The sequence below is a fragment of the Cynocephalus volans genome, chromosome 2, assembly GCF_027409185.1.
Source record: "Cynocephalus volans isolate mCynVol1 chromosome 2, mCynVol1.pri, whole genome shotgun sequence".
NCBI classification, from domain to species: Eukaryota; Metazoa; Chordata; class Mammalia; order Dermoptera; family Cynocephalidae; genus Cynocephalus; species Cynocephalus volans.
Genome location: NC_084461.1, coordinates 46830783 through 46902871, shown reverse-complemented (window position 1 = coordinate 46902871; position 72089 = coordinate 46830783). Strand labels below are relative to the sequence as shown.

The 72089-nt window shown below is 42.5% G+C and overlaps 1 protein-coding gene and 1 non-coding gene across 2 annotated transcripts; one reads left to right on the top strand and one right to left on the bottom strand.

The window, feature by feature from the left end:
- Positions 1 to 14134: 14134 nt before the first annotated feature.
- On the bottom strand, positions 14135 to 64047 carry IL31RA (interleukin 31 receptor A). Its single transcript, XM_063087859.1, has 14 exons — positions 63960 to 64047; positions 53993 to 54107; positions 52093 to 52274; positions 37957 to 38108; positions 32620 to 32785; positions 28870 to 28949; positions 26312 to 26528; positions 23744 to 23926; positions 22738 to 22839; positions 21286 to 21432; positions 19362 to 19502; positions 17271 to 17364; positions 15988 to 16069; positions 14135 to 14623 (listed from the first exon to the last, which is right to left on the bottom strand). The coding sequence occupies exons 1-14, from the start codon at positions 64015 to 64017 to the stop codon at positions 14135 to 14137; spliced, it is 2208 nt and encodes a 735-aa protein (XP_062943929.1). The 5' UTR covers positions 64018 to 64047.
- LOC134371408 (U6atac minor spliceosomal RNA) lies at positions 46342 to 46467 on the top strand. The gene has a single exon (XR_010022833.1). It is a non-coding gene; the product is annotated as a U6atac minor spliceosomal RNA (small nuclear RNA).
- Positions 64048 to 72089: the final 8042 nt, after the last annotated feature.

The following is a 72089-nucleotide window of genomic DNA, read 5'->3' as shown; positions in this document are numbered from 1 at the left end:
CCTAGTTCCACACGGCCAGTCACTCTGCCCACAGCCAGGCTCATCCCAGCACCAGAGTCACGAGCCGGGAGGCACAGGCCATAGCAGGTGGGGGGAAGCAGGTGGCCAGGGTAACCCTAGAAAAGAAGGCTTTGTTGCTGGGGTTCTGTAGAGTCTTGCAGGTGAGCAAGAAGCCACAGAATCCCTGGTTTACCCATCAGGCCTGTGTCCTAATGTGACGAGAGAGTGGCATGGGGAAGCGAGGGTCCCAGAGACTCCACCTGCCCTCGCATCCCCCCGGGCTGCTGGTGGAGAGTGGGGAGGAATCTGGGGTGACGGTCTGTATTCACACACCCTGAGGATGGCTCTGCCTGCTGAGGATTGGCCCCAACTTGCACCCAGTGGTTCTGAGTGCCAGACACACCGAGCGTGACCCCGGATGCTTGAGGAACCTGCCCCTTTTCCCACCTGTGAGATTAGCTGACTTGTGACGCAGCCTAAGGAATCAAGACACTCTTACGGGGATGGCGCCCACCTGTGGGCCCTGCACATCCACTCTGCCTTGGGCAGCACAGCCATGTGCCACAGACCTCGGAGAGACTGTCCTGAGCTCATTTACTCGGGGATCTCCCAGCCGAGGAAGTCAGGGAGGACTTGACAATATTCAGGCAGTAGGAGCCCTGGGGTTTTCATTTTGTTGTTTTGGGTTGCTCTTTTTAGAAGTTTTTGTTTTGTTTGTTCACCTCTGGTTTCTGTTTTTTTTTAAAATTTTTTGTGGGGAACGGAAAGCGAGGGGACTGGGATCTACAGGAAAGAGAGAAGTCTGATGATGAGGGAAAATATTGCTTTGGGTCTAAGAGAAGATGCTTTTGGATGGAGCATTCTCCCTTTGGTTAAAGCATAAACTGTCCTCTGGAACCAGCCCATGAGGTGTCACAGAACTGTCAGTTTAGGAGACTGTTATCTTACCATCAGGAAGGAAATCAACACCCAGCAAGCCTGTCATTTCCCCTGGAACTCATATTTTCCTGGAGGGCCACAAAGGCTGGCAGACAAGACATGTCTTGGGAGGGGCTGGACTTGCAGATTCCTTAGCACAAGCTGACTCAGAGAAAACATTCAACTTAGCTTCTAAGTATGTATTATGTATTTCAAAAGGCCCCCTGGAAGTTTTTTGCACCCTTTGGGTTGTTTCCTCTGGAGGATGATTTGAAGAAACACAAGTCTGAGATGAGCACATATCGTGCCGTGGTTTTGACTTCCCCAGTGCTCCAGGCTCTTCACTAACTGAGGTGTGTTTCCATGGAATGCCAAGCCCTGCACAGTCCTGGATGCTTGTTAATCCTCTGGAATGGTGAACTGAGAAGGAGGTTTGTTTGGACCTGGCCCCACATCCCCTTGTTCCCGTTTGCAAGGGCCAGGGCAGCCCCCAAGCCTGCCCCCAGGAGCCTGCACTCCCAGCTCTCAGCCCCTTTGCTCTGGGAGCCTGTCTGGAGGATGATATACCCTGGTCAGCCCTGTGCCCCACAGGAAATTGGGGGCTTGTTTCTGCAGAGTAAGGCCTACAGGGATCCAGCAGGGCCCATGCCTGGTATCTAATTCTGGGGGGACTGTTTGCAGGGCCCACTGGGTCACAGACTTACGCCGAGTTTTCTAGCCAGCTTTATCAATAATTCGATGATATTTTGATCGATTTCTGGGCTCAATTCCCGTCCATCTCCTGCTGGGCTCTGATCAGACCCAAGGCTGGTCCATGGGCCAGGAACGCTGAGAAGGAGACAGACAGAGCATGTCAGGAGAAAGTTTACACACAGAGACTGAGGCTTTAGCCAAGGCCTTAATGAGGTGCTTCAGGCCTCAGGCTGAGCCCAGCCCCAGCAAGCAGAGAGAAATGCAACACTGCCGGCTTTGCAGATGGAGGGAGGACTCACATGCCCAGGAAGAAACGCATTCTCTAGAAGCTGGAAAAGGCAAAGAAGGTTCTCCCCTAAGGCCTCCAGAAAGTACCTCAGCCCTTCCAACACCTTCAGTTTTAGTGCAGTGAGACCCGTGTTGGACTTCCAACCTACAGAACTTCAAATAATACACATTTGTGTTGTTTAAGACATTAAGTTTATAGTAATGTGTTACGGCAGCAACAGGATACTAATACCTACGACCTCTTTGAACTCTTTGAAAGTGCAGCATGTGAGCCAATAATGTAGAAGAAACCTCACCCATTCTCATGCTAAGGAGTTTGGACTTTGCCTGTGGGCCACAGGGAGTTAGGAGGCAGGCAAGAGATGGAACCAGGTGTGTGCATAACAACATCCCTATGGAAGGAACATGGAGGGCAGATTTGAGGGTAGGAAATGGAACTGTGGGCAGGAAGAGCAGGGAGGAGGCTACTCAGGGATCCAGGTCAGGGTGATGAAGGCCGGCCCTGACATGGGATCAGCAGATGGAGAGAAAAGGACTGATGGGGACTGGGGTTTTGCAGAGAGAAGCGCAGGGAGCAGGAGACAGGTTGGATGCTGGTGGTGAGAGAGGAAGGAGTTTCAGTGACTCCAAGTGTCCCTCTTAGGTAACTAGCAGAATGGAGACAGAAAGCACCAAAGACGAGAAGCAGGTTGAGGGGCTGGAGGGTGAACGTTGTTTGTCACGGATGTGTTCATTCCCAGTGGAAATTTCCAGTGAGCAGTTGGAAATGCTGATGCTAGGCTCAGTGGGGATGGAGATTTGAGAAAGATACAGATGCAGCTGAAGTCTGGAAGTAAAAGATGGAGAGCATGTGGAATGAGCTGCCCACCAGGGACTGAGCCAGGGGAATGCCCAGGTTCAAGGGCAGGTCAGCCAAGAGGAATCTGAGAAACAAACAGCAGAAGAGTGACTCTGGAGGAGTGGGAAGAGGGGTGGAGAGGAGTGGAAAGAGGGGTGGGGAAGAGCGGGAAGAGGTGATTAGGGAATTAGTGGAAAGAGGAAAGTCACACGTGATGATGTTCTACATGTGCCTCATTTCCACAATCCTGGCAGGACCATTCTTCTACCCGGACTCCCTTTGCCCTGCCCAAACCCCCAGTGTGCTCACAGATTCTGTACTCTGTCATGATGGGATGTCTTCTTGCTTCTGCAGCCATCCTAAACCCATTCTGAATCTCAGGGCCCCCTGAGTCTTCTTGTCATTCCTTGTGCTGAGAACATGGACATAGTGCCAGTTCCTGTTGGCAGGACTTCTCTCAGGTCCACTCGTTCTAAAATCAATCTCAGGGGTCTTGCAGGCACCCAGTGGAGAGGGGAACCATCTACACACCCCACTAAGAAGAGATCTCCAAGGGCCATGCAGACCTTGGAGTCTCCACTCCGTTCCTGTCTCTCTGAGCCCAGTGGCCACCTGCATTACTGAAGAGGTAGAACAGTACAGGAGTCAGAGGCCTGGGCTCCACCCCACCACTTCCCAGTTGCAGAAACTTGACCAAGTCACTTAACCTCTCTGAGCTCAGTTTCCTCATCTGTAACTGGATAATGCTACCTGCCTCCTGGCATTTTTGTGAGGATTCCTTGATAATACATATAAAACCCTTAGCGTAGTACCTAGCACAAAAAAAGTGCTGGTGAACATTAACTCTTTGTAACCTTGGTAAGAACAGAACATAGCCAGAGGTGACTGCATGTGACATACCTCCTTACTCCAGGGCTTCTCCTAGAACATGTGGACCTTCACCTTATATGTGGACACTTACCAGTCTGTTCTGGTGTCCTTGTCCCCTGTCCCAAGCTTGTCTGCTCTCAAGTGCTTGCGTTCTATACCTCTAGAACGTTCCATCAGTGCAATTCTCTCACTACCAAGAGTGGAAAACAGTTCGGCTGCCTGGAGAAGCTGCTGCACAGGATGTGGACCTCTCTACCCTTGAACCACAGCTGGCCTATGAAGAGAGTCAGCAGGCAGCTGGAAAGAGAGGTAAATCTGGGGGCTGTTTCTTCTCTATCTTTTAAGATGGAAGCTGAGGGGAAGAAATTGCCAGAGAGGGAGGCGTTGAAACTGTAGGACAGGCCGAGCGAGACACGGGATCTGGAGCTCAGGAATAAGAGCAGGACCACCTGCCACCCCAACACCTGAGCAAGCCAGGACAGATTGCTGGGGCCACGTCCTCAGTGAGGAGGGGATGATGTCCTCGGCTGAGGGCAGTGAGGTGAGAACAGGAGGCAACTCAAAGGTGTTTGGAGATGCTGCTGTGAGGAAAGAGACAGGAAGAAGCAAGAGCTCGGTGACAGGCCCTGCTGGATCCTTGCACACAGGAGGTGCGGGCAGGAGTGGTTCCATATAGCCAAGGCGCAGATGGGCCACAGATTCCTGCTCACCTGAAGCTCCTTTCCAAAGCCACAGACACCTCAATCACTGACGTCTTTACACTCTGGAGTCTCCTTTTAAATATCTGAGTAAGTAAAACTTTAAACAGAAGAACAGTATGACATAAAAATGGTATTATGACTTCATTGTCTGAAAGGTCAAAATATAAATACATTTATAATAAAGAATTTTAAAGGCTATCCCCATTACAATAACCATGATTTCATACTTTGCTTAATACTCCAGAACTTTCACATACATATATCATGGATTGCATCAGCAGATGATCAATATGTGGAAGGGACAACATGCCCAGTCTACAAAGAGATGGTCCTCTTGGGTACACAGGTTCAGTCTTCCTTGTTGCTATAATCATTCAGACTACTCTAAGCATCCTTTCTGGTTTGCACATTTTGATTTCTATTTCAAAGTCCAGGCCTCAGAGAACCTTTCCGGCATTTTACCCCACACATACATTGAAGGACAATAGAATTCCATTCCTAAAAATGAAATTGGCAATACATGCATCTAGCTCCTCCCGAAAAACCCTGCGAACCTTTGCCAACTGCAGGTTTTGCCCTCTCGTGGAGGTTTGCCCTTTGCCCACTCCCACCCTCTCACCAGTCCAGGCAGTCATCTGGGACAGGACAGCCCTGCACAGTGCTCAGAGTAGAGGGCAAATGTGGCTTCTAGCTCTTCCAACATGGACTGGGGCTGTTTGTGCTTCCAAGCAAACTCCCTCCCTGCTGAACCCAGTGTCCAGTGAAAGCTGCAGAGGGAATAAGGACTACCAACATCCTTTGTCACACTCCACTCTTCTGGACCCCCCACAATAAGAGTACAAGACACTGACGATGCCACACACTGATTACAGATGGAACATGTTGATAATTCATATTTTCACAAAACAATTAACAAAGCACATCAATGTGAAATTTCTTTTTTTAAATGCCCTACAAAAACCAAGTATTTTAAATAGTCAACCAAATGACAAAGTCCACCAGTTGTGCTAAAGTTCTACTGGTGCTTCTAATTTTTAGCAGCTCAGCCAGTCTCCCAATGCTCCCAGGAGCTTGGAGGCAGAAGATTCTGTAATGTCAACATGGGGATATGCAGAGAGTATAGATGAGAAAAGTTTAGCTTCACATGGATTAAAGCAGCACAAATAACTATGAAGTTTCATTAACTATTCTCAATAAAGTGGCAAAATCAAGTTTACACCAGTAAACAGCTGATGATCAGCAGAAAAGGACAAAGGACCCCTCAGACATCTCTAGCAATACTGAGATAGGAGGTGATCAGTTTCCGCAGGTTTGGGTTTCAGGACACACCTCTGGATTTCAAGCCACTGCCCAAGGTCTCAGTCCCCTCCTCTAGGCCCTCCCCTAGAGGAGAGTTACTGCTGCTTGTCCCACCTATTTTTGGCACCAACACAGGGAAATTGAGACCACAAGGGGTTGGCTTATGCAAATCCAGTGGCTGGGCATGCTCAGTAGAGGAGATTATATACTCCTAAGAGCCGAGCATGCTCAGTAAAGTGGAGTTTATCCTTTGAATGACCTTCCACTAGCGGTGCTAAAGAGTACAGAATATTCTTGAATATTTTCACTGCATGTGATAGAATTTGACCAATGAGCATGCCCCTAAAAAGAGACTGAGCATGTATAAGACTATGTTACATAACAGGGAACCATCCCTTTTCCCCTTAATTGAATATTCATTAGATAGCCTGAATATGTATTAGATGACAAAACTATAAAAGGTAGGCGGCAGGGTTGTTGCTTACTTTCCGGGGGCCAACCGTCACTTCATTGGATGAGGTGTGTATGCTCTACTTTTGGTTTAAGCTTACTTTTAGCAGGTGCCTGCTCTTGAGCCAGCTTGCACTCTGTACTAAATCTTAAGTGTGTATTTCTTACTTTTGTGTTTAACTTGGTGTGGGCCCTGCTCAGTCTCTGGAGCTAGGCCACACTATCTGTGAAATCTGTATCTCTTATTTATTACGTTAAACCTGTTCTCACTTTTTGCTGTGACTCTGCTCTTGAATTCTTTCCTGCAGCAGAGTCAAGAACCTGGTAAGAGGACACGGGGTGAGTTGAGGCCAGCCATTGGGCCTTCCCAGACCCTCTCCTCCAGCATCAATATTGTAAATCGGTATAGCCTTTTGGGGGGCACAGTCATGTAATATATAATAATAACCACAAACACATTGACCCAGAAATTCCACTTTTGGAAAAAGCACCAAGGAGATGAGACAAAGGTGAGAAAAGAAAATTTTGAACAAAGATGTTTATTATAGTTACTCTCTTTACCAGGAGGACATTTAAAACAATTGCATCAACTAAGGGATGCCTTAGCAAACCACAATATGCAGGGCACACTGGAGTTCTGGGTTGTTGGGAAAATACAGGAAAATGGTCAGGGCCCCTCAGATGTTCAGAATCTTGCCAAGCATTTGATTTAAATATGCACGTGCACCCAGGTGTTTCTTCGTTGTCTAATGTAATTGAGCATGTGCACCCAGGTGTCCTGAGTTATGGACTTAAGTATAAAGGATGACTGGCTCTGATCCACAGCGCCCCTCCACCCCTGGGGGGGCTGTGGGGAGGCCCCTACTGCTGCTGGAGGCTGTTGCTGCAAGCTGTTACTGCCAGTGTCCCCAGGACCCTCCCAGAGGCTGCTGTTGTTGCTGCTGCTGCTGCTGTTGCAGACTGAGCTCATGTTGTCTGCCAACGGTTCCCGGTATCTTTCCCAATTACCTAGTGTGGACCTGTGTATGAGGGGTCTGGTGACCCAGTCTGTACAATGGGTTTGAAGGGTCTGAGCCCTAGCTCTGATAATATAAATGGAAACTTAGTATAACTAAAATAATGAAACATTTTGGCTTTAGTTTTGATTTGCCTTACTCAACAACTGGCGTAGCTGTGTAGCTTTACATGGGTGGCCGTTCAAAATGCTACCACTATATATATTCATGCATGAATTTTAAATATAAAATAATAAGTGGACTTTATATATAAAATAAGTGAGAGAACACAAAAGACAATTTATGACTTGCAATTAGGTGAAAATGTATCTAGGTATATACACAGCTCATATCAGGAGTGAATTAAGGATGGAATTAATTGACATTTATTGCTCTTGCAACTTTTGTCAAGTTGTCTAAAACAAATTTTAAATTAAAAAACTGGACACCTGGCGCTATTTGTGGATGCTGAGTCTCACCCGTGCTAATGCTTTGGGTCTAGAGGGCAGCAGTTAGTTCAGGCTAGGACTTCTTAACCTCAGCACTGCTAATATTTGGGGCCAGATATTTCTGTGTTGTGAGGCTGTTCTGTGCATTATCGGATGATTACCAGCATTGCTGGCCTCTCCCACTAGATGCCAGTAGCAACCCTTCCATTTGTAACAATCAAAAATACTGACAAACATCTTAGGGTTGGGGATTTGAAGACAGAATTCTCAGTTGAGAACCCCAGGTGTAGGTGATAAACAGCCACCAGCTAACCACCTTAGCTATGGGCATGGGACAGGAAATTATGAGGGCTGAGGGGAACCAGAGTGTGTGCCCTTCTAAAGAGGGCAGTCCCTATTCAGTGGGAAATCCAGAATGACATATCCCTTTTTTTTTTTTTGGCAGTTGGCCAGTAAGGGGATCCAAACCCTTGACCTTGGTGATACCAACACCATGCTCTATGATTTTGTTTTCAACCATTTTTAAATGTTGATACAAGCTTTCTCTCAAGATGGTGGAATAGACAGTCCCCAGCATCACTCTCTCCCACAAATCAACCAATTTACAACTATAAAAAAGCAGCAACAACTAAGCTGGGGCTGCTAGAATTCAGGGGGAGAGGAAGAGAGACCTACGGAGTTCATGAAGGGGGAGAAACCACGATGAGAGAAATAAAAACTGTTCTGACCGTTTTGAGTCCCGGCTGCATCCAAGCTGGAGCTGCTGAGCGCTCAGAGCAGGAGCCAGCAAAAGCCACAGCTGCACCTTTTGGATGGAGTTGCTTGCAGGCGGCAGGGGAAAAGAGGGCCTTGGTGGCCAGTAAGACCACTAATAGGGTTCCTGTGGACCCACATAGCGAGGAGCCACAACAGCTGAAAAAAAGGAGCCACTCAGAGGCTGGTGAGTCATCACAAGGGACTGGTGCACAGCTGGTCCCAAGGGAAGTGTTTCCAGCACTGGCGGTGGGGGAGATGGGCCCACCAGGAGAACACTGGGGCACAGCAAGGACAGCTGATCTGTCCCCCAATCAGCAATGGACCACTCAGAGGAGACTGCTCGGGAATATAGAATTGCATGGGATACAGTCTGATGAAAAGACTGAGGCCCAGACCAGAGTTTCTATGCAACCCAGGTGCACCAGATCTCTTGAGAGCTGCAAGTACCTATCAAGTCAACCATTAAAACCTGAGCTGCACAAAAAGCCTTCCCTAGGGAATCAGCAGCAAAGCAGCAGTTTAGCACAACCACAGAGCTCAAGAGCTGGTTCCCACAGGAAGTTCCCCCATTTTAGAAGTAAGCAAAGGACAACAAACTAGTTCCAGTGCAGAGTTTAAATGGTGGGAACAGTAAATAATCCAACACAGAACTGGAAGTAAAAACAAAGTACCTGCAACCAGAGACAAAGTTTCATACTAACTAGTAAAGGCCTCATTTCACCAAAGAACACCTATAACACCTAGAAGGACCAGAAGTCCCCTGAGCTACCAAGCCAGAAAGGGGTGAGGGCTGGGGGCCTCAACTGTGACCCCCAACACCCACAACAAATCCCAAGGGTGGGGGGCTTTGGGCCTCAGCCATGCCCCCCCAACACATGCAACCAGCCCAGTGACAACCACCAAGCCACAGCAAGAAGGGCCCCAGGTTCCCCAGCTGGGACAGTAGGGGGCAAGGGCTTTTGCCACACACCCCGTGACATCTGCACCCAGCCCAGCAATGATCAAGCCACTACTGGAAGCCCCCTGGTCTCCCCTGTGGGAATGAGGGGGTTGCCACAGGCCTCAATCCCACCCCTCCTCCTATGGCCTTTTCCTTCCCCTTTCCCCTCTCCCCCTCTCTCCCAACTGTTCCACAATGACATCCTAGAATGTAAAAAATTATAAAAGAAAAAAAATCAAAAACAACAAAACCATTAAAGACTGAGCCACTGATTCATGTATGATTTACTCTGGACCTCAGCTTATTTTCCTCTCTCTTACCTTTTGGCCATTTTTCCACCACAGAATCCTAGAACATTTCTTTTTTTTAATAAACACAAGTAAAAATTAGAACTAATCTTTTAAGTGCTCCTACTTTTAAGTGCTCAATAGAAGATCTGATAAAGAAAAAATCTGGAACCATTGTGTAAATAATTACAAGGCATTAAAAAAAATGTCAAGGGCCGGCCCCAGTGGCTCACTCGGGAGAGTGCGGTGTGGGTAGCGCTGAGGCCGTGGGTTCAGATCTTATATAGGGATGGCCGGTGTATTCACTAGCTGAGTGTGGTGCAGACCATACCGTGCCAAGGGTTGCGATCCCCTTACCGGTCAATAAAAATAAAATGTCAATACGGTTTTCAGCTCATGGCCCTACAAAAACAGGGTCAAAATTTGGCCTGAGGGCCACAGTTTGCCACGTGCCTGCAGCAGCAGCAGTAAGGAGCCTGTTGGACGAATTAGACTGGGATGGGCTGGACAGACCAGTGGACAGGAACAAGGGGCAGTGGGGTCCAGGGATCCATGCTGGAGCCTCTCCTTTCCCATCTCTCCTAATCTCCTCCCTCTTTCTAAACATCCAGCAGGTGTTTTTACACTGCTGTCACCTCAGACACCAAAAGGAAGTGATTGCCTTTGTTTTTTAAACCACAGACTGGCTCCTCTGACTTCTTTTATATTTTTCAACTATTACTGTAGAAGAAAGGCCATTCATAGGACACTAACCTTGCTGTTTGCATGGTTTCCAGAGCCCCAGAGAACTTTTGCACAGGAATTTTATCAGTTTTAATGACCTAGCTAAAGCACATCTTCCTGTTTTTGTTCTCACAACAGTCCTTGGCAGTAAACAGAGGAAACGCAGATGGCCCTCTCCAGCCACAGAGGCAGCTCAGGGTGCTGGGAGTGAGGACATGGGTGACTTGATCCAGGAAAGGGGTCACCAGTGTCTTGTGAGCTTCGAGACCCATGTCCTGTGAATCTGGTTTGGAGAGCTAAGTGTGTGGCCCACTGAATGCATTTTAGGGGCTTCTGGGAAAACCGCTCCTCTTACCGGCTGGAAATGCTGATTCCTAGGAAGCCACCTCAGGCCCATCTAGAACAAACAGAGCTGCGATTTTCCTCCCCCTCAAAGTTCACAAAAGGAAATATGGAAAATGATGAAAGGAAGCTGATGGGAAGGAGGGAAAGGAATGAAAAGAAAAGGAACAAGAGAGAAAAAAGAAGCGTTGAAAAGACGAGAAGCTCCGGGAGTGGTAGAAAAAAGCAGCGGAGGCCAGGGGCAAGAAGGAAAGTGAGAAAGGCCAGAGGAAATGGAAGCAGGAGGGGCGAGGAGGCGGCATTTGCAAACCATCCCAGGCGAGGCCTTCCCGCTTCAGAGGTCGGGGGGACAGAGTGCAACATTTCATCTCTGAACCCACTCACAGGAGCCATTTGGGACCCCTTCTCTCTCCCCAGCCATCCAATTCTTGGATTTTAGGTTCAAAAGCCTCATCCAGGTAGGAGACACACAGGACTGGGAGGACTCCTCCCAGGCCCTCCACTCTTCCTCACCCCACAGAATTTGAGAAGATCCCCCAGCTGGAGGTGGACATGAGGGGTGGGCGGAGGAGAGAAGAGTTGTTGGGGTACCTGTGCCTTCTCCCTCCTCAAGCAAGACAGGAGGCAAGGCTAGAATCTCCCCATAAATCCACAAATCCAAGGGTGGGGGTAGTCAACAGCCCCATCTGGAACTCTGGGGGACAGGGGCTTGCAGAAGGGCCCAAGCCACCAGAGAGCTGCGGGGAGCAGGGAGCAGGCGCAGCCATTGGAATCTGTGTATCCTTTTTGTTTGATCCCTTTGTTTCTTTTTATTGTAACACAGTTGGCTGTACAAATCTGTAGGGCACAGCATTGAATATCAATACCTGTGTGCAACATGTGGTGTTCACATCAGGATAATCAGCATATTCAACATGACACAATGTAATCATCTTCTGTGGACCTTTACCAGTTTCTCAATAACCCCACCTCCCTTCCCACCTCTGGTGGCCTCAGTTCTGTTTCCTCCTTTTCAAAGTTCAATGAATTATTGTAATTATAGTATCTTTTTTAAAAAAAAATGTATTAGGGTTTTTTTTTTAGCTCCCAGTTGTGAGGACATGCAGTATTTCTCTTTCTGTGCCTGGCTTATTTCACTTATAATTTTCTCTGAGTTCATCCATGTTGCTGCAAATGGCAGTATTTCTTTTTTAGGGCAGAGTACTATTCCATTGTATATTATGCCACTTATTCCTTATCTGCTTGTCCCTCAATGGACATTTAGTTTGGTTCCAATTCTTACCTACTGGAAATAGAGCTGCAATGAACATGGAGGGCAGGTATGCCTTCGACATGATGATTTCCATTCCTTTGGATATACACCCAGCAGCAAGATTGCTGGATCATATGGCAGTTCTATCTGTAGTTGTTTGAGGAACCTCCATGCTGTTTTCCATAATGGCTGCACTAATTTGCAGTCCCACCAACAGTGTAGGAGGGTTCCCCTCCCATCCTCACCAGCATTTGTTATTCTCTGTTTTTGATAACCTACCTTAGGAGCAGGACAAAGGGATGGGAGGGCTGACCTAGAGTCCAGTTCCCCGTGCCCTGCCTCGGACATCCCTCATTTCTTGTTCATCAGCAGTCACTGTTCTGTAAACTGGAAGCAAAGAGTCCTGGGGTGGGGGACTGCAGCCACTTGCGATTGAATGAGGACTCTCATTTTGACCTAATGAGATGAGTGCTTTGGGGGAGCAGCCAACCTTCCTGTGCCCATGGTACAGATGCAGCCAGTGGCTGAGGAGAGTGGCAGGTAACCTGACAGGCACATATGCCAGACCAGCAACAAAACCATGGCTGGACAGATTCATGATCCCAGAGGACTCCACTGAGTGGCCAGCTCCACCCCACAGATGCTGCTCTGGTGACCATCCCTGGCATTCAGAATCAGCTCAGGGAAGGACAGGGGAGGTCAAAATCACAAATGAAACTGAGTCACAATCCCAAAGCAACACAGAAATCACAAAATTGGGCTGAGGTTACCTCAAAATGCCAGAGTCTTGGGCTAGCAATTAATTTTAGTTACAGGAAAGTAAAGGGATGTTTTTGCACAGCTGAGTTGGTGGCTTGTAAAGTTCATGCCTGCAACACAAGTACTAACTTCTCAAACTCTTCTAGAAGAAATACCACCAGACTTTCTGGCTGACAGATGCTAGGTTCACTGCACCCTGGGTCACTCACTTATGGCTTCACTTGCCCCTGATCTCCACAGACTCCCAGAGACCTCCTCTAGTGGCCAGACCAAGTCACAGCTGACCCTGTCACTGTGGTCATGGCACAGCCCAGTGTCAGCCACACAGTTCCCAGGTCTGGGCAGATGAATCCTGAGATGAGCACTTGCACTAAAGGCTCCACTAACTGTCACAAGCTCTGTGCTTAGCCAGAGCAAAGGAGCAGAAGTACTCATACTAGAACAGCAAAGTCGCTAAACATTGCATATTCCCAGGCCCTGCTCAGCTACTTCTGGGAAGACGCCTTGTAAGGAGATGTCCAGTGAGCCTTCCTGAGCTCTGAGCCAGTGTGAGGCGCCAGAGTGTCCATATAAAAGCCACTGCAATGTTTGGTGCCTTTCTACTCCCAGGCTTGGGTGCAAGACAAAAGAGCAGTGAGAGCTGGGAAATGGCCAGGAGCCTAGGACAGACCTGCTGCCCAGGCTAGAATACATTCCCAGTGCCCTACCAGGAGGGACCCTCCCTTATTCATTCATTTATTAACTATCAATGTGCTGTCAACTAGTGGCAAGGAGTCCTGAGTGGGGTGTTGCTGCAGACACTTAAGATTTAATAAGGATTATGGGCCGAGCCCGTGGCGCACTCGGTAGCGTGCTGCGCTAGCAGCGCGGCGACGCTCCCGCCGCGGGTTCGGATCCTATATAGGAATGGCCGGTGCACTCACTGGCTGAGTGCCGGTCACGAAAAAGACAAAAAAAATAAATAAATAAAATATAAAAAAAAAAAAAAAAAAAAAGATTTAATAAGGATTATAAGGAGCCTTGGGCACACCAGTTCCCAAACCCCTGTGTTGACAGAGAGTAAGATTTCAGGGCTACCTTGGAGGGGGAGCCCAGAGCCCAGGCTCCCATCAGACCACACAAGCACCAACTAAACAACTATCCTCTTGCAACAGGGAAAGTCCCTCCCGGAACTCTGAGGAGTAGCCCCAGCAAAGGCTGTGACCATGACCCAATTCCTGGAGAAAGCCAGCTATGTCCACCTCAGGTGTCCTCTGGGCTTAGAACCTGAGCCCTTCCTTCGAAGTCAATCTGTCAGGAGGCGTCAGTGAGAGCTTGTTATCTGAACAAAGGAAAAGAAATTGCTTTTCCTCTACCAGGCACTTGGGCTCACCATCATGACTTCCTCTTCCCAGCCCAAGTTCACATCTGTGCCAGCCAAGATCAACCCGCAGCTCAGGGGCAGGGGAGGCTTTCTTTAAACCCAGGCAGGATGGGGAGGAGACCAAGGAAGTGCTTCTTGTTGAGCCTTGATATCTTCTCTCAGCAGAGATCATCCACATTGGGACTCTGAGGGTTTCACAACACCATGGCATTTAGACTTCTCTCTCAATGGGCTCTGGAGGTTTTTCAGACACAAGAAATTCCCTTGTTGTCATTGAATTCTTCAAGTATGGATTTGATGCTCCTTCCTCACAAACACGGTCTGGCCCTAAACTTTGATCCAAAGAGAGTAGTTGCTCTTTGACTTCTGAGCAGGTGACTTCTGAGCAGGTCCCTTCGGGCATTCCCAAACACAGGTCTTGGCATTCTCTGAGAGGAATCTTGGTTGAAACCAGGGGCTCCTCACAGCTCTTCCCTGAGGGACCGTGTGGCCTGTCGGGGGAGGTCACATACTCATTCTTTTCCCCTCCCAAAATGTTTTCCTGACCCTTTCTGGCTTCCTCTATGGAAACCTCTTCCAGAAAATTCACAAAGTTCACCACCAACTTGTCAGTCAGGTCACTGGGCGCAGAACAGAGTTTTAGAATCCTTTCTTCTTTTGTGTTCACAGAGTCATCAAACTCCTTCAGGTGTAGCTTACCCTGGAAAAGAAAAAGGGACCCCCCAAATGGTCATTTAGGGGCTACATATAATGTAGTCAAGATCTCATTGGGAAATCAGGTGCCCCGCCTCTTGAGCAGACACCCACATTCCTCCCAGGCACAAAAGTGTGGCCAGTTATCTTCTCCTGCCTTTCCCTGCAAGCTTGGCAAAAGTGGCCCATTTCCTGAGAAATAGCACTCTGTGTTCAAACAATTCCTTCCTCTACAGAGCTCAAGCCTATTTTGCACACAATCATATGTTCACAAAACCCCAGTTAAGATGAGAGCATCAAAATTAGAACTCTTAGGGATGGAAAAACCACAAACATAAAGACAGACTTGTTCAATAGCAACAGAAAATCAAAGATAACCTCATGGCAGGGGCGGTGTCTTTGTCTTGCCTTAGGCACAGGACCTAAACCAGTGCCTGCCTGTAGTGGGTGATTAATAAGTGCTTGCTGTAGAGGCCCAAGCTACAGATTATTCAAAAAGCATTTTAGTCATCAGACAACACTGGCTATGAATTCGTTACTCCCTACAACTTTTAATAAGCTGGAAAGCAAATAGGGTGATACAAGAGGGAGAACAGAGAGGAGGAAATAGAAATAAAGACAATCATACAGAAATGTCCATATTAAAGAAAGATAGCTGACTTGGAATGAGGACTAATACTTAAAATTCCTGCATCAAGGAAGAACTGGAAACAGTGTTTCAAAAATTAGGATTTAAAGGTTATATTTGATTGGGCTTATTTCTACTTCAACAATAAATTAAACCTTAAACACTTCATAACAGTTTTCCATTTAAAAACTTAGGAAAAATGAGTATTCCTACTTAAGCATTTACTAAAAAAACCCAATGCCAGTCAAATAAAGTTTGACTCTAACTTCCCCAACCTGAGAAAAACAATTCAAGGCAGCCTTTGGATAGCTATGCCAACATCCCCTCAGGATCTCTAGGTGGTCTCTGAATTAATTTGCTCCTGGCTTGTTTTAAATGGCCTCACATCTTACAGCCATGCCTTCTCTCTCTCTAATCAGACAGTCAGGTCGGTAAGGGTACAGCTGGTGTCTTTCTTCTGCATCATCTTTTATGTGACCACTTCTACGCTGGAAACACACTGGGTCCTCATGAGCCTGGTGAAGCCCTTTCCTCTTGTCTAAAAGCACGAGGTCAAAGTCATTCCAGGAAGGCGGATTCCATATGCCCTGCCAGCTGCTCCCTGGGACTTTTCGACCTTGAGTTCTCTTTATGTGAACCCTGAAAAAAGATCAGCCCAAGATTTCTCCCCATCTCCATCCACCTTGTCCACCCCCCACAACCAGCCTGCACAATGATTTCCTTAAAAAAACCGGAGTGTTTACCTTGAAATCATCTTTACGCCACGTGGCTATACTACTCTCAGCAGGGTTGGGGACATCAGGGCAGCACAGGTGAGTCAATTTGCTAATAAGAGATAAGATTTTAAAACAGGAAATGAGTCCAAGAAGCATTTTACACTCCACTGCATGGCTGAGCCAAAAGAGCAAGGCTTTGCTAAAGAGAATTATATGGCTCCCTATTAAATAAGGGCAAGCTCCCTGACAGAGACTAGGCAAATGAAGTCATTTGGGGAATGAAATTACAAGTTATCTATGGGATGTCATTGGAGGAGACCTTTCCCGTGCCAAGCTGTTCCTACTTCCCCTTCTCTTCCACCCCTGTATCTCCACACCTGGCCATGATGCTGGAAACTGCACCATCACAGAGTCATTTGTCTAAGACTTCTTCCCTAGGAAAAGTAACACTTTAAGCCTTATAAGCTACCCACACTTTAGTGCAATGGCTCTCAAAGTGTGGTCCCCACCCGAAGCAGCAGCATCACCCGGGAGCTTGTTAGAAATGCAAATTTCGGGGGTTCACTCCAGAATCACTGAATCAGAATCCCTTGGGGTGCAGCCCAATTCTGATGCATGCTAAAGATGAAGAATGGTTGCTTAAGAGCATGATGTACAAGAATTTGTGCTGGTGACTTGCTTACAACCTACAGTTGGTAACTGAGATTAGCTTGACTATTAACGAGGTGCAGCTGCTTGGCAGAGAAGGCCCACAACTGTCCAATTTGGAGACAGAACTCTACTGCGAAGGACCATTAGAGTCACGTGAGGCTCACTGCAAGGAGAAAGCACAAGACTCTGAAGACAAGCTTCTTTCCCCACACTGGCCAGGGCAGGAAGGACAAATGCCCCTTCAGCCAGCCCTCCAACACTGCACCCCAAGCACATGACCGGCCAGCACTCTAACTCCACAGGCATGCTGCTCCCTGTTCTGTCTGAAACAGAAGCTTGCGAATGTCCTCTTGCTACTGTCTGGGGCCCCCTCCAGACACTGAGAGAAAGTGCCTCCTATCCTACTTTAGTTTCAGATGGTAAATGCAGCAGATAAAGCCCAGTGCATGGAGCTGTGAGAGGTGATGTGCTCTTGCTTGGCTAGAATTCTGATGGGCCCCAGGGTGTGGCCTTTAATAATCACAATAAATATGTCCAAATTACTGAATGAATGAACACCGCCTAATGGTAGAGTGCCCTCTCCTACAAAGTGCCCACGATGCCTTCCATCCCTTTCTGTCCCTGATTTTTAAGGCACCCACTGTTACCTATAAACTCACCTGGGTTTTTTGAGACCACATGCCACTGTCAGGATGATGAGAATAAGAAGGCCTCCTCCAACCAGAGAACTTATAAGGAAAATCTCAGAGACACCTTGGAAAAAAGGAGAACAAAAGTTAGGAGTAAACTGAGTTCCTCACTTTCTTGATGAAAATCAAAGGTTAACTTTTTCTTCTAGTAGCTTCAGCAAACATACTCTTTATTAATTTTCTTCCATTAAATCCAATTTTTTTTCAATTAAAAAACCCTGGGATTTGTGGCTCCCCATGTAGTTGTATTCTCCCTGCATAATACTGAAAGATGTTGTGTTCCCTAGGCCACCTTCCAACTTCATTCATTTAGTGAATATTTATTGAGCACTTACTATTTGCCAAGCACTACTCTGGGTAATAAAACAAACAGCAAGAAGCAAGAAATACAAAATCCCTACTCTTCTGGAGCTTACATTCTGGTAGAACGATCCAGATAATAAATACTATTTCAGATAAAACAGGGTAATAAGATATAGAGTAACTAGAGTAAGGTGAGAGGGAGGTTAGCACATTTAGATAGGGAAGCCAAGAAAGAAGTGAAATTCAAGCTGATCTTAACAATAAGGAGGAGACAGCCATGCAAAAATATGGAGAAAAAAAGTATTCCAGGGAGAAGGAATAGCAGTTGCAAAAGCTAAGCTTTGAAGCAGGAACAAGTTAACAAACATTAAATAGAGGCAGAAAGCAGTAGGAAATGAGGTCAGTAAGGGATAGATGATGAGGGACCCTGAAAGCTTCGAGAAGGTGTCTGGACTTTATTTAAAAAACAGTGGAAGTCACTGGTGGGTTTTAAGCAGGAGACCTAGGGTTTGAAACTGTGGCTGCTGTGTGGAGAATGGATTGCAGAGGATTAAAGATGGAAGCAGGGGGATCGTTAATCCATAGACCGGGGTAGGAAACTTCTAAGCTTTAAGGCAGGATCTTGCCTTCAATTTGATCCTTGGAGAAAATTCCATGAGCTGATACAATTTGTGCCTAGTGTTATGAAAATACAACATGATTTTTTAAGATTTTAAATAGAAATATCAAGAAAAGTTCCAAGAAGGCAATGTTAGTCTATAAAAACAGAACATGTTTTCTATGTAAAAACACTTGTTACGCTCACATTTTCCAGATCTATAAAGCTATTTCATTTTTTTTAAATGTGCTGGTTGGTTAGTTCACTTGGTTAGAGAGTGGTGCTCATAACACCAAAGTCAAAGGTTTGGATCCCTATACCAGCCAGCAGCCAAAACCAAAAATAAGAAAAAAAGATTAAAAATGTACCAAACAAGAGGCTCTCAAGAGTACTTAAAACAATTTTTAGCTTGCACCAATTATTGTTCATTGCTTAAAAGTTTTAGTATTTTAGTATGTCCTTAAAATTCAAATCTCTGCTGCTCACAGACATGGCAAAATTAATATATTTCTCTTTTTCTCCCATTCTCCTTCCTTTCTTCATTTCTCTCCTCATTTCATATTCTTCGCTTCTTGAATCTCTCCCTTAACCAGTCCTCATATGAAGCTATGTTATATTTTATATTATTTGTTGTTTCTATTAAATTTTTCTCGCTTCATATTTTTTAACATAAAAGCTATTAAGTCAGACATATTATATACATTTTTGCTCAAAAAAACTCCACATATGATGCAGTTAAGTCCCTTCCTGTGGATCAGTAGTCCTTTGTCAACCAAGGTTTTTCCCTCCAAAGCCTTAATGTGCAATAACCTCTGGCACACAGAAACTGGTGACTGTGAACTTGGGGACAGCCTTGAGGTGGGAGCTGGTTTGGTGTTTAGACTGAAGTTGGCATTAACTTGATCCCTCCTCCTCAGAATGGTTTGGGGCTGCCCATGAGGAAAGAGCAAAATGACCAGCCTTTCCAAATGCAGCTCTTAACTTGCCTACCCACCTTCTCTCCTCACCCATCTGCCTTCAGGAAGGTCAGTGAGCCAGAGAGCTCTTCTCACTTTATTGCCCTTTTACCTGGCTTTCCCCTGCCTTTGGCAAGTGTCATTTGTGAATGACCTAAGGGAAATGCCAAGGAGAGGTACCCAGGGATTAAAAGAAATACTCACTGAGTGACTGTGTCTTGAAGTTTATGCTGGTTCCATTGGCAGCCCCAGCACTAGTGCTGGCCATGACCCAAACTGTGTAAGAGGTCTTCCGTGTCAGGGAGTCCAGGCCATACTGCAGAATGCTGGAGTTGACTGTCTTGGCTAAAGGAAAAATATAAAAGTCAAACACCACAGTCAAGCCAAACTGAAAATTGTGTTTTAGGAGCATCAAAATAAGAGCACTGGAACCTGTACTTCCAAGTTTGGCCATCTCATTCTCCAACTCCTATCCATGTTCTGCTTAAAGTTAGCTATCAAGATGGATCAAAGTGGAAACTATAAAAACTCTTAGGAGACAACATAAGGTAATTCTTCACAACCTTGAATTTTGCAATGGCTTCTCACATATAATACCAAAAGCACAAACCATAAAAAAAGAAATAGATTAAACTGGACTTCATTAAAATTAAAAGCTCTTGTACATCAAAAGACAATATCATGAAAGTGAAAAGACAATGCACACAATGAGAGAAAATATTTGCAAATCATGTATTTGGTAAGGAACTTACATCCAGAAAATATACAGAACTTATAGATCAACAACAAAAAGACAACCCAATTTAAAAATGTGCAAAGAGATTAAAAAGATATTTCTCCACAGAAGATATACAAATGGCCAACAACTACATGAAAAGATGTTCAACATCATTAATCATTAGGGAAATGCAAATCAAGGACGTACCACCTCACACCCACTAGGGCAGCCATAATAATTTTTTTTAAATGAAAAATAACAAGTATTGGCAAAGATGCAGAGACACTGGAACCCTCGTACATTGCTGGTGGGAATGTAAAATGGTGTAGTCACTGTGGAAAACAATTTGGTGGTTCCTTAATAAGTTAAACTAGAATTACCATATGATCCAGCAATTCTACTCCAAGGTATTTATCCAAAAGAATTAAAAGCATGGACTCAAGATATTTGTACACCAATGTTCATAGCAGCACTATTCACAGTAGCCAAAAGGTTAAAACAACCCAAATGTTCGTCAACTGATGAATGAATAAACAAAATATGAAATATCCATACAATAAAATATTATTTAGCCATAAAAAGTAATGAAGTACTAATTCATGCTATAACATGGAAGAACTTTCAAAACATCATGCTAAGTGAAAGAAGACAGACACAAAGGCCACACACTGTATGATTCTATTTATATGAAATACCCAGAATAGGAAATCCATAGAGACACAAAGCAGTTTGGTGGTTGGCAGGCACTGTGGGAAGAGGGAGATGAGAAGTGGGTAATTAATGAGTACAGGGCTTCTATCTGGGGTAGAAATGGAAATGTTCTGGATAGATAGCGGCGATAGTTATACAACATTGTGAATGTTCTTAATGCCACTAAATTGCATGCTTTCAAATGTTTAAAGTGGCAAATTTTATGTTATGTGTATTTTACCATAACAAAAAATTTTTAGTCTAAACAGGAATCCAAGCCTAGCTCAGAATTTAGAATGTCATGAGATATTATAGACTCAAAAAAAAAAAAAAAGCATGACTTGGCAGTGGGCAGTAAAAGTCATGATAAAGGGTTCTGCACTAAGGTAAGTGTTGCCAAACAGGGTCTGTTCCTCCTCCACTCTAAACCAGGCATACCCCTTCCTGGATGTCAACTCATTCAGGGCCTGACCAGGACAAATTATGTCAATTCTTCCCATTCTTACAGGACTATCAGGTACTGTCACTTCACCCTCATTTAACCCCAAAAAACTCAAGTAGTGGGTGCTCTTGGCCCCATTTTTGGAAAGGATCAAAGAAGCTAAGTGACTCATGCAAGGTTGCAGGTCACAACCACGGGAGCCTCCTCTATGACAGGTCTATCCATAGCATCTATCTGTGGTTTTGGGTTTGTTTCAACTTGGCTATGGGCACACTTACAGAATTCACTTCCACCTTCAGCTTGGTAAAATATGGTGTAGTTGCTGATAAAACCATTTCTCTGACTCTTGGGAATCTCCTTCCAGGTGACTGTGACTGTCTTCACACCAATGTTCTCTACCTTGGTTATGGGACCTTCTGATGGAACTTGGAAAGACAAGAAGATAAATGATAAACACTGAATTATACTCCCAGAACATCCAATTAGAGTGCCAATTGTAAAGCTCTTAATCCTGTTCATGACACCAATTGTCTAGCTACATGACCATGCTAGTTGTTGGGCTCTTTTACCTGACAGTAATCCTGTACCAACTGGGCCAATTGCCAAGCTAGGGCTGGGTCTAGAGCTCGAAGACCCCTCAAGCCCATTCACAGACTGGGTCACAAACACTTCACACGCCAGGCTGGGTCGCCAGACCCTACACACACCAGGCTGGGTCACTAGACCCCTTCACACAGGTCTATGAACTAGGTAACTGGCCAAAAGGTCCTTGGAGCCATAGGTTGGAAAGCATGGCTACACAGGGCGGATGCCTGGGGCCGACACCAGTCTGCTTCACAAAACTCTCTCTCTCTCTCTCTGAAGAACATAAGAATAGCAACAAAACTAAAAAGATACATTGGTGCACATGCGCACTAACTCCACACACACACACACAGAATTTGCTTACAAAGGATGTGCTGCTGAACCACACCCAACTGGACCCAAGGTGAGGGCCCTGACCAAACTATTCTATTTTCTGAAAAAGTACGAAACTGATAAATCAACTTGCTTGAAAAACTGGTTTTCTGGAGTCATCCAAACAAGAAGAGAAGCAGGGTCAAAGACCACAGAAAAAGCACTTTCTTATAGACCACTCGCTCCAATTTGGCACACAGCCCTTTCACTTATATCTGTAAAGTATAGCCATTATCAAATAGTTGAAGAATATGCCTCCATGGGCTGCCTTTGAGTGGCAGGAGATATGTTCCAGTGTTCAATCTGGAAGCTGTTAACTTCCAAAAAGACAAAATTAGTCTGAGCAATTCATCAATAAAGCCCTTGCTTATTGCTACACAATTAAAAATAATCTTTTTAACATCCTCACTTATGATTAACTCTGAAGGCTCCCTAAGTTGGTCTTAATTAAATGTTAATTATGGTTGCAGTTCTATTTGCACTGTTTCTTTGTGATTTTGAGCAAGTTATATGACCTCTCTGAGCATCGATTTCCCATTTTTGAAATCAGGAGAATAGACTTGATGACCTCTGCCTATCTCAGCTTTGAAATTCAGTGAATCTATAGCCTGACCCCAATCGTGCTGAACATTCATAGCTTGCTACAAGATGAAGGGGCAGCGCAACTAGACCCCAAGACAACCAAGAATGAGCTACAGGCATTCACAGCATCATCTGAATGTCAGACCGGCCCCAGTGTTTTCTTTTCCCCACAGGGTCTTGTCCATACATACTGCCTTCTTTAACATAAGCCTGGATGGAATATGGCTCGCCCACTTGGTCTTGCAACACTGGATACACAGAGATGTTATAGCACTGGAAAGGTTTTAATTTATCTGTGAGAAAGAAAGAAAAAAATAAGCATAAGTTCAGAGCATGGCAGAGTGGAAGGAATGCTGAATTAAGAGTAATGACCTAAGACTTGTGGAAGATATTCATTTCCCTACAGTTTCCACATCTGGAAAATAAGGAGGTTAGGTTGGATGGTCTCTAACCTCTATTCCTGTTCTAAGACTTTCTAATTAATTCTTAGAACTAAACCCTATACCACTCTAACAAAATTACAGAGCCATCCAGGAAGAGAGAAGTGAGATTTCAGTCCCTTCTCTATCACCAATTTTATCATGTGACTTGGGGGCACTGTGGAATAAAACTTAATCCTCCTGTCAACAGCATTTCACCCTGGAGAATTTCCAGCTCCTCTATGGAGAATTTTCCTGCATCCCTGCATGAGGATAATTCCTAACACAAATGCTATTAAGCATTAAGAAATAGTTGGTATAATAGGGTTGAAAGGAAAAACCTTACTCATGTGTCTTACACTGGGCAGGGACTGTCTTAAAGAGAAGATGGTTCCCTGTATCAACCACCTGGAGAAGGGGCCTTGCTCTTAAACAGGCAGCCAGAACTGAAGGGAGTATCCTAGGTAGGACAGAAGGGATCCACACTCTGGTGTTATCCACAAGATGATCAAGCTATCTTGGAAGGGTTCTCTGATGGTAAATGTTAAGAGGTGTTTTCCACCTGCAGACAGGCCAGAAACCTGGTCTGATACCCACAGCTTTCCAGCCTTGCTGGAAAATGCCAAGAAGCATAATATCATTTCACTAAAATTGCACAAGCCTGTCAAATGTTACTAACCACATGTACAGCTTTGCAGCCAAAGTTAAAGATTTCAAAACTGATGAAAATGAAACTGAATCTTCCACAGAAGGGACTTGTGGGTTCTGCACTGTCTACCTTGCTGAATTGTCCAGTTCCTGGCCCCAGACACAGGTTCCCAGGAAAGGGTAGAAGGCTCTGAGTCCACTTCTGGGAACCACTCCACCATCCACGTGTCCACCTCTGGAACAGAGCTCTGCCACTCCACCACCAGCTGGTCCGAGGCAAGGCAGGCCCACATGACCTCAATGCACCGAAATGCTGAAAGGAGACAAAAGTACCCAAATGCACCAACCACACTGGCATCCACTCACCACCCAAACTATAAAAGAAGGTCCAAATTCACGATTTTTATTGCGCCTCCCCTGATGGTGCTGTTTTCACCCCTTGTATTGTATCTCTTTTCCTTTTCCAACACCTTGATGATTAAGCACCTCCTTAATCTTCCTTTATCTCCCCAAAACTGACCTGTTTCCAGAAAAGGATCTCACTAGAGACCTGATGACGAAAAAGACTTACCTTCCACAGGAGTCTCTGCAAGTCAAAAGGAAAGCAAACCTGAGACAAAGAATGAATCTCCCAAGGTAGAACTGGCACCAGTAATTCTGTGGCTGGGAAGCTGGGAGATGGTGACCCTAAAATCATACCAGGGAGATGTCTTTACATTTTAACTCTCTAGGCTGGCCCTAAACAAACTGAATATGGGTTTGTATCCTCAAGACAGCAAGAACTGTGTTTGTGCCAGAAAGATAAGGACACACCCATCCAAAGCACCTAGCTATGGATCAATATGTAAATAGCAACATTTTCTGCAGGACTAGTAAACTCATCTCTGGACACAAGCCACAGGAGTTCCTTTGATAGAAAAGTTGAACACGTGGCTTCAAATTCAATATCTGGGATTTAATCAGAATCAGAGAGATAGCTTATTGAAAATATTCTGAACACACAGAAGAGAGGAGAACCATATGGAGGTGCAATGAGGCAGAGACAAGAGCCTGAAGGGGGTGGGTCTTAGAAATTACAGGGCATGGCTCTCCCCTCTCACCCACTTCTTGCCACCCACAACCCACCTGTAGCTCTCTTAATCCTGTTCGTGACGCCAGTTGTAAAGCTAGGCGACCACGTCAGTTGTGGTGCTGTTTTACCTGCTGGTAATCCTGCTGACTGGGCTGATTGTTGAGCTAGGGCTAGGTCTGGAGCTCCCAGACCCCTCAAGCCCATTCACAGACTGGGTCACAAACCCTTCATATGCCAGGCTGGGTCACCAGACCCCTTACATGCAGGTCTATGAGCTAGGTAACTGGCCAAAAGGTCCTTGGAGCCATAGGCTGGAAAGCATGGCTGTGCCGGGCAGGTACCTAAGGCAGACGCCCACCCGCCCGCCTTCTTCACTAAAACTACTCTCTCCTCTCTTTCTTTCTTTCTTTCTCTCTCTCTCTCTGAAGAACACAAGAACAGCAACAAAACTAAAAAGATACATTGGCGCACATGCACACTAACTCCACACACACACACACACACACACACACACACAATTTGCTTACAAAGGATGCTGAACCACACCCAAATGGACCCAAGGCGAGGGCCCTGACTAAACTATTCTATTTCCCCAACACCACCGAAGCCTTCAAAACTAGAATCCATGGCAGGTGTGTTTCAGTGAACATTAAAGACAGTCCTGGATGAGAGCAGTAGAGGAGATGGTGTCCCACAAAAAAACTAAAAACCTTCTTGAAGCTGAAAGCCTAGACCAAATGTAGGAATTTGGGGTGGGGGCTAGGGATATGGCATCCTGCTGTTCCTAGGCAACAAGCCCCAGCAGACTGTGTGCTGTAGGTCAAATGTGTCTCCCAAAGGTTCACATATTAAAAACTTGATCTCCACTGTAACAGTGTTAAAAGAGTGGGAAATCCAATTACGGTATTTGAAAAGTGGGGTCTTTGAGAGGTGTTTGGATCATGAGGACTATGCCCTCACGAATGGATTGATTTATTTTTGATAAATAAAGCAGGGAAGAGGAAATCTATTGCCTGCAATTCCTTGAATAAGAATCAAAGAAGATATTTTATTCCAAAAAACAGGATGTAAAATACAAGTTTGCCTGGGAGCGGTATTACAAACTGCTTCATCAGAAGTGAAATGAGCAATTTATCGGCAAGTATAAATGTCAGAATTTTTCCTAACTTAGCAATCAGATGCAAGCGGGGAAAGGAGGAAAAAGGAACGTGAGCATTCGACCAAGGCTGGGGACTGGTTAATACCCATCTGTGGGGGAAGCGTGTGAAAGAGGCTTGAGCCACTGAGGACAAATGTGACAAAATAGACACTTCTACATCACTTAACCCAGGTGACATGTACTTAGACCAAAACAAATAAAAGTTGCATGTAGAACCCCTAGGCTTATGACTTTTATTATGTGACTTATGAAGTCTCTGATTTTTAACACAGGTTTTGTCCCACAGGAACTTTACTTCTAGGTCTCATTAATTACCAGCAGATTCTGTTTTCCTCACCACAACCTAAACATTCCCCACTCCATTTGCATTTGGACTCAAGAGAAACAGCTACCCGAGAGGATAGGAACTGCTCCTTGTCCCATTGGAGGAACCAGGCACATAAGTAAGAAGTTTACGCTCTACTTACACTTTTCATAAATAGCTGGAATCCTCAGAGTGGCCACAGGAGACTCTCCAAGAGAATTATAAGAAATCACAGACACCCAGTAGGTCTCGCCTCCCAGATGCAGTTCGAGCTGCTGGTTAGTGGTGTTCATTGTCTCTGTGAGGTTAGTATTGTTTTCCGGAAAGTACCATACGTTGTAGCCAAGGGTTTTCTCCAGGACTGGGGCTCCTCTTGCCTTCTGAACCCAGAGGCATATTGCCAACAACAGAAAAAGAAAGGCATGGAGACAGTGAAAAGTGGTGAGGATGGGGAGTGAGGGTAATGTGAACTATTAGATGCTAAAGTGCAATCAGGTAATTACCCCCCAGGGATGAATAACATACCCGTGCTGTGATATTAACCCTTAAAGTGCCAGAAGAGGGGATTTACTAACTGGTACCTTGATATAAACCCTTAACCTGAGTCTAATTCCACTAGGCTAAACTAAGAGAATGCCCAAACCAGTGTAAGCAAGCCACCCTTATTTCTGCTTTTATCTTATTTCCTTATTTATCTTATGCTCCGAGGTGTTCCCTCTAGCCAATCCCAAGTCTGTTCTGGCCCTGGGTCATCTCTTGCCTGGAAGTCTCCAACGGTTGGAAAGTATCTATGCCCTGCGTCTTTTATCTCCACATCTCCCCCTCTGAGGAGGAAGCCAGCTTCCCTGGATGAGACACCCTAGCCAGGCATCCCAGCTAGGAGGACTAAAACATTCAGGGCTGCCCTACCAGTCCCAAACCTTTGGTGAGAAGCTTACCCCGAGGGCTCCAAGCCAAACTCTTATTTTCAGCCCTGAACTTGGGCCACTAATCAGAGGTTTTACCTAGGAGCCAGGATGCTGAGTGTTTCCCAGGAATTACAGGGCTTCTCTGTTGTTCACTTTCTGTTACTGATTACACACACGGATGGAGCAGAATGACTGAACGTAATGTCAGACAGGACTTTAGAAGTCATTTCGTTCCACTGCCTTCCCAGTTCAGAAATTTCCTCTACATCAACCATGGCATAAAAGGTTAGTGACTAAGAGCCTTTTATTTGTCAAGACAACCTATTCTCTTTTGAAAATAACAGCTTTATTGAGGAATAATTCACATTCCATAAAATTCACTGTTTTAAAGTGTACATTCAATGGTTCTTAGCATACTCACAGTGTACAACCATCATCACTATCTAATTTTAGAGCTTTTTAGTACATTCTTTTTTAAACAACTCAAATGCTTAGCAAACTCTCTCCTCTTGATGCAAAAGGAAGACCAGTCCCCAGCCAAGGGGGAGGAGGAGGGCATTGGAGCCCATCTCACCTACTTTACAGGTTGGCCTACTTGACCCTCACCCGCTGCTGTGTAGCTAAGATGACATGTGGGTAAGTGTCACTGCTTGCTTTCCTCCCCCAACAATGTGTTGACAGAGTGATCTCTTTTCACCCTTGGTGACTGAGAAAGAAACCACAACATCTGGGATTGATTCTCAAATTTTTCCAGCGCCACTGGCTGGGCCTTCCCACGCCTGCTGCTTCTTGTAACCTGCCTGTGTCCTGCAGCTCCAGGTGGGTGAAGGGAGAGGGGCAAAGGCAGGAGGGTGCTCCAAGCCTGAAGTGACTGGGAATGAAATGTCATCTCGTAAAGAAGGGCAATTTCTTTTTATTTATTTATTTATTTATTTTTAAATTTTGTCGATATACAATGTGGTTGCTTATTGTGGCCCATTACTGAAACCTCTCTCCCTCCTCCCTCTCCCCTCTCCCACCCAACAAGAAGGGCAATTTCTACATTTTCAAATGGATTAAACTTGCCTGGACTTTAACAAGTGTCAGATAACATGCTAAGTACCTCCTAAGAATTCTGGAGACATATTAAAAAGTTACAGCATCTCCCTCCTCCCCTCTTTCTTCTCCCAACTTCCCCATCTTTTCTCTCCCGTTTCCTGTGTCTTTCTCTCTATTTGCTCTTTTCCTTTCCTGTTTATTCCCTCTTCCCCCTCCTTTTCTGTTCCTTTTCCCACTTTCTCTTATTTCCTCCTTTCTCCTCTTCTCTGCCTTAGCTACCTGCCTTTTCCTTCTCCTCCTAGAAAGGATCATCTGGCCCCTCTTCTGACTTTGCACTCCACTGTCCCAGGACATGTGTACCACATATGTTGGCGATGATCTGAGGATACACCAGTGAGCTGGCCCCCAGTCAGTGCTCTTCTCAGACATGAGGTGGGGCTACAGGGTCTCCAATTGCCTTCCAGTGGAGGGCAGCCAGTGATGGCTTCCTCCGGAAGGTCGTAATGCCTCCTGCACCTGCACTTTCTACCTCCCCCAAATGTTAACATTTCAGACCAAAGAAGAGGGGGGCCAGGGTCTGTAATGCATATTCGGGCCACCTGTGAGGTAACCTTTGGGGCTTTTTTTAGTTGGATAACCATTGTGAGACTGGGGCATCATAAAGCCCTCTAGGGAAGGAAATTCAGGAGGCAAAATGTCAAAAATCACAGTTTTTGGAGGGGTTAGAGAGCAAGGGTTTTTCAACAGGAAAAAAAATAGCCCAGAGGGAGGTCACCTTCCACAACAACTGCACTGGCCTTCTTCCATCCACCTCGGCTGGTCTCAGGACTCTCCACAGATCCAGGCCGTATGGAGCTGTCAGGAACAAGAGTGAAGTGGTCAACCCAGAGAGAAGGGAGTTGCAACAGGAGATGGGGAGAGTGTGCTGGGCAGTCAGGAAAGATCTGCTTGAGGGAGCCAGTGAGAGTAAGGTGGAGAGTGGAAGGATGGCAGTCCTATAATGACCAACGAGGCCTTCATTTTGTGGTTGAAGGATTTAAATCAACCAAAGGTAAAAAATAAAACTGTTCTTGGGTCTGATGACTTAATACAAGGTTTTAAAAAAAAAGTACAATAGACACCACTGTAATATAATTTATCACCCAAATCCAGATTAAAATGTGAACATCTCATGTCCTCTAAGATATAACATCTATATCTTAAAAGATACATTAAAGCTAGGAGTGACACAGATAACAGATAAGGAGGGGTGTGTGTATATAATCTATACCATATCTACTTCCAAAAAGGATGAAACTGCATACTAAACGGTGTGGTTATGCATACTAAAATATGGGAGTACCCAAAGCAAAGAGTTCTAAAGAACTGTCCAGAAGGCTAGTAGCCTGTAATTTGGAGAGGAGAGAAAATGTCCCTAATTGAAGCTGCAGTTGTTGCACTCTGAATGTAATGTTATAAAATATAAGAAAAAAATTAAATGAGAAAGGAACAGTGAAATAATCTTCACTGAGTCTCTCCCTGTAAACTTAATGCTGGCAGGAAAAGTAGAAACAATCATGTTCAGTCACATAGCTCTCATGGCCTGATAAAAATGAAACAGAAATTCATATGAAGAGGCAACTATTTTCTGGCTATGGACACTAAATTTATAAATGGAATTTGTCACGTAGATACTCTCAAAAAGGACACAGGGTTACATAAAGGCCAACATCTGCAATCCCAGTTGAGAAAAGCACAAAAATACTATTGCATACATGCATTTCTCATAGTTGTCTTCTATAAAACACAACGGCATAAATCCTGACTCATCCCTTTCCCCAGTAAACAACACAGTCTAAGACAACATAGTCTAAGAATTCAGGCTTCTGGTGATCTAACTGTATAGGCATAAAGCTTACAAAAACAAAGAATTTTCTTGACACTTGATCTCTGGACTAGGTCTCTAAAATACTACATCTCAAGCAAGTTTTGGTCAGGGGTGGATCACTGGCAATTTATAGTTGAATGTTCTGACATGCATCTGAAATGTTAAAATGCTGAGATGATGATTAAAGAATGACCCACACACGTTAGCCATGAGAGGAAAGCAAAGAGTCCTAAAGAACTGTCCAGAAGGCTAGTGGCCTGTAATTGGGAGAAGAGAGGAGATGCCCCTAATTGAAGCTGCTGTTATTGCACTCTAAATCTTTTCTTGAGGAAGTCACATGGTTAGAGATAATGAAATCAGGACCACAAAGACTGAGGTTCACCACTCGGGCCAAGATCTAAACTATTTTAGTACTGAGAGATTGTCTTCAGGGATCTTTTTAACTTTAGGTGATTGGGTATCTTAAAGTGAAATTACTGAATTCCAACTAAAGTTGGAATAGAAAAAATATACCAAAGGGCAATTAAGTCAGTAACTTGTTTTGTCATCAGTGGAGAGTCACATTTCTACAACTACTTGTACAGAAGCCAAAGTGTGGATAACACAGTCTAGCTGTTAGGACCAGGGTCTTCCAATAAGATCTAATTCCATCTAAATTGCTTTTAAGTAGACTGGAACTGTTTAGTCTTTACATATGACTTCATCTGAATTCCACTGAGCTCTGCCAGTTTTCTTATTTCCCAAAGGTCTTTACTGAATTGGAAGAGAGAACAGCCAGTACTCAACTTTCTCAGACAGGGAGCAACAGGCTAGTTTCAGCCTGTCTACAAGCCAAGTCTACAAGTTTCTCCCAGAAGACAGCCTTAGCTCAAGGCTACGAAGTCATTAGACCTTCATAGGTTACCCACAGAATTAGAGGGAATCACTCTGTCTCTAACTTGCAGAATCTTTCTGTTCCAGTCATGTGGAAAGTCAAACTCAGGGATAAATAATATTGATAATTAAGAAAAATCTAAAGACAAAGTGTTCATTACAATTCAGTCCTAAATATTCATCTCAAAGATGATATAGGCAAAAATAAACTTACTATTAAATAATCATTCCAGGAACTTGATTAGAAATATATAAGTGAAATTCTCCTTAAATTTATCTCATAAGCAGCCATTTAGTTTTAGTAGATGGTGATAACGAATGAGTTTAATTGCACATTTTCTTCTTTCATTAAAATGGCCACTATTTCCTGCAGATATGGTCCAAAGAGAAACAGTGTGCCCAATATAGACTTCCCACAGATGCAGCTGTTAGTAAAACCATTGTCTGACTAGCATGTAAATCTTCTACAATTATTATAGCCAACTTTTCATTAAGCATGAGTTGATAATGGATTTGCAGTTCAAACAAAGGGGGGGAAATAATAACTCTATATCTGTGGGGAAAAAAAACAAAATTAAAATTTTCCAAATCAGCCAAAATATCTACATATTCAAAGGCATCACTTGTCTGGACTGATACAGTAATAATCTAATTCTATATTGTTTCTATTACCATATGGGTATCCCCACAACCACCAGTAATCAGACACATACAGGTAACCTTATTAAAACCCAACAACAATATGCTAACTTTTAGCAAGTGTCACTGTATTAAGCATTTTACCTGAATTATCTCATTTAATTCCACAGCCCTATAATTAGATATAGCAATATTTCTATTCCCATTTCTGAAGCACAGAGAAATAAAGCAACTAACAAACAGCACAGGCTTTTAAGTAATAAAGCCAGGATCGGGATCAAATTATATCTGTATCACGTAGCAAGTAGACATTTAAATGATTAAATGTAAGTAAGTAACCCTAATAATCAATATGCTGAAATCCAAAAGAAAATAGATAGTGCTGCATATTCAACTTGGAAGTTTTCAAACAGTTAGAAGATTTGAGGTGGTGTGTATTAAACAACTGGCACTTCATCATATAAGAAAGAAAGAAACGGTTTATGAATTGGAAAAAAAGTAGGCACTATCATAAACTCAGTTTTAAAAATTAAGTTCCAATATGGAAAGGGGGGATAGTGAGGAAACTGAGGCTTAAAGATTAGGTATCCTGCCCAAAGTCACTCCAGGGCCAGGCTGGGATTTAAGCCACACCCACTGACTAGAAGCACTGTTCTTGATGGCCACACTTGATGCACGGTAAGCCTCAATCAATGCGTGATTCTTGTCTCTTTCCTTCCCTCACTGTCATTAAAGATGTGATCTTTCTTTCTTTCATTAGCTATACCTTTATTTTTTTTAGTAGCAGTTCCAGAGTGTACTACATATATCTTCAACTCATCATAGAACACCTTTAAATGATATGATACCCTTTTACATATAGTATAAGAACCTTATAAGAATATGAAAGATGAGGTCCTTTGCCTTTGGGGCATAAGTAACTAACAACTTCAGAGGAGCACAGGCTCACTCCTGGGGGGTTAGGTGGGTACATGACTGCCTGTGGAGAGGGACCATGCAGATCCCCAGGCCCCTGGATTCCATGATTCCCAAGCTCAGCACTTGGGAGCCACCACAACCCACCAATAATAATAAAACCCACCAAGGCCAGGCCTAGGCAGCCCCACGCTGGAGCAGGCAGAAAGGGAATTACAGGAAGCAGCTTGCCTTCCTCCTTGGTTGTTCCCACTTTTTCTTGGCTCCAGTCACTCCAGAACGTTGATTCCTCGGCCACGCATCGCAGAGCTACGACATATTCTGTAAAAGCCTGAAGCCCTGTGAGGTTGTAGGCTTGGTTGGTATTCATATAGCCCTGGGTGAAGTTGACTTCCATCTACAAAACAAAGACAACCCTGAGTGGAAATGGAGACAGCCTCTTTTATCTTTCCATTTTTCCTCTTCACTCCACAAGGATTTTACGTTTTCAGAACTAGTAACGCTCTCTCAAATTTTAAAATGTATCATTTTCATAAATAAACCTCTACACGTGCCTAGGAACAATTTGCACCTAAATAGATGTGAATTGTCCCATGAACCACCACCTCCCTCCCCATTACCTATCTCTAAGCTTGTGGGACAGAAATTCCTGCCTCTGGGCCGGGTCTGAATGAGCAGAGCCCTCGCTGTTCTGGAAGATGCAAGGCAGAGCCCTCTGACCAGGGCAAGGGCCTCAGCTTAAACTCATAAACGGTTAACACCTAGAGATACAGCCTCACAGAACAGCAAGGACAGAGACCTTATCAGCATCGAGTTCAATCCTCATGTCACAGACAAGACCCAGGAAAGTTAAGTGACCATGGACAACCTCAGTGTTTGTGACCAGCAGATCTAAGCCCAGAACACAGATTTCTTCACTCCTAGGCTCTTTCCCTTTACCCAAATATTCCATTTCAAACTGTTGGTCTTTGAGTGACCAGTCAACCTGCTAAAAGTCTCAACAGCCTGGACGCTCTCTTAGGGAGGGGAGAGGTAAATAAATCAGTTCTCTTCTCTTGATGTCAGTTTCTCATTAGTTAAATGAGGGTATTGCTTTATAAAATCTCTAGAGTTCCTTCTGGGTCCAGCCCCTCCAAGAAAAACTAAAAATTTAGCTATTCCTTTCTGAGCACAGTTGTTGTTGCTACAATATAAACTTTTAGCTGTTGGCTTATAAAACTTATTTTGAGTTGATTAATAAAAATAAACTGCACTAACAGATATGTCCATTTCGTTGGTATGCACACAGCACATTCCTATGGAACCCTGCAAGAGAAGGGAGTCTTGATTTTTCATAGGTGTATGTAACAGCTGTGACAATAAGTACCTAATTCCAGGTCCCGGGCCTAAAGGAGTTTGGGCAAAAGGAGGATGTATGTTTGTGGCCGAAAGCTGAGCATCAGCTGCCAATGGACACTTCTGAACTCCCAGCCTAGTGAGGTGCAGCAAGGAGGAGGGTCCAGAGGTGATGGCAGTTTCACTGCTGAATCCCAGGTTCCCTGAGCATCCTCTTCCAAATAGTCCCTGGAACCTCTGGGGCAGCAGACTAAGATTGTGAGGAGCATAACTTGGTACAATCCATCATTAGTTATGGGATCCAGTTGGAACAGGATTAAGATGGTTAGGAGAAGGCCAACCACATGGTGCCCACCCTATGTAATTCAAAATAAAAGTAATACCAATCCATACGACAAGGGTAAGGAAGTCTAACAGAAGCTCTATTTTACTTTTCATGCTTTTAAAAATATAAAATATTCTTTTTTTTCATCTTTCTAATTTTTCCTCCTGGTTTGCTCTTACCCTCAGCACGACTGGCCCACTTGGTAGTTCTCACGACATTCTTACTCAGAAAGCTCTGCCTAATGTAGCCACAAAAGCCTGTTCTTCTCAGCCCCAGCCTCAGAGGAAACAAGAAAGCTTTCAGTCTTTCAAAGAATGTGCCTTTAACAGTCCTTTTATCTTGGCTTTTTGTCCAGGCTATGTGCCTTTGGCCTTCACAGGGTCCAGGATCAACTGATCCTTCATATACAGGCTTAGATCTAAAATTTTCCCGGGCTGGCCAGTTGGCTCATTTAATTAGGGTACAGTGCTGATAACATAAATGTCAAGGGTTCGGATCCCTGTACCAGCCAGTTGCCAATAAAATAAAATAAAATAAAATTTCCCCAACTCAACGCAGACAATGGAATTCTAGCAAATCACTAATTAGCGTCCTCAGGTTTGTTTCCAACCATCTATGCTTTCTGCCAATTCCTAGCTTACCCAAAGTGTTTGTCTTAAGAGATAAGTCAGAAGTTTTGGTGCAAAGCCTCAACCAAACTTTTAAAATAGTCTTGAGATCCTTTTCAAGGATGTTCCTATGATTTCATTATATAAAGATGCAACCTCTGTAGACTAGGGCCAGAGGAAGGTTTGGAGGTTGCTGAAGTATGGTCACATAAATGACGAACTTCGAATCAGAAAACTTGGGCTTAGGTTTACAACTTACAAGCCCTGGGATCTTGTTTGAGCTCTCTACATCTCAATTTCCTAATCTATAAAAAATGGGGATAGCAATGTGTCATATATAGGATATTTTCAAGGATTAAATAATTTGGGGTATAAGAAAGCACTTTGTAACCCATATAGCATCATACAAATATGGGTCTTGTTATATGTACATGTTGAAAGCTTAGGATTGATTTTACATGGTTTAGTTTAGTTAAACAAACATTTATTGAGCACAGGCATGTGCCAGACAAAGGGAAAACACAGATGAAAAATAAGGTCCCTGCATCTGAGGAACTTACAGTCTTATAGGGGAGAGACAAATTTGAATAAGTCAATTGTTAAGTACAATGACAGAGGCACGCAGTGGAGAGGCACCTAGCTCAGGCTCTCAGAAGGAAATTTGTCAGCCCTGAATTCTGAAAGATGAATAGGTGGGGGCAGAAGTACAAAAGAAGAGGGTGTTCTAGGCAGAGGGATGGAATATTCAGACAACATAATGCAAGGCAAACAAGCAATTCAGAATTACTAGAGAAGCAAGGGCAAGGTGAGCAGTGATGTTGCAGGGGTCAGTAGGGGCCAGGTCTCTGAGGGTTAAGGATTTAGACCTTTTCCGATCAACAGTGGGAACCACTGATGGAAGGCTGGGATGGGTTGAGTTGGGTTGGGTTTAGAACTGAAGAGACTTGCTTGCATTTGAAAGCTGAAAGAAGAGAGAGGGCACTGGCTGCACATTCCACCTTACTTCCCACATCTGCCAGGAGAACAGGAGGAAGGACATCTTAACTTCAGGAACTGGAAGGAAGGAGGCAAAAAGGAAGATGGTGGGGTGCAGAATGCCAAGAGTTGGAGTGGTTTATGCTTAATGCCCTCACTCAGTGTTGTACATGGTTTGTTTCTCTTGTAGGACCCTATCCAAGCAGCTGTAGTGACTCTGGGCTCAAGCAAATAGAAGGAATCAGGTTTCCTTGCAAACAGATCACCCCAGAAGTTCCTCAGGCTCACTGAGACCATGACATGTGGTATGAAGGAAGATGAGCTTGTGCTGTGCCAGAGACTGCCCTGCTTAAGCGTTCCCTAAACTGCAAATCAATAAGCCAAATGTTACAGGTAGTCAGACTGCAGGAGAATGGTTCCACAGCTGGCTTAGAAAGGAAGCTGGGAGGAGGAGTGACCAACATCACCTCTGAACATAGAATAAGTGAAGCTTAACCAGTTTTCTTTTGTGAAAGAGCTACAGAATAGGAGAGGATGCAGTAGACATGGTGTCTATGAGTTTCCACAAAGGAAAGAGTTTCATATTAGCCTCCAGGACAGGATGGAAAAGGTAGGTTGAATGACTGTCATGGTAATTACACATATTCATAGAAGTCTGAATAAATTACTACACTCAGAGAAGGAGGGGTTGATGTCTCTGGACAGTGTCTACTGGTTTACCACTGGGCACTGATGTAGTCACCATTTTTATTAAGATTAGATAAAGGTATAGAAGTAAGTGTTATTAAATGTGAAGATATTGAAAAGTTAGCAAATAAAAAGTTAACTGTAAGTTTTGGATGACAGAATAAAGATTCTAAGTAGGCTGAAATGATGAATAAAACCAACATGAAGAAATTCAACAGGAAAAAGTAAAATACCTGAACTTAGGTTAAAAACCAACAAATTATAAGATAGTGGCAAGTACTGTTGGGGGTGGTAGTCTGAAAGATTTAATTGGATAGCAGCTGATTAAGAGTCAATCCTATGAGTTACCTGTATCAGCCAGCTGACAAAAAAAAAAAAAAGAGTCAGTCATATGAGGTGCTTACAAAAAAAAAAAAAAAATAGGTGACATAACTTTCAGGCCACATTGATGGAAAAAGGAGAATATCTTCTGGACTTTGAGGTAAGAAAAGATGTCTCAAGACACAAAAAGCAGTGAGCATAAAGGAAAAGTTTGATAAAATTGGGCAGTATTAATATTTAAAAGATCTGTTCATCAAAAGTCACAATTAGGAGAGTGAAAAGGTAAGCCACATAGTGAGAGATGTTTGCAACACAAAAAACAAATAAAAGATTCACAAATAGAATATATAAGGAATGCCTACAAGTCAATTAAAAGATCAGACAGAACATTCAATAGAAAAAATGTGCAAATGGCTTAAACCAGCATCTCATAAAGAAGGAATCCAAATGGCCAATAAACACATCAAAGGGTGTGAAACCCCATTAAAAATCAGGTAAACACAGAGTTAAGTCATGATTCCATTGTATTCATACAATATTACACTACACAGTAATGAAGGTATATAGCCTATATAAAGGACAGCATTACATAGTATGAATGAATCATAAAAAAACAGCATTGAGAGAAAGATACCAGACTTAAAAAAGGACAATGTGATTTCCATTTTTAAGTACCTCATATACGTCTCCTGTGCACTCCATCCTTGGGGTCAAGGAATGAGAGCACAGTCCCTTAAACTATGTTTTTTTTCCAGGGATGCAGGCTTAAATGGCAAAACAATAATAAAATCAAAGTGATTACCATGAAAATCAGGATAACAGTTAGCTCTAAGGGGAGGAGGGGGTGGTCATCTAATTGGGAAAGGGTAAGCAGAAGGCTCTGGCATGCTGGAAATGTTCTACTCTTGACCTCAGTGGTTTTTAAATGAGCACAAATAATTTGTTAAGTTATTTAAGTTTTGTTCACTTTTCTAAATGTGTGTTATACTTCACAATTTTATAATACGCTGACAAAATTAAAAAGTAAAGAACCAAACCACAGAATCTCTGGCAGCCAACATAGACACTAACCAGGATGGGATGCAAAAGTAAATTTCTCACTTTCTCAGATGTTCCTGTGCAGACTGTAAAATGCCTATGGTAGAACACTTTTCCAATCTAAAAGGTCCAAAGGGGAAGCTGGGAAGGAAAGTACTCACTACTTGCCTCTCCTCTGTCTTCAATGTAGAAAGTGAAAAAGATAATTCCAGGTCAACAAAAGTCAATAATTCTCTTCCTCAAGTATTCTAATAGAAATATTATAATGGCATAACTTACCCAGCAGGTACTACTGACTGTCTTGAATCGAAGCATGTATTTTAAATTAGATGAAACAGGTGCCAATGCAGGCCTAATCCATTTTATTTGAACCATTCGTTTGATGCCCAAAACTGGTTTCACACTGTAAATCTCAGGTGGTTCAGTTTTCACTGAAAATAAAAATCATACAGCTTTCATATTTGCAAAGAGTTGAGAAGGTGCTAATGACATCCACCTAAAACTGAAAAAAAATTAACCCAGAAAGGAAATGACAGTGCATATTTTGTGGTCTGCTATATGCAGACAGCATTAGCAAGACAGTGCAAAAGGAATGCCACTCCTACCACCCTGCACCTCCCCCAAAAAGGAATGCCCAATGAAAAGAGGACACATTCTTGCAATTTTTCTGCAAATCAGCCTTTTAGTGATTGGGTCATTATCCCATGTCCAGCAGAAGGGAGGGAAAAAGAGACCACAGGACAAGAAAATGGGCTATTCCCCTTCCCTACTCTCCTCTCCCCTAGGCTTCTCTCTCTTTGACCCCTAGGATGAAGGAATATTCATTAGAAACCACCTCTCATTTTCTTTGCACACTGCAAACACTCTAGCCCCAAATTTCTCTATGAAAATATGTATTTTTCTGGTTATAAAAGTAACATGTGCCTATTACAGAAATTTTTTAAAACAGAGAAAAATACAAAGAAACACTTAAAATCATCAATAATTCTAACAACCAGAGATAACCCTTATTAACATTTTGGTATAATTCTTTTCAGGCTTTTTTTCTATGTAAGTATTTGCATGTCTTTTAAATTGATATTATGCTGAATAAAGCTTTTATTTTCTTAAATAATGATGGATTTTGGACGTGACCGGTGCCATTGTGCACACAATAAGCGCAAAATAGACACCAGGCTTGTCTTCCATTCCAGCACCAAACCGCTCCCCACTTCCCTTTATGAGAAGCCTCGTGACTTAAACAGAAACCCTTTTGCTTCCACAAGGGCGCAGTTCTCCACCCTGGTCCCATAGTTTCCACATTAGCATAATGCCCCTCCTTGATGGTATCAGCTGACCCTTGGCACCCTATATAAGCTCTACCACCCCCACATTTGGTGCTGTCCTCCATTTTGAGGGCAGCCTGGCAGATTCTTTTCCTTTAATAAAGTTTGATTGGTACCTGGCATCTCGGCTCACTTTCTTTCATTATGGTGCCAAAACCCAGGAAGGGTTTTGGCTGATGGTGGTGGACGATCCCCTCTCTCTTGGGTTGATTGGCCCTTGGCCACCCTTCCCAGACCTGCAGAAACCAGGTGCCTCCGGGACTCTCTCCTTTTTGCCATTTCAGACCAATGCATCCAACATCGGCCTCCATTCAGGGTGAGTAACTGGGTCTGTCCTGCCTACTTCTACAAGTTCCCCCAACTACTCTCTACAACTCTGGTCTCTACGAAGCACAGGTGCCTGGCCGAGGGAACTTTTCTCATGCCCCCCAGCTATTGAAGGATGCTTCATTATCTGGTCATGGCTTTTTTCTCTCAAAAAGAAGGTGCACAGGCAAGAGGACACTCTTCGTTGGCACGCTTCTTCTACCAGGATTGACTGCCCTTTCTCACCCTCTAAATGGGATCCTCACAATACAAACCTAGACATCTCATTTTCTACTGTACTCTGCGCTCTATGCCTCTGGGCTGTCTCCTTGACAACCTCTCCGCCTCCAGGGAGACATTAAAACTCAAATGCCTCGTTACAATGGATCCCAGTGGCCACAAGATGGCACTCTCAATTTAGATACTCGTGGAAACAGCAAAGGCTGGAGAGATTCCTTATGATCCAAGACTTCTCCTATCTCTGCTTTCTCTCCCTGTCAAAACTGTCCCACATCTCAAATTCTCCTAGCTCATGCTTGACCTCCCCTTTCTGGACACAGATTAATGTTTTAATCCCTCAGACTACTCTGCTACCTATGCAGGCCACCTCGACTACCTCCTTATGCTTCAAATCCTTCAACAGCCCCTCCACCTTTTCCCTCTCTTTGTCCTCAGCCCCAGCTCCTTTATATCCCCCTCTGTGAAGTGGCTGGGATGGAGGGATTGTCCAAGTTCATGTCCCCTCTTCTCTTTTGGACCTTTCCCAACTCGAAAAATGACTGTCCCCTGAAGACAGGGAGCAGGTCTGGATAGCAGCCCAACAGGCAGATGAGGTACATGTTCAAAATAACAGGCAGCCTGTGGGAGCCATTGCTGTTTCTTGCATGGACCCAAATTAGGACTACCAAGCCAGCCACAGGGATCGGGATCTTTACAGCCTCCAAAGGCTACTCACAAGTCAGTCAATTATGACAAGCTTAGAAAAATCACACAGAGATCCACTGAAAATCCCAGTGAGTTCCTAACCCTCCTCTCTGAGGCTTTACATGAATATACACGTATAAACCCAAACTCTCCTGCAGGCATGGCCCTTTTACACTACCACCTCAATGCAGCTTTCAAGGTTTTTTAACAATAGAAAAAAAGGGGGGTGGGATCATTTTTTAAAAGATCAGGCCAAATACCAACTCCTGGCTAATGCCATCTGAGGCTCAAATACTCCAAAGCCGGCTGCACTGAAGCCACCCGAGAACTGCTCCAAATGTGGTCAACCGGACCACTGGGCATGGGCCTGTTCTAACTCCAGGCCCCCTTCTGGGCTCTGTCCTCACTGCAAACAACCAGGTCACTGGGGGGATTGACTGTTCCACTCGCCAGAGAGGGAGAGGCCCAGTGCCCAACCCACAGCCTTTGGCTTCACAGCCATCCCTACTGGAGCTTCTCGGCTTTGTCCAGGAGGAGGACTGACGATGGCCAGGGCCCAAGGCCCCCATGGAGATCACCATGCATGAGCCCAGGGTAACTCACCTCTTAGCGGGTAAGCCAATCTCTTTTGTCATCAATACAGGGGCCACTTACTTTACCCTTCCTAAATATGCAGGACCAACAATCCCATCCTCTATCACAATAGTAGGGGTCATGGGATCAGCATACTGCCCACGGATCACTCAACCCCTTTCCGGCACCCTACATCATACCCAATTCACACCCAAGTTTTTAATAATGCCTCAATGCCCAACCCCCTTACTGGGACGGGACATTCTTTTCAAATTCAAAGCTACTCTTACCCTAAACACTTTAACTCCAACTACAATACTCCTGTTACAGGCCGCACCCAGACCTGGCCCCTGAGGCTTCCACCCTCCCCTCCCCCTCAGACAAGGTTAATCCTATAGTAGGAGACATTTCTCCCTGCATTGCTATGCACCATTCCCCTATCCTTGTTAAGTTGCAGAACCCCTCTTTATTCCCTGATGTCCCACAATATCCCATCACTAACAAACACCTAATAGGCTTAAAACCCATCACACGCAAATTCCTTTCTTCTCATCTCTTACGGCCTACCCACTCACCTTTCAATACACCCATCCTTCTGGTTAGAAAGCCTAACGGCTCATACCGTTTAGTACAGGACTGATCCTGACACGCACCGTGCCCAACAACTTACTTGGACAGTACTACCTCAGGGGTTTCAGGATAGCCCCTACTTTCTGGCCAGGCCTCAGCTCAAGACTTATCTAAACTTCCTCCAACCTCTAGCACTTTAATACAATATGTGGATGACCTCCCCCTTTGTAGCCGCTCCTATGAGGATTCACAGGCCCACACTGTTGCTCTCCCTAATTTCCTGGGCTCCAGGGGATGTTGAGTGTCCTCCAGCAAGGCCCAAATTTCTTCTCCTTCGGTCACTTACTTGGGAGTCTACCTCACCCCCAACACCAGAGAAATAACCATGGATTGCAAAAGTTTAATTTCTGAACAACTAACTCCCACCACAAAGAGTGAAATTCTCTCTTTCCTGTGGCTTGCAGGATATGTCTGTGTGTGGATTCCTAACTTTGGCTGCTGGCAAAACCACTTTATGAGGCAGCCAAAGGGGATCCTGCCATTCCCTTAGATCCCACAAGGTCCATTCATTCTCCCTTCCAGTGATTAAAAGCTGCTCTCCTCACAGCCCAGCTCTATCTCTCCCAAATCTATCTCATCCTTTTATCCTATACGTCACCAAAACCGAAGGATTGGCAGTCAGGGTTTTGGGACAAGAGGCAAGAGATATTTTCTCCCCTGTTGCATACCTATCTAAACAACAAGACACCACAGCCCGGGGATGGGCCCTCTGTTTATGGGCCGTGGAGGCAGCCACCCTTTTAGCACAAGAAAGCTCTAAACTAACTTTTGGACAACAAAGAGTCAAGACCTTCTTGGCCATAAGGCCAACTCAATTCTCTCTTTCCCGCCTACAACTTATTCAACTTACTTTCACTGAGAATTCCCAATTTTCTTTCAAACCTTGCCCTCCCCTTAAATCCAGCCACTCTCATCCCAAAACACTCACAACCCTTAAAACATAATTGCATGGAGGCTTTAGACCTCTTTCTCAATCTCTTTCCACACATCTCCCTGCATCCCATTACATGGTTCATAGATGGGAGTGCCACCTCCACGCCCACCCCCCAGGTGGGTTATGCCATAGTAAATCTAAGCTATTGAGGCTGTACAACTCCCAAAGGAGGTTGGGGTTATACACTGCAGAGGACACCAAACCTCCTACGACCCCATAGCCCAGGGAAACAAGCTGGAGGATCTAACCACAAAACAGGCTGCTCAATCACCAGGCCCCCACCCTTCCTCTCCTGCTCAGGTCCTTCTCATGGCCCCTACACCCTTATCCCATTACAGACCCCAGGAAATACAACACCTCCAACAGTTGGGAGCACAGAGGAAGGACAACTGGTATAATCTCTCCAGTCGCTATGTCCTCCCTACCACACAAGCTGAGCAAATCCTTTTAAATTTCCATAATTTGGTTCATATAGGCTATGAACCCCTACTATGCCTTCTTCAGCCCTTATATTACTCTCTCCACATGGCCAAATTACTAAAACAAATCACTCAAAACTGTCCTTTGTGTACTCGCTGCTCCAATCAAGGTGGCCTCCAAGTTTGGTCCTTTCCCACCCACCAGGCCAGAGGATACACTCTTGGCCAGGATTGGCAAATTGACTTTACTCACATGCCTCCTCACAAAGGCCACGCTATCTTCTAACCTCAGTAGATACATTTTCAGGTTGGATTGAGGCTTTTCCCAGCACTTCAGAGGATGCTACAGCAGTAACACACGCTCTCACCTCAGAAATCATCCCTCATTTTGGCCTTCCCACCAGTCACCCACTCACCTACAGGCTGCCCCCCCGCAAGCCCACAGGCCTCAGCCCCCTCAAACTTATGTATGGCAGACCCTTCACTCTCACACCTCTCCCTTCCAGCTCATCACCTTTAGGCCAGTATCTCCCTATGCTTTTGCTCATTAGGGATCTTCTTCAGCAACAGGCCAACCTTCTATTACCTCATCCTTTCCCCACCACCTGCTCACACTTTAAACTGAGCCCGGGACAGCAAGTGTCTATTAAGACCCAAATCCCAAAGCCCCTCTCACCATGCTGGGAAGGGCTTTATACAGTACTTCTCACCACCCCCATGGCAGTGAAAGTACTAAGAAAGGCCCCTTGGTATCACTTATCCTTGGTAAAAGTAGCACCTGAGACTTTACCCAAATAATCTGTTAACACCAAGCCAGAGGGGTCCCTCTGCTCAACCCCCAACCCAACACCTCCTTACACTTTGTCCATTTTAGGACCCAAAAAACCGAAAATCTCCAGGACCTCCACTCTTCCCTCAATCTCAGAAGAAGGATGACCTTTCCCCTGGCGACTATCCTCTCACTCTTGCAGGCCCGCTTCACATCCTTCGCACAAGAGCTACTCCAAGACTGGTCCTGCCTGACCTGCTATCGCGGGTTTGCCATTGTGGGACATGAAAAGTATATGCCACCCCGTGTCCCTAACCTTTATTATACTATCTGTTCTAGTACTTGTTATGAACTGGCCAGTGCTGCCCCAAAGGAGTGTAACATTATAGGAAGATTTCTCCTGGCACTCCCTTACCTCCTATCCGTAGGATGCTTCTTAACAATTTCATTGTACAATGTCCCCTTTAAATTCTTTTGGCTCCATAACCCTTTGCATCCTTCCCATGTTTTTCCTCCTATATCAATGCTCCCCCTTACCTGGAACATGGAGGTTCCAGGTCTGCAGGGTCGATGCAGTCCTCAGCGAATCAGACTGGTCCTTGAGCAACTCATTTGTCTCCCACTTCTCAATAAACTTTTTGTGGTCACACCCCTCCCTGTTGATGCAGCCCACAACATTTCCACAAACATCTCTTCACTTTCCTCTAATCTCACCTCAGTGGGGACTGTCAGCATTGTGCAGGGCCTGCCCACACTCTGCCTCACTAACACCACCAAACGCTACCACTCACTCACCCCCTCCTCATCCATGCCCTAAAACCGGAATATATTTCCTTTGTAAAACCACATTATCCAGTTGCCTGCCCTCTAACGTGATTTCCTGCATATTCGTTTGGCTCACCATCCAGACAGATGGAGGGATGGAGATGGGACTGGGACTAACTTCGGCCCCCCATCTCAGGAAGTGCTCCCGTTCCCATAGGGCACTAATTGTACCTTCTAATTGGGGTAGGGATCCTTCCTGCAACTGGAACTGGCGTAGCAGGCCTTGCTACTGCCTCTCAATTCTATCAAAACTCTCAGAAGAACTAAATATAGATAGCATCTCCTCCCTCCAGTGACAGGTCACCTCACTTCCAAAACAACTTAAACCATTCGAAGGCAAGCATTGATTGCCGATGCAAAGGGTTACAAAACACAAACAGACCTTGGGGGTGGCCCCAGTCATTGAACCCTTGGATACCTTGGCTTATGCCCCTACTAGGACCCCTAACTGTGCCGGAACTCTTCCTACTTTCTTGGTCCCTGTCTCTTTTGGTGTTTCTCTAATTTCTTGCAGGAATGAATGCAGGCTTTCACCAACCAAAAGGTCACCGAATTGTTCCTGCGAGGAGGATATCAGCCCCTCAGAATCAGCGACCCTTCCCCAGAGGAATGTAGTCTCTCCACATGAAACCAATACCCCGCCACCTAATTGTTTTTGCCTGCCAGCATAAATATTTTATTTTTTCCATATCTTTGCCCATCTCCAACAGGAAGTAGCTTCAGAAGAATAAGACCTTTGCCCCTTTTCCCTTCTCCCTATACTTAAAATGCAGTAATGATGGATTTTGGACATGACTGGCGCCATTGTGCACACAATAAGCTCAAAATAGCCACCAGCCTTGTCTTCCACTCCAGCACCAAACCCCCGCCCCCCCTTCCCTTTACAAGAAGCCTCATGACTTAAACAGAAACCCTTTTGCTTCCGCAAGGGTGCAGTTCTCCACCCTGGTCCCATAGTTTCCACATTAGCATAATGCCCCTCCTTGATGGTATCAGCCAACCCTTGGTGCCCTATATAAGCTCTGCCACCCCCACACCTGGTGCTGTCCTCCATTTTGAGGGCAGCCCTGGGCTGCCCCCCACTTTGGGCACAGCCTTGCAGATTCTTTTCCTTTAATAAAGCTTGATTGGTACCCGGCATCTTGGTTCACTTTCTTTCAAATAATACTATGCAATCAGGGTATATCCCTTTCTTCTAAAAATTCTTATAAGAATAACTTTTTAAATGCTTCATAATATTCCAACCTTATGGATGAACAAAATTTATTTGATCATTTCTCTATTACCGCACATTCACAGTGCTTTCAGTTTTTCATTTAAAGCTCCTTAAGGGCAGAGGCTAGTCTTGATCACAGAGTCTAGAATTACACTTGGTAATTAGGAGGTATCAAATATTTGTTAAGTGAATGAATAAATGGATGATAGTTAAGTCTTTCTCTACATCCTTAGATCCTGTTAGGATGGGTTGACTGGGTAAGAGGGCATGAACGTTTTAGGGATGCTGCCATATGGTGCTATTATGCTTTCCAGAAAAGCTACCCCAATTTCAGTTTCCATTAACAGTGTATGAATACTCATCTCACCACAGTCTTGCTAGCTAGAATTGAATGGTATCATCTTTTTAATTTTTTCAATTCCTGAAGGACTTTAGAGAGCAAAATCCCTACTTAGAGCCATTGACTAGGTAATAATATTCAGAAAGCTCTTGGTGGTTACTCAAAAAATAATGTGTACTTATCATGCCTGAACTAAAGGGTGGTCATCAGTCTATGTGGCCACTCAGTGGGCAGAGCTATGAAAAACAGACATACTAGGTAATTTCCATAAGATTATTGATATTTATTGAACCCTTGATAAGTATATTTTGAAGTGAATTATTTTGTTGACTCCTCTCAACTACCTAACATTTATTATATCCACTTTATAGAAGGTAAAACTGAGATTTAGAAAGGTAAAATAGTGTTATATGAAAGCAGAGAAGGTTAGCTTTCCCCATGACAAGGATGGAAGAGGCCCTCAGACCTAAAAACATGCATATGGTTAAGGCATTGCAACCTACTTCATGACATCTAACCATTGTTTTTGTAACGTTTACCATCCATAACTTCCTTAGAGAAGCAAAAAAGAGCATGGCAGGAAGTAGAAAAAAAATATTTTCCAGCCACTTCAGATTACAGAATAGACTCCCTCATAAATCAAATGTTTTCTTCTTCCAGTGAGCTAATCTCAAGCACATGACACGAGATAAACACATAGCCATGCTCCATTAAATTTATGAAAGAAAAAGAGAAAAAGAAAGAAAAAAAAAGGTAAAATAACTCTCTAATAAGAAGCTAAGCTAGGACTCATTAGCATCCACATGAAAGCTCCTGCCCTTACCCCTTATACTAGACTGCCTCCATTATGGACATTATAGTTTGAATGTCCCTCCAAGCTCATATGGGAGCTTAATCCCCAATATGGTACTTAAAAGGTGGGCCTTTAACAGGTGATTGGACCATGAGGACTAAGCCCTAATGAATGGAAAAATCCGTTCATGGATTAATGGGTTAACAGATGAATGGGTTATTATGGGAATGGCACTAGCGGCTATATAAGGAGAGAAAGAAGCATGTTAGCTCGCTCTTGCTCAGCCCTCATAATGTAATACCCTGCTCTACCTCAGGCTCTGCAGAGTCTCCATCAAAAAGGCCCTCCCCAGATATGCCCCCTTGACTTTGGACTTCCCAGCCTCCAAAACTATAAGAAATAAATTCTGTTTCTTTATACATTTCTCAGTTTCAGGTATTCTGTTAGAAGCAACACAAAACAGACTAATACACAGAGTAACCACAAATCCCTGTTGCGGTTCCATTCAACTCTACAACTCAATCACCAGAGAGATATGTTATTAAATTTTTCTCTAATTAAAAATGGCTGTCAGAATAGCTCATTAAGAACTGATGTATATTGAGTAACAACAGCAAAATAGTGAATAGAAAGTTCCAAGTTCTTGTTCTAAATGAAAACATTAACAACAACAACAACAAAAAGACAGTAACTGGCTAAATTAACCTTGTAGGAGCTCTGGAAACCAGTCCAAGGTTTACAGCAACCAAGCTATAAACACCCAATCACCCAATCAACAAAAAGCTTCGAAGTGGTAGTAAAAAAGCTTTGTGGCAGTCTTAACTTGCCCTTGCCCCACTATCTCAGAAGTTTTTGTCTGGAGGATGCAGCAGCTCAATTCCTAATTCCCTTCCTTCAACTGAAGGGAGCAGAACAAACCTTGTTTACAACATTCTAACTTGTCTGGGGGAAGACTAAAGGAGTAGTCTCTGTTTTGCCTAAGTTGAACCTCAGACAGGGCAAGCAGCTGGCACTGCTCATGAAAGCTGCAGAGAGACTACAGACTTGCTGAAGCCTGGGGCAAGATATCATGAATGGAGACTTACAATAGACTATGAGGGTGAGATTCTTTGGGAAATTAGGATATTCAAAAGCAGCTGTGTATAGGGGTATAACGAGTGTTCATAATTTTATATAGCCTAAGCATCCACTTTTAAATATAAGTTTAACTTCTTCATATCAGAAGCAGGGCTCAGTCACCATTGACACAGTTTACAATACTATACTATACCCCCACCCAAATGGCTCCAGCAGGTAGTCAGAGATAAAAACTTAGAGGCATCTCTCCCACCCAGCAGGCTGAGTGCTCCACTTTCCCAATGCTTCCTTTAAATGGACCATTCAAACATTTGTCCATGAATTTAAAGTGACCACTTCTCAGTCACAGAGTTACCTCCTAGAACTAGTGTCTACTTGATTTAAACCCACAAACTAAAGCCTCCCATGAGAAACCTGTTTGGATAATGACCTGGACCAAATAAAGGTGTTGGCACAGTGGTCCCTTCTGTCTCTTCCTGCCTACACTCCCTGACCTCTATGTGTGTAAGCTCCAGGTGTGCCATGTATCCCCCAGGGTCTGTAAGTACAGAAAACTCTTAAACTTTCACATTGTGATTGTGTCATTGAAGCCATGCCCACAGTCTGACCCCTGATGGCAAAGCCACCCCAAAAAGACCCATGCAGGTGAATTTCCTGCTCTTTTTTCTGGGCCTCTAGTGGCTGCTAGGGACAGTAGCTATGAGCTAAGTTGATAGAGAAATTCAATGAGTTTCATTCAAAACAACAGGGTAATAGAAAAAGCACCATGCAGACTCAGGCAAGATACATGCTCAGAAAATTCCTGAGAAGACTTTAAGCCTCCTCCTTGGGCTGAGGTCTAAGCTCAGAGCAAGCCTAGCTAATCTGTGAAGGATTGCCTCAGCATAGAACCAGTTTGCAAAGACTAGGAGAGGTGGATGTTTTTCAAATGCCCAGTTTTCAACAAGAATGGCAAAAAAAAAAAAAAAAAAAAATCACAACACATACAAAAAGATAGGAAAACATGGAAAAAGAACTAAAGGAAATCAGAAAAATTATATATGAATAAAAAGAGAATATCAACAAAAAGACAGAAATTATAAAAAAGAACCAAACAGAAATTCTGAAGGTGAAAACTAAAGTAAGTGAAATAAAAAAAATTCACTAGAGAAGATCAGCAGTAAATTTGAGTGGGTAGAAGAAGGAATCAGCAAACTTGAACATAGCATACTGAAATTATTGAATCTGAGGAGCAGAAAGAAGGAAAGAAGGAAGAAAAGTGAGAGAGACTAAGGGACCCGTGGGACCTGATCCAGCAGACCAACACATACATTGTGAAGATCCCCAAAGGAAAAGAGAGAGGGGAAGGACAAGAGATTATTTGAAGAAATATTGCCAAAAATTTCCCAAATTTGACAAACTACATAAATCTACAAATCTAAGATTCCCAACAAACCCCAAGCAGGATAAACCCAAAGAGACTCACAGTAAGATACATTACAACCAAACTGTAGAAAGGCATATATGACACCTTGAAAGCAGCAAGAGAGAAGCAACTTATCACATACAAGTGATCTTCAATAAGATTATCAACTGACTTCTCAGCAGAAACTTTTGAGGCCAGAATGCTGTGGGATGATATATTTAAAGTGGTGAAAGAAAAAAATGTCAACCAATCTGGAAAACTATCTTTCAAAAATAAGGGAGAAATTAAGACATTCCCAGATAAAAAAAAAAAAAGCTGAGAGAGTTCATTACCAGTAGATCTGCCATACAAGAAGAAATTAAAGGATTCTAGAGGACATGATTTTGTATATGGAAAATCCTAAGGAACCCACCAAAAAACTATTAGAACCAATAAACAAGTTCAACAAGGTTGCCAGTTATAAGATCAATATACAAAAATAATTGTATTTGTATAAACTAATAATGAACAATTTCAAAATGAAATTAAGAAAACAAATCCATTTATAACAGTATTTTAAAAAGAATAAAATACTTAGGATAAATTTAACCAAAGAAGTACAAGACTTACACACTGAAAACTATTAAAAAAATTATTGAAAGAATCAATGGAAGTCCTACATAAATGGAAAGATATACCATATTCACATATTGGAAGATTTTACATTATTAAGATGGCACTACCCATGTCAAAATCCTAGCTGGCTTCTCTGCAGAAGTTGGCAAACTGATTCTAAAATTTATATCGAAATGCAAGGAACTCACAGCCAAAACAATCTTGAAAAAGAAGAAAAAAATTGGAGGATCTACTTTCCCGATTTCAAGACTTATTATAAAGCTACAATAATCAAAATAGTATGGTACTGGCCTAAAGATAGAAATATAGATCAAGGGAATAGAATTGAGACCCCAGAAAAAGATCTTACACTTACAGTGAATTGATTTTGACCAGAGTGCCAAGACAATTCAATGAGGGGTGGGAGAAGGGGTGTAAAAATCATCTTTACAATAAATAGTTGTGGGATACTTGGATATTCATATGTAAAAAAATTAAACTGGACCCCTACTTCACAACATATATAAAAATTAACAGAAAATGGATCAAATATCTAAATGAAGAAGCTAAAACTATAAAACTCTTAGAAGAAAATATAAGAGTAAATCTTTGTGACCTCAGGTTAGGCAATGGTTTCTTACATATGCCACCTAAAGAACTAACAATAAAAGAAAAACATAAATTAGACTTCATCAAAATTAAATTTTTTTCTCTTTGAAAGGACCTCATCAAGAAATTAAGAAGACAACTCACAGAAAGGAAAAAAATATTTACAAATCATCTATCTGATAAGGAACTTGTACCAAGAATATACAAAGAACTCTTGAAGCTCAACAATAAAAAGAAAAATTTAATTTAAAAATTGGCAAAGGATGTAAGTAAACATTTCCCCAAAGAAGATATACAAAAGGCCAAAAAGCACATGAAAGATGCTCAACATCATTAGTCCCTGGGAAAATGCAAACCAGAACCACAATGAGATACTTTCCACCCACTATGGATGGCTATAAGCAAAAAATTGGACAATAAAAACTGTTGACAAGGATATGGAGAAATTGGAATGAAAACTACTGGTAGGAATGTGAAATAGTTCAGCTACTTTGGTAAAGTTTGGCAGTTCTTCAATAAGTTAAACATAGCATTACCACATGAACCAGAATTTCACTAGGCATATATCAAAGAGAATTGAAATCTATATCCATACAAAAATGTGTACCCATATATCCATAGCAGCATTATTCCTAATAACCAAAAAGTGGAAACAACCCAAATGCCCATCAACTGATACATGGATAACAAAAATGTGGTATATCCACCCAGAAGAATATTATTCAGCTATAAAAAGAAATGAAGTACTAACAAATGCTATAACATGGACGAATCTGGAAAACATTATGCTAAGAGAAAGAATTCAGATACAAAAGGCCACATATTGTATCATTATATTTATATAAAATGTCCAAAATAGGTGAATCCCAACAGACAGAGTAGATTAGTGGTTGCCAAAGGTTGGGGGAAGGTAAAAATAAGGGACTGGATGCTGACTACTAATGAGTATGAGTTTCTTTTAGGAGTAATACAAATGTCCTGGAATTAGACAGTGGTGATCACTGCACAACTTTGTGAATATGATAAGAACCATTCTTAAAAGGTGAACATTATGGTATGTGAATTATATCTCAATAAAGCTGTTATTTAAAAATTATATGGTAGGGCCAAGCCCATGGCGCACTCAGGAGAGTGTGGCGCTGGGAGTGTAGCGACGCTCCCGCCGCGGGTTCGGATCCTATATAGGACTGGCCGGTGCACTCACTGGCTGAGTGCTGGTCACGAAAAAGACAAAAAAAATAAAAAAAATTATATGGTAAAAATGAGTTTTTGAAAAAAGAATAAAAAAGATCAGAATTAGTGAGATATTTTTAAAAGTAAGAGTATTTTACTCTCTTTTCATCATGAACAATGATGTTTCTTGATGGGAGGGAAAAACCTCTTTTTTTCTTTGAGTACAATTTATGGTACAAACTACAAGAGGAAATGAGTGGCCAGCAAGATATCTGTTTCTCACTCCTTTTTTTCTCATTTGGTTAGTTCCTTCCTTCCTTCGATTCTTCCTGTCTTCCATCCTTCCTTCCTTTAATAAAACAAATTTTCTATACATCTATAATACATACCTACCATACTCTTGAGCTTTGAGTCTACTTTAGAATTCACAGATACCTCTTTAAAAAGAAAAAGAGGGGGTAATCATTCAGTAAAGAGTATATAAGAATATCAATATCACTTACCTATGGCATCTAAGCTCCAATGTGTCGTATCAGATTTAATTATACCATCTGCATTTTGAGCTTCCACTTCAATGGTGTAATTATCTGGATTTGTTATTCGTGGAGGGAAAAAAGAGCACGAAGCACGATTTTCACTTGTAGAACTATTGGTTGTACAAATATCACTTTTTGTTCCATAAAGGCTTTGAAAGAAAAAGTGATTCAACATTAGTACAGAGGTTTGGAAACAGCCGTACTTAATGTATTAGGCAGCATTTCTTAGTTTTACTCTGGGTTTCTCTTGAGAACTGTATAGTACAGGACTTGGTTCCCCTCTCTAAATTCCTTCCTGCTCACCATGAAGTAAAGGTTACCTGCTTCCAGCCTGCCTGAGATGCTATGAACTATGGAGACCTCCTTAGAACCCTGTAAGCCCATCAAAAGCTACACTTGCAATGCATTTCCTATTGGCAAGAAATAACAAACAGGCTCCTGAAAATTCCAGATTCTAGCCTTCAAAATTTATTCTTAAAAAGAAAAAAAAATTAGGAGTTCTGGTGTTCTATTGTGCAGTAGGATGACTATGGTTAACAGTTAACTTTTGGGGCCGAGCCTGTGGCGCACTCAGGAGAGTGTGGCGCTGGGAGCGCAGCAATGCTCCCGCCGTGGGTTCAGATCCTATATAGGAATGGCCGGTGCACTCACTGGCTGAGTGCCAGTCATGGAAGAGACAAAAAAAAAAACAGTTAACTTTTGTATATTACATAATAGCTAGTTTACTACTATTTTTCTGTTTTGTAGGGATAAAATATCTAGCTTTTGGAATTAAAATTTTTTTAATTATAAAATTTTCATTCTAATAGAATTAGAATAAAAAAGGGATGCTGGAGGTTGTAAAAAAAATTTGGGGACCCATTTGTCCTGGTGGAATACTGTTTGACAGGGATCACACAGCAAATTAGTGGCAGACTGGGGTAAATCACCTCTTACTTAGTTCTGGGTTTGTAATCCTACTTACTGTATCTGGATCCATGAAGAATGAACAATTTTGTAACACATTCTGGAAAGAGGAGGGGTATAGTTGAAAATAGTAAATAAACAGATTTTTCCACTGTGCTTATAACTGGTGACTATTCTCAGCCAAGGGGCAGCTCTAAGAGGAGGTCATCGTGTGACTATGCCTCCCCTCCCTCTGTAGCTGTGGATCCTGTGAGCATGACTATGTATAGCCAAGATGTCACCTCAGCTACTGGATGCACATAGTGGTCACCCAGAAGCTATAATGGAGAAAACATTCTACTTCATAAATGACTAGGGGAGAAAGAGAGAGAGAGAAACGAAAAGAAAGGACTTGAATCATGAATTAACCAGGAGCCTCTGTCCCCTCCCCTTACCTTTGTTAAAGAAAAAAAAAAAAAATTCAATGATATTTGTTAAAGCACGGCAAGGAAAACTTTATTCAGGACCATTACAATAGGTACTAGGACCACTACAACAGGTTCTTGCAATGGGGGAGAGAGATTGGCCTCAACTCCAAGTACAACATGGGCAAGTAGGAATTTATAGTCAAGGAGCAGGGTGGGTTCAGTGAATGGAAAATTACTAAGAGCAAACATCAGGGTTCAAGAAGATTCTGGCTAAATTGACCTAACAGGATTCTTGCTGAAGACAGGCCAAGGTGATTAGAACTCACCTGGGGAATGGTGGAGGAAGAGAAATCTGATCAGATATTGAGGGTGATCAGATAGTGAGGATCAGGGGGTTCTTGCAAAACTGACTTAGCAAGGTTCTTTGCTAAATGAAGGTTTTATAAGGAAGTGCACAGGTGGGCCTAGGAGAAGACTGAGAAGCCCGACTAAAGTTTGGCCAACCAAAGAATCTTTGTCATCCCCACTGATAGCACACAAGCTACTGTACTTACTAAGTTCTGTTAACTCTGTACTCGGTATAAGTGCTTTCCTCCAGACTCCAAGTGCAAGTTAAATTTTTCCTGTAGTAGAAGACGCAAGAAATGTTCTCAGGCTTAGCTGGCAGAGCTAAAAAAAAATCATGCAACACGACAATTTCAGTACATGATAAAAATTGCTAGCACTGAATATTTTAATGAAAACAGGCTGATCAAAAGCTACATTTGTTAGTTAAATGCTAGGTATAACAGGTACTCCTAGTCAGATTCAAGGAAAGAATCTAACTCCATCTCTTCAATTATTTCCTTTGAAGAGCTAGATTTCTACTTAAAAAAAAAAAAAAACTGGGATAAAAAACGCTTCTTACATTCTTACTCAAAAGCAACATTTGAGAAGCAAAAATTATTAAAACACCAGGAAAATACAAATTATTAATGAAATACTAAGTACACCGTCAAATGATAGAACCACTCTGGATAACTGGGTAACAGATAACGTGTGCCTAAGAGAAAAACACAAAATGCTCAACTATGCCACACTTCAACTGTATGTGTCAATAATTTTCTTTTCCCAGAAAATGGTATAACAGAGAAAATTAGTAAAATATCTTCAGCTGTATATTCATATTCTTGCTCCTGATAGCTCCTCACCCAACAGAGAAAGCAGACATTAACCATGTAGAACAGGGATCTAGACCCTCAAGGGGGCCATTGGTAGAATTTAGGGGTCCATAAACTTAAACAGGAAAAAATGTACATTTTTAGCTTTCACTAAATTATTGTTGAAATTTAGAATTTCCTTCCATCATCAATATAGTCAAAAAACTACAGTAATACTATCATTACCTATGACTTTGTCACCATTAAAAAGTCATGGATATTTTCAAATTATATTCAGTTGTTGCAGATACCTTGAAATATCAAATACTACTGTCACCATTTCTAAATTAAGGTAATTATTATACCTGATTATTATTAGACCCAAATTAAGGTAATTATCAGGTCTTCTTATTTAATGTGTTAATAAATAGGACATATATTACTATATCACAATTTTTTTCCTTAATATTTTGATAAGTTAAATATATTTGGGTTCCTTTGTAATCATATGTATCTTATTTATGTATTTACAAACATTATTTTGAGAAGTAGTCCGCAGGCTTCACCAGATGCCCAAAAGGTTCATCACACACACATATACACACAAGCTCATAATTAAGATTAAGAGCAATTTCAGACTAAGAGTAATATTCATCTCCAAGGCTCAAAATAACTTCTGTGTTGAGCCTTTGTCAAGATCACACACTTGAAAAGCAGGCATTTTTGACAGAGAAAGGAAATTTCTTAAGTTATCTTTACATATCAAAGCAAAGCTCTGGTGCTTCCTAGGAAGGAATTCTCTACCAGACAAGTAGGAAAAGCCCATCACTTCCAACAAGTAAAATATGGGGGCGGTGTGAAAGGAGGGCATGAAAGTGAGAGAGGAAGTGATCAGTTTCCCTGTGTTCAGGTTTCAGGACACTCCTCTGGGTTTCAAGCCACTCCCCAAGGTCTCAGGCCCTTCCTCTAGGCCCTCCCCTAGAGGAAAGATACTGTTGCTTTACTGCCCCTATTTTCAGTACCAATATGGGGAGATTGAGACCACAAAGGGTGGACTTATACAAATCCAGTGGCTGAGTATGCTTGGTAGAAAAGAGTTATATAACTCTAGTAGCTGAGCATGCTCAGTAAAAGGAATTTATACAGGCTTATACAACCCCAGTGACCAAGCAGGCTCAGTGGAAGGGAGTTTATCCTTTGAACCACCTTCCACTGGAGGCACCAAAGAACACAGAATATTCTTGAATATGTTCAGTGCATGTTATAGAATTTGACAAATGAACATGCCCTAAAAGGAGACCAACCGAGTACCTGCAAGACTGTCTCATAATTGAGAACTATACCCTTAGTTGAAAATTCATTAGATATCATGAGTATCTGTTAGATAGCAAAGCTATAAAAATTCAATTCTGGCAGAAGTTGGGGTTGTTGCCCACTTCTCCTGGGGCCAACCCACACTTCACTGGAAAGGTGTGTATGCTTTACTTTTGTGTCAAACTTACTTCTAATGGGCAGTTGCTCACTCTCTTGAGCCAGCCTAAACTTTGTACTAAACTCTAAGTGTGTATTTTTGTATTAAATTTAGTGTAGGCCCTGCTTGGTCTCTGGAGCTAGGCCTCACTTTTCTCTGTGAAGTCTGTGCTCCTTACTTTACTACATTAAACCTGCTTTCACTTTCTACTATGACTCTCTCTTGTACTCTTTCCTGGGATGGAGTCGAGAACCTGCTAAAATATGCAGTGGGTTGAGGCCGGCTACTGGGCCTCCCCAGACCCTGTCCTCTGGTATTAAAAGAAAGGTAGAGCAAAGAGCTCAAATGTCAGTGTTCTTTATAGAGCAGTACAAACATGCTGATGGGTCTGATGAACCAGGTCATCTGGGCTAGTAGCCTAATTCACCAGGCACAGCCTGGGGGAGGTTGAAAGCCTACAGTCTAGAAGAAGCCTCATGTTCCACTAAGCAACAACTTCAGCATGGCATGAACGTCCTAACACCATGTGGCAGAGGGTGGGCCTAGGACAGCTCTTCAGGTGAGCTCCACGGATCCAGGTGAGTGTAGCATGCACGGATCCAGAAATTTCCCTGTGTCTCAGGATGATGGGGGGGGCAAGTCTGTGAGACTTGACCAGGCCTGGTATTAGGATGAAGAGGCCTCCATGCACAGAGGGACTTGAAGACCACAGGCAAACAACTGGGGCATGAACTTCAGGAGTAGGTGCCAGTATGATGCCTCAAAGCCCAGGCAAAGCCAACTTTCCCACAGCAGATAGTAGAGGAGGGATCAGACCACACCAGACAGAACAGGGAAGACCAGAGGACTTGTTCCCATAGATCCAGGAGCCCTTTTCAAGACTTTGAGGTTGCATAAACCATGCTGATATAGTCAGACACCATTTTAAGGAGGAGCAGGGGGCAAGGCAGGAACTCTGCAACAGTGAACCTTTACCCTAGAGACAAAATTAATCAAATGACACCATAAAACCAGAAGAAAGTCAAACAATAACAAATGTGCTACCCACCCCTTCCTCTTCCTCAATCTTCCTGACTTTCTAGTGGAGAGGGGACTTTTGAAACTCATTAACTTGATCATAGAAAAGAAGGATGTTCTATTTCTCTGCAGATCTGAATATGACTATATATTTCAGCTCTCAGAGGTATTGCCTTATAACAGAAAGGTAGTAGTAAAGGATTTCAGGATGGGTGGCATTCATTGTTTTGTTTAGGTTTGGGCTTCTCTGTTTTGTTTTTAATTAAAAAATACTTGCTAAAAACTGTTAACCATTACCTGAGCCTTCAGAGTGTCATAGTCTTTTTGCTGGTGGAAGGTCTTGCCTCAATGTTGATTGCTGCTGACTGATCAGGGTGGTTATTGCTAAAGGCTGGGGTACCTGTGGCAATTTCTTAAAATAAGACAACAATTAAGTTTTCCACTTCAATGGACTCTTCCTTTCATGAAAGATTTCTCTGTAGCATGCAATACTGTTTGATAGCATTTTACCCACAGTAGAACTTTTTTAAAAATTGGAGTCAGTCTTCTCAAACCCTGCCACAGCTTTATCAACTAAGTTCATGTAATATTCTATTCACCACCCTTATGACACTGGAGAATTCTAAAGTTGTCTGTGAACTTACTTCACTAATGAATTATGTACCTTCAAATGTTTTTGTGCTGTTTCTTAGCATCATCTTTCAGATTGAAGAATACCCTTTAGCATTTCTTGTAAGGAAGGTCTACTGTTAAAGAATTCCCTTACTTTTTATTTATCTGGGAAAGACTTTATTTCTCCTTCATATTTGAAGGTTAGTTTTGCTGGATAGAGAATTCTTGGCTGATAGTCTTTTTCCTTCAGCACCCATTCTCTTCTGGCCTGTAGGGTTTCTACTGAGAAATCCCCTGAGAGATGTAATGGGGCTCTGGTGAATGTTATGTGTTTCTCTTGCTGCTTTCAATATTCTTTCTTTGTCTTTGGTTTTTGATAATTTGATTATGATGTGCCTTGGGGTGTTACTCCTTGGATTGAATTTGATTGGCGACCCCTGCGCTTTCTGTCCCTGAATGCTATCACCTTTCTCCACACTTGGGAAATTTTCAGCCATTATTTTCTTGAATATGACTCTACATCTCTTCCTTTTTCCTCTCCTTCAGGTATGCCAAGTGTGCAGAGGTTATTTCACTTGAGGGAGGCCCATATTTACTGTATTTCTGTTTCATTTTTTCTTATTCTTTTCTCTTTTTGCTCCTCTAATTTGAAATTTCATATGTTTTATCTTTGAGCTCACTGATTCCTCTGATTAAGTATGCTGTGGGATCTTTCTAATGAGTTTTTCAGTTCAGGTAATGCATTCTTTATTTCTAGAATTTTTTTTTTTTAATTGATTCAATTCTTTCGTCAAGTTTCTCATTCTGCTCCTGGATTGTTTTCCAGATATCATTTAATTTTCTGTCTGTATTTTCTTGTTACTCCCTGAACATCCTTAAGAGAACTATTCTGAATTCTCTGTCAGACATCTGATAAATCCACTGTCCCTCTGGGTCCACTGCTGGTGCTTCATTTGTTTTCTTTGTTGGTGTCGTATTTCTCTGTTCTTTCTCAATCTGTCTTTACTTTGATGCCTGGGCATTTGAGGAGACTGCTACCTCTGCTAGATTTTATAGGTGTTTTTTGGTGGTGTTAGACATTTACTGGTTAATATCATAGGTTTGTCTCTGGTTTGTGGTTTTGGTTAATTACAAAATTGAGGGAACTTCCAGTGGGCCTCTGAGGTTGCGCTAAATTACTGCTTTGCTGCTGATTCTCTGTGGAAGGCTTTTTGTGCAGACTGGATTTTATTGTTGGCCTTTTAATCACTTCCAGGTCTTGAGAGGTCAGATACACCCAGGCTGTGTGGACGTTCTGGCCTGGGACTGAGTCTTTCAGTACACTGTGCCCTCTGCAGTTCTATCACCCTGACCAGTCTCCACTGAGTGGGCCTGTGCTGATAGGAAAGCAGATCAGCTGCCCACTCTACACCCCAGTGTTTTCCCAGGAGGCCAGCCTCCTCTCACACTCTAAACACTTCCTGTGGCGTGGGTTGTGACAGATCCCTCTGGATGACTCACAGGCCTCTGGGCAGTTGGTTCCTTTCTTCAGTCAGCTGCAGCCCCTCACTCTATGGGGGTCCACGGGAACCCTGTCAGTGGTCTTGCTGACCTGGGGGCTGGTAGGATGCCCTCTAAAGTCCTCTTCCCCCCTGCAGACTCCAGGCAACTTCACACAAAGCACTCAGCTTCAGCTTTTGCTGGCTCCTGCTCCGTGTGTGCTGCAGCCTCTTCCTGCCCCTCACAGGGCTGGCCCTAAAGCAGCTGGGGTTTGAAAAGGTAGGAGCCGTTTCTTCCTCCTCTCGACCCAGCTTCTCCTGCCTTCACAAACTCCATGGGTCTTTCCTCCTCTTCCCCTGAGCTCCAGTGGTCCCAGGTCGGCAGCCTTTGCTTTTTTAATAGTTATAAATTGGTTGATTGTTGGGGAGAGTGATAGTGGGGAATATCTATTCTGCCACCTTGATGATGTCACTCCCTTGGGCTTCTCTTATTTTTAAAAGGGCTCCTAATGTGTGTTTGCATATACATTCATATATTTGGCCTATGATATGAGCACTGTCCACACAGGTAAAGGAGCCACTGAGAATAATAAGAGAGAGGAAGAGCTAGATGGCCTGCATGTTGTGTCAACATTTCTAGCTCTTTCCAGAGAAGCTGCCCTCCTGAGTTCTGCATATGGGCCAGATACCCACAGCAACCATTAGTGAGCAGTTCAGTCAAAGACTTTCTATCTTTGCTACTTGTATGCTGAAAACCATGACAAAGCCAGTTATCTTCAAGTCCAAATACTTAAAAAGACCAAAGTTAACTCAACCTGAACCAAACAATAATGCATATTATGTGGAGATTAGAAGTTACACATTAACACATTCCTCAAAGAGCCCACACAGCTTAAAACCCTCAAGGAGTCCCTGGGTCAGCAAGCAGAATATTAACAAAACTCCACACTTCATAACTGCCAGGGCAAACATGCAAAATCCTACAAGATGGTAAACTAAGTGTCAGCCAACAACGTCCCAGCCAACAATGTTCCAGGAGGAATGACTCGCACAGTGAGAGACTTACTCCCTGTCTCCATGGCTCAGAGATAATGGCTGTGTGTGCGTGTGTGCATGTGTGCACGTGTGCACGTGTGGTAAATGTGTGGTATGTGGGGTGTGTGTGTAGTGTACGGTGTGTATGGTGTGTATGTGTGCATGTGTGTGTAGGGTGTGCTGTATGTGTGTGTAGTGTGTGTGTGTGCAGTGTATAGTGTGTGTGTGTGTGTGTGTGTGTGTGTGTGTATACATGTGGATCTTTCTTTAGTCCCTTGGCCAGGTTTCTTACAAATATTCATACAATGGTAGCCTGTCCCCCAACCTCCATTTTACTAATAATACTCATCACACTAGCTCTTAGCAGAACTTCAAGGTTGATCCTTGGCCAGAAAACAAGGAAACAAGAAGCCTTTACCTGTCTGCTCAGAATATTCTTGGTCTTGTACTGTTCTCATTATGGCCTCCTACAGTCATATTTTATTTTCTTCTTCATTCTCACTCTTCCTTGCATTGGCTGAATCCAAAGCAAGTCACCAAAATATCAGCGTACGAATAGATCCTCCGGGATCCAAACATACCCCTGTCAAACCTCAGTGAATCCTGGTCTTTTCTGTTCTTCCTTAAATACCCATCCTTAGCTCCTTCAGAAGCATTGCTTAACATATATCAGAAGCCATAGGCCAAAAAGGGAGTCAAATATCTAGTTCCAGAACCATAAGTGTCCCCAGGTATCAGGAGAAGAGAAGGTAGCTCCAAAAATGATTTTCCACTCAACCTGAGCTGTTTTTATGGGGCTACATTTGTTCTGCCCTTCCTGCTTGGCATATGGCAAGAGAAAGCAATAGTCTTCCCAGACGCCACTCAATCCTGGTATCACAGAAGAGATTTGTGGTAGATGAAATGAATGCTCTTCAATATTTCCAGTATTCATCAATATCTCCTCTTTCTGGGCACACAGGAAGATTTATTTCTCTGCCACTTTAGAATCAGGCATGGCCATGTGACTTGCCTTGACCTTTGACATGTGAGAGGGTGCATTTATGGGCTGGTGCCGGCTTCTCCTTTCCCTCCTCCCCTTGTACCACATGCCCTGAAGGCACAGGCTGAAATGTTGTCGTAGGACAGTGGAGACTCCACCAGCCTGGGTCCCTGCTTACCTGTGGTGGACATATAGAGTTTCTTATTTTAAACATTAAGATTTGGGCCTTGTTTATTTATTTATTTTTTTTACAGCATAAACAACTTTTTGTGGCTAATATAAAAAATAGATAGCCTGCTCTGAAAATCCAGAATTCTAAGACTTGGAGGAGGAATTCATTTCAACAGTAGTTTTTCCTAGTCTTCTCTTATGTCCCCATGACATTCTAATTCTGCATATGACTGTTTTAGATTTGTTTTTATCACAAATTAGGGGGCTGCAGGGGAACTGCAATAAAAACAAACAAAATCAACAATGTCAGGCTTCACTTCTACTTCCTTGCTTTACCTTACCATTTCCAGCCTCAGTTATCTGAGTGATACTGCACATCTGAACTACCTGGACTTTATGTAATACAACTGCCATGGCTGGCACCACCCCCCCACATACTGCCCTGCCTTTCTCCTTGTTGGCATCCAGTGTGCCTATTACAAGTCTATTTAACTCTTCCTCAGAAGACTGTTGCAAACATGTAGTATTGTGATAGAGCAAGGAAGGACACTTCACCTCTGCTGTATTTTTTCCAAAAACCAAGGAGTATTAGTCAGTACTCCTGAAGACTGTCGAGGTCATGAAAAATAAGGAGAAACAGACAAATTGTCACAGACCAGAAGAGACTGGGAGATATGGCATTTTGATGCAATATGGTACCCTAAACTGGATCCTGGAATAGAAAGAGATCATTAATGAAAAAGACAGTGAAATGCAAATAAAGTTTGGAATTTAGTCAATAGTAATATGCCAATATCAATTTATTAGTTTTGGCAAATATATTATGGTATTATAAGATGTTAACAATGGGGGAGGCTGGATGAAGGGTATACAGGAACTCGTTGCACTACTTTTACAGTATTTCTATAAATATAAAATTATGCAAAAATATAATTTCTATTTTTGAAAAATAGGCAACTGAAGGCTAGGTTTGCCATTCACTTCCATCTTCCCTACATCCTCCAAAAATAAAAACCCAGAATAATTTTTCCCTATTTCTAGAAATAACTATTTTCCCTACCTCTGAAAATAAGGGGAAATACTTGTTAACTTTCCCCTAAGAAAAATTGGGAGAATATTCTTGCTTATCAGAGAATTTCCCATATGCAAGAGGAGCATTTTTCAAAATTAAAAAGATGTTGCTCATATCACTTTGGTGATGTTGCAAAGTTAGGTTTTGAAAAATATCTTGAAATAGAAGAAGGGCAAGGCTAAGCAGAGACCACGAGAAGGATGTTCTTGATGGGATGAGCAGTGGAAACTGGAGCCAGCATTGTAGGACATGGTATGATGCACAAGGTGAGAAGAGAAGAAAACAGAGATAGGAGATAGAAAAGGACAAGTTGAGGGAAAGATGACTTGACAGGAGCCATGGTGTATGTAATTACAGCTTTAAATTGGATAACTTGGAGCAACTGTAGATTCTGAGAGGGCCATGAGAGACTAGATGAGAGGGAGAGTCCTAGGCCTATGTGCCTGTGTTATTTATCAAGCTCCTGAGTGTCCTGAGGACAATGGGTGTGACCACAGGTGGCTGCAAGGCTAGCCATGCCAGGGCAGGGGTCTGAAAACATTCTCATTATCTCTGAGTTATGACTGCCCTCTTGGTGACCCTCAATTACTACATGTTATGGGCTAAATTGTGCCCCCCCCCAAGTTCATAGGTTGAAGTTCTAACCCCCAGGACCTAAGAATATGACTATATTTGGAAATAGAGCCCTTAAAGGGTTAAGTTAAAATATGGACATTTGGGTGGGCCCTAATCCAATCTGTCTGGTGTCCTTATATGGAGAGACACCAGGGGTGTGCAGCAGATAGGGATGACCATGTTAAGAAACTACAAAAAAAGGGTGGCCATCTGCAAGCCAAGAAGAGAGGCCTCAGAGAAATCCAACCCTGCTGGCACCTTGATACCAGGCTCCCAAGCCTCCAGAACTGTAAGAAAATAAATTTCTGTTGTTTAAGCTTCCCAGCCTGTGTATTTTGTTATGGCAGCCTAAGCAAACTAATATGCTACATGATGCCTTCTCTACTTTCCAGTGCCCAACCCCCACTTCTTCTCTGGTCTTAATTTTTTTAAACATAGAGGTGATCAAACTAATGGATCTTAGATCCACAAGGTAGTTTATGGATATTAGGCCCTCAGTCTTGAATTGCATCACTGTAGAAATATGTTGCTTTATCATTTACCTTTATAACCTTGGAACTTATGGCAAATAGTGTGAAAACTGTATGTATTTGTATTTATGTGTGTGAATTATATGAAGCCACAGCAGCTAACACAAAAACTACAGAGATAAGCACTTACCCTTACTCTAAAACAGTGGATCTTGGCCTTTGGGTGATGTCTCCCTTTGAAAATATGAGTGGCCATCTCGCCAAATTTGCGTGTGTGAGTATACATGAACCTGTATGCGCACACACACATACACACAAATTCAGGGTGTTCACAAATCCTCTGTTGTCCACCCATGAATGTCCATGGTGCAGGTGTCCCTTTGCTCTGAAGTTAACAATTTTTGTTCAAAGAAGGCAATGAGAATCACATGATCCACAAAATGACCCGGGCTAACCTACCTGCCAAGCTGAATTTGCAGAGTAAGGGGAATATCCACAGTGCCCATGTCCACATCATCCCTGAGATGACACACAAAGGCTGGGGAGAGAGCTGAAAATATTATCAGTCAAGAGTTAGTTTGTCTTTTGTCTTTTCAACAACTGTATTGACAGTGACAAATTGTGGGGATTTGGGGGAGAAATGGGTCTTTCTATTTTATTTTGTTGGCTATCATCACATAGATCCCTTCATAATTACTCCATCAACCCTAGTCAACAGTTTAAAGATGTGCAATTACAACATATTCTCCTTTTGTCCACAATCCACTCCACTAAGGAATATGAAAAGTACACCAGGGCCAGCCCCATGGCTCACTCAGGAGAGTGCGGCGCTGGTAGCGCCAAGGCCGCAGGTTCAGATCCTATATAGGGATGGCTGGTGTGCTCACTGGCTGAGCGTGGTGCAGACCACACTGTGCCGAGGATTACAATCCCCTTACCGGTAAAAAAAAAAAAAAAAAAAAAAACGTACACCAACCACCAAAAATATGCTCCAGGAAAAAAGTACCATAAGTCTGTACCTATCTGAGGCCATCCTCTGGCCTCTGCCTCAGTTCCCGAGCACTCTAGCCAAGTGGAATAACTCAAATGGAAGTTTTAGTATTTAAGGTGGTGCTTGGTACATGGTAGACACTCAATATTGTTTGTGGAATTTAACAGTTAATTAGAACAAAAAGACTGCTGGCTCCTCACCTCATCCCAGATGAAACAGTGGGACAGTCTAAGGATAAAGCAAATGTAAAAGCAATAACATTTCAGGAAATAATAAATGATGCTATATTTTCATCTGACACATCATAGGGAAAAAAGGGAAAAGGGTTTCAACAAAATAAATAATTTTAGAAAAATTCACATGCAGCGTTTCTGGAGGAAACTGCAGGGAAAGAATTTTCTCGTATACAAACCAGTTGAAATACCTAACTAATTGAAAATGCCTAAGGTAATAAAGCATAATGAGAACTTGGACCTATAATAATAAAAATACCATTATGAAACAATAAAAGAGTGGTTACATAACAGCACTAGTTAACACCCAACGTTATTCAATAGCCATAGTTTTTCTCTAAAGAAACAGCCACTTTGATCTCGATGAGTACAAAACTCAAAGAAAAAAAATTTAATTTTTCAATAAAGAATAAATGTCTTTAAAAATTAATTATAACAGTAATAGCATTTATTTGTGTCAATTATTATTAATTTTCTTCATCTCTTAGACAGAGATATATGTGCCTTTAGTCTTAGCTCACATTATTAACATGTTCTAAAAGTCTCTGTGTTAGAAAGGGAGGGTGGCCCACCCATGGAGACTCGATAAAAGTGAAAATGCTGAAAGTCCCAATAATTGAATAAATGAATAATTATGGATACTAAAGCTAGAATTGTTATTTTGACAAGTGGTTTGGAATTTTAAATCTTAATAATATTAAATGTTGAATAAAATATTAATATACAAAAATATTTTTAAGTTAATGATAATGCTTGCTTGATTCCTTTACAATGAGATTACTCACCTATCGTTCGTGAAATTGTTAAAAGAAACTTTGAAAATACCAGTACTTCTAAATTATACCCAGAGATAAAGATGGAAACATTTCAGAAGTTGATGAGTGTGGCATTCTAGAAATTGACACTGCCTGGGTTCTAGCCCTGGCACTCTCATGAAATTAGCTGGTGACCTCAGGCATTCTCTTACTCATCAGCATTGTCCCAGCCACATATTAGGTGCTGTATATAAAAGAAGAGCCCATACTTGAATTCAAGGATATCATGTTCCAGTTCAGTGATCTTTAACATGAGGAAAGAGACAGAGAACAGAGAACAGAGAGCAGGGCAGGAGTATTTTTTTCAAACTACAAATTCTAGAGTGAGCTACTGTTACTGATGACTCTCATGTTGTATCCCTCCAATGGGTTTGAGCAGAAAAGAGTACCACTGTTCTACCTACAGAAACAGACCATAGACAATAATCTCAAATATCACATGGTAAGTGCTATGATTATAATAGTGCACTGAGCACATAGAGCATCTAAGGAGAGAAATGAGTTAATGACTGTGGAAAGCCAACAAGCATTGCCATTATGATGATGTCCCTCATTCTAATCTTTGCTTGGCCTCCAGAGCCTTTTCCACTTTCTCCTTGAAAAAAGAACCACCACAAAAAGATTGCACGTTGGTAGTATATGCAAAAAAATGTGAGGAGCTTGGAATTAAGTTCATTTGAGAGTCCAGCTGGTAAAATCTGTGCACAAAGGTGATCCTGGTTATCTGTGGCAGGTAAATGTGCAATTGAAGGGCTCCAGATCACTCAAAACTCCAACTAAGGACACCTGTGTGAAATCTCAGAGCGTTGGATTTGGAAAATCTTCACTGTCTTTTAGTAGCAGGAACCTACTCAACTAATTGTTTCCTAAATGGAAGATGATGTTGAGGACAGAAAGGAGAGGTCAGCTTAGAAGGTAAAACACTGATGGTTAAAAGACAGAAGTTTGGGGCCAACCCTGTGGCACACTCAGGAGAGTGCGGCGCTGGGAGTGCAGCGGCGCTCCCACCACGGGTTCGGATCCTATTTAGGGATGGCGGGTGCGCTCACTGGCTGAGCACGGTGTGGCCGGTCACAAGAAAAGACAGAAGCTTGCAGTTTTTACCCAGTACTATCTATGGGAGGAAATTAAGAAATTTCCTCTCACTGGAATAACAGACTCTAACAGGGTAACCACAAGAGCTCACCACAGTCTTGATGAAAGACACCATAAAAAGAAAACTCTCCCTCCCTGATTTCCCAGAATCTATGATGCCTTCTCTGATTACTAATTTAGCAGAAGGGGAGGATCTGAGCAAGGGATGAGAGCCTTCTTGTCATTAGAAAGACTTTCCCTCATTTGTTTCCATACATTAGTCTCTTGAAGGATTACATGAAGGAAATCAGCAAGCCTCCCCAAGTCTGGGCCATGGAAAATTCCCAAAGATTCTGTATGCTTTTGAGAACCATCAACAACTTCCTGCACATCAGCTTTAACTTTTGAAATGCAGCGCTTTTGAATAACTGGTCTTCAGAGAGAGGTCACTTCCTAGAAACAGACAATCTCACATTGGCAGGACCAGAAAGCAAGAGGGAGAAAGCAAAGGGAGCTGCTCCTTCTTCCAGCAGATGCTACAAATTTTAGCATGTTAAATTATCCCTGTCTTCTCCCAACCTATCTCCTGTGACCAAAGCAAAGGAAATCGAGTGTGGTTGTTCTACTCCTTAGCAATCCACCAGTATACACACACACGCCACAGGGTGCCCTTTGGCAATTCAGTTCCCACTGAAAGCTGTGTCTTGGATGCAAAGCTTCATCTGATTTCACTTGTACAGAAATGTATCACTATGTGATTTTCCCAGGGCTGGCCCTACTTTCATTCATTCATTCATCCATCCATCCATCCATCCAACCATTCTCTCAACTAATATTTGTTGATACCCACTCTGTGCCAGGCACTATCTCCTACAGTATGGAATTGGGCTTTTAAAGAATGCACAAAGAGAGAGTAAAATTCTAGGGACAGCACTCTGGCCCTGTACCTGTAGACTCTCAACACCGGGAGGGAGAAAGCAAACAGCAAGCTGCCCAGCCTCATTCAGTCCCTCAGAATTCCTCACAGACCAGGAGGATTTGGTTTATGGTTTTATTGATTGGGTAGAAGGGTCCCTGTTCTCATTCTCTTTTAAATGTTGATTTGGAGCCTGCAATAATAATAAGAGTAATAGTAATGATGTCCTCAGATTTACAAAGCACTTTCACATATACAAGGGTACTTCAAAAGTTCATGGAAAAAATAGAATAAAAGATAATATGAATCTTTCCATGAACTTTTTGAAGTATCCTAGTATTATTTTATTAGATCCTTGTCACCTTTGAGGAAAGTGGGACAGATATTTTTATATTTTACATTTATTTACATGTTTTATATTTGTATTTGTATATTTTACTTGTTTTAGGTTGAATCATATGAAATTGCTATTTTATAAGTTAAAAACAGTCAAAAATATTGTCAATTTCAGCCTAATAAACTAATAGTTTTACTATTATATATTATTAGTACTATTATAACTAATAGTAATAATTACTTTTTGGATGAGGATATTGAGTACATATCTTGCCCAACATGAGATTAAGAGCTGCCAGATAACTACCTTCAGTTTCAAAGTCTATAAGCCCATCTGAGGTGTCGGTTGCCTTCATACAAAGAACATTTGGAGATGGCCAGCAACAAGACAAGACTGGCAAAAACACAAGCATGATGTGACAGTGAGAGCCTACAAAGTGCTAATTCCACTACACAAATCATACACTGCTCTAAAAATACTTGTAGAGTTGGTATTATCATCTCCACTTTACAGATACGGAAACTGAGGCTCACAGATATCATGTAAACAGTTCCAAAGTAATAGTTTGTAAGTGGCATAAATGAGGTTTAAACTCATGACTGTCTTATTCAAAAGCCTAGACTCTTTCCACTACAATTATGCCGTAGCTAATAATGATTTACTCTCCCTCAGTTCTCCGCCCATGAAATACCAACACACACAAGGATTTTCCTCTGAATCTCCTAGGTTAATTTTCTCTAGCTACAATCCATTAGATTCAGATATTTTCCCCAATCCCTGGCCTCTGACACCCATGATTCCCCACCCCAGCCTTTTAAAATATTACTGGCCAAAAGATTTGAGTCCCTGTAACTGTCAACAGCCAGTCTATCTAAAGAATAATTCATGTGATGCGTTCAAACCCATAATTTCACTGAAGGAAACAGAAAAAGACCTATACATAGTGGAAAAAGAGGGTCTGTGTTATCAGGCTCTTCTAAATGAGTTGGCACTTACCTTCATGGTATCAAGCAGTGTCCCACAGATGATCTTCTGGCTCAAAGGATCTGCCTCAAAGGCAACTTCATCCCCTACAGCACAAGTCAGGACAGAGAGGGCAATCTGGACTTTAATTTATCCACAAAGATATGTATTTCCTCTCTGGTTGTCTGGGTGTTTCTCCTTTGCTTTTAAGCCCAGCCCAAACCAGTGTGATACCTACTCACTTATGCTGGGAAATGGACTGAATTACTGTAATGTTTTAAAAAATGTCATCTTCTTCTGTTAGACCACTCAACATTACAGGAAAAGTGTCATCTGAAAGGGCCATAATCAACTAAAAGAAATGATTAAATTTAAATTTTTCTATTCAGGAAGTCCTTACAAATGAGGTAACGGGTGAGATGTTGAGAGTATCTTTATCTTGAAAAGGGAAATATGCAATCATGTAATTATCTTTAAATAAGGAAGGAGATGAAGGAAAGAAAATAATGGTAGCTAACTCTGAAAAGAGGTTTATAATTCTTAATTATGTCTAAGGGAAAACACACTGAACTGAGAGGCAGGAGCCCCATTATTATTATTAGCTGCTAAAAATAATAATGATAATTAGTAATATGTAGAGCTCTTACTGTGTGTCAGGCGTATACCAAGAACTTTAAATTAATTATCTCATTTAATCTTCATAACAATCCTATAACAGCAGTAATATTTTAATTCCCATTTTACATATGAGGAAACTGAGACCAATACAACTGAGAAACTTGTCCTTAACTTGTGGCAAAGCCAGGAATTGAACCAAGGCAGCCTGACTCTGAGTTTCCTATATATCAAAGGGGTAGATTAGATTATTTGGGGGATCCATTCAAGTACCACAATTTTGCAAACTTTTGTAACAGACTGACAAAATCGTGAGAAATAAACAGACTAGGACAGAGATTGTGATGCAAAAGGAAAGAAACTCAATCTAAGCTTTAAAATAAGATATGCTTTCAAGCCTCATGTTTTTATTTTAAACCCATTCTCCATCTTCCTCAGGCAATGTTCCACTAAGGAGAAGTGAGCAGAAATAAGGGAGAAAAAGAGAGGTAGGCTTTTACCTAGTAGATTAAAAGTATGAGGTATGTTTAATCCCATTATAACATTAGCATAAAAATAGCAAGCCCTTCTTTAATTTATTCAACTAATACTGAGTAAACACCTATTATATGTATAACACCTGACTAAAAGTGTTGTGCATGAAACAGAATTCCAGTTAAGACATGGCAATTGAGCAGATGCATTTAAACTCTGCTCTCTCAGGAAATTCCACGAAAATTATAGTAAAGCTACAGCAGAAGTATAGAACCACAAAACAAAACAAATGGGAAAAGAGACAACAGCAAATAAGAAATGCCAACCAATTTTTGGAAATTGAGAAGTGAATCGAGTGGTAGCTGTATGAATAAAGATGAGGAAGCTGGAACCTAAAAATGCCTAAAAGGGATTTCAATAGAAGCAAGCAAGGTTGTACCACGGAGTCTCATGTGGCTCAGGAATTTGAGACACAAGATAGGTACAATCAACCCTCACTATTCGTGGATCTCTTATTTGTGAATTCACCTACTTGCTAAATTTGTAACCCCAAAATCAATACTCAGGGCGCTTCTGCGGTCATTCACAGGTGTGCTGTGTAGTGGTGAAACATTTGAGTTGCGTGATGCACACATTTCCAGCTGGGGTTGAACAAGGTGACACTCTGCCTTTTTGTTTCAGCTCTCACACTGTAAACTACTGTCCTTTCTGTGGTCTATTCAGTGCCCCGTGTTTTGCATTTCTGAGTCCTTTGTTAGTGATTTCACTGTTTCAAATGGCCCCCAAGTATAGTAGTGAAGTGCTGTAGAGTGTTCCTAAGCACCAGAAGGCTGTGTGTTAGATAAGCTCCATTCAAGCATGAGCTGTTGGCTGTGAGTTCAATATTGATGAATCAACCACTTATATGAAATAAGGTGTCTTTAAGCAGAAACACACATAAAACAAGGTTATGTGTTGATGAGTTGATAAAAATATTGTAAGAAAACTCACAGGAACCCAACCCTGTATTTCCTCTATGGGGCACTGACTCAATATTTGCTAATTCAGTGTTTGCAGAAATTTTATAAAAAATAATTACCAGGAATAAAAAGAATTGACTATACCTCTGGAAAATAAAAACACTTGTACAGTTGTCCCTCAGTATCCATGGAAGATTGGTTCCAGGACCCCCTCAGATACCAAAATCCACGAATGCTCAAGTCTCTTATATCAAACGGCATAGGATTTGCACATAACCTATGCATATCCTCCCATATACTTTAAATGATCTCTAGATTACTTATAATACCTAATACAATGTAAATGCTATGTAAACAGCTGCTATACTGTATTATTTTTATTTGTATTTTATTGTTATATTTTTTCATACACATATATTTTTTCTCAATCTGCAGTTGGTTGAAATCCACTGATGTGGAACCCACCAATACAGAGCATTGACTGTAGGAAGATTGGTTGAAAATCTGGAAAAGAAACAGACCACCCAACTCCTTCCAAACCCCACAAAACCAAATTGACTAAATTTCTCCACCCAAAAAATATTTAGAAAAAAAATTGGAAGAAAGAAGCAATGAAGAAAGCAGACTATTCCCCACCCAGGAAAAATCCACAATTCAAATGGGAAAAAAAGACATGTAAACAAAGTGCTGTAAACGAAAATGGCAAGTGCTGTCAAAGAGGTGGGAATAAAGTGCTACGGGAAATGGGAAAGCAGAGCTACTAATTTCGCCCTAAGGGAAATGGATCCCAGAAAATTTCTCAGAGAAAGAAACATTTTAACAGAACATGTTACTTGGAAGTAAATGTACAAAATGATAAAATAACAAATATTATCAATAGAGGTGTGGAATAGCCAGGCATTTACTGGCACCTAGAATGGGCCTGAGAGCCATGCTGATAGTCCCTGACTGTACCTCCCATAGTGGATCCAATAGTGGCCCCCAAAGATATGTACAAAATACAACCTAATATGGAATAGGGTCTTTGCAGATGTAATCAATGTTAAGGATCTCAAGATGTAATCATCTTGGATTAGGGAGGGCCCTAAATCTAATGATCAGTGTCTTTAAAAGAGCCAGAGAAGGAGAGAGAGAGAGACACAGGGGGCAAGCCAAGTGACTACGGAAGTGGAGATTGCCATGATGCATCTACAAGACAAGGAGCACCAGGGA

Bases quoted from the DNA above. Each gene is read 5' to 3' on its own strand.
- IL31RA (XM_063087859.1), bottom strand. From the start codon at position 64,017: ATGATGTGGACATGGGCACTGTGGATATTCCCCTTACTCTGCAAATTC. The intron at 32,786-37,956 runs GTAAGTTATGCC...TTTGTTTTGTAG, and splicing joins CAGTCAGTAGTACCTGCTGG to ATGGAAGTCAACTTCACCCA. The intron at 16,070-17,270 runs GTGAGTTTATAG...ATCTCTTATTAG, and splicing joins TGTGGTCTCAAAAAACCCAG to CAAATTGACTCACCTGTGCT.